The 72,089-nt window shown below is 37.2% G+C and overlaps 2 protein-coding genes across 2 annotated transcripts; one reads left to right on the forward strand and one right to left on the reverse strand.

Annotated features, from left to right (window-relative positions):
* The first annotated feature begins 15,195 nt into the window (after positions 1-15,195).
* SLC9A2 (solute carrier family 9 member A2) lies at positions 15,196-55,688 on the forward strand. Its single transcript, XM_032226246.1, has 12 exons — positions 15,196-15,307; positions 27,004-27,467; positions 34,472-34,722; positions 38,763-38,980; positions 41,028-41,230; positions 41,874-41,963; positions 43,951-44,021; positions 44,330-44,491; positions 46,231-46,330; positions 48,605-48,730; positions 51,048-51,138; positions 55,342-55,688. Exons 2-12 carry the CDS (start codon positions 27,120-27,122, stop codon positions 55,686-55,688), a joined length of 2,007 nt encoding a protein of 668 aa, XP_032082137.1. The 5' UTR covers positions 15,196-15,307; positions 27,004-27,119.
* A 4,658-nt stretch (positions 55,689-60,346) lies between these two features.
* On the reverse strand, positions 60,347-71,508 carry MFSD9 (major facilitator superfamily domain containing 9). The gene is made up of 6 exons (XM_032226637.1): positions 71,228-71,508; positions 68,446-68,533; positions 66,660-66,703; positions 64,800-64,929; positions 63,174-63,383; positions 60,347-62,744 (listed from the first exon to the last, which is right to left on the reverse strand). The coding sequence occupies exons 1-6, from the start codon at positions 71,387-71,389 to the stop codon at positions 61,954-61,956; spliced, it is 1,425 nt and encodes a 474-aa protein (XP_032082528.1). The 5' UTR covers positions 71,390-71,508; the 3' UTR covers positions 60,347-61,953.
* Positions 71,509-72,089: the final 581 nt, after the last annotated feature.

Genomic DNA, 72,089 nt, shown 5'->3' on the forward strand with positions numbered 1-72,089 from the left:
GAAATGCAGCAGCTACCGGTAAATTTCAAAAATAAAAATAGATACCAATAATGTTTTTGAATATTTATTTCAAAGAAAAACAGTAAACTAGCAGTGTATTCAATGAAATACTTCACTCACCTCATGATGCTGATGTCCCGCTGTGATGATGATGTCCCGTGCAGCCGCGGGAGCGATGTCCCGCCTCCTATGACACACGGCACAGTGATTCCTATCATTGGATCACTGTACCAGAGGAGGTGGGACATCGCTATGTGGCTGCTTGCCATAACAAGGAGGAGGTGGGACATCGTTGCAGAGCGGCAGGAGGGGGAGGAAGGGGAATCGTAAGACAGCCCTGCATTACATTAGAATGTGAGGAGGGGGGATGGTGCGGTGCGCGCTGCGCGGCAAACTGACACAAAGGGAGGGGAAACTCACAGGGGCACTGGGCCATTCACGAGTGTCACCCAGCGGCATGGCCCCGCCCCTTTTTCTCCTCCATTTCGGGCAAATTTTTCACTGACTCGAGTATAAGCCGAGGCGGCTTTTTTCAGCCCAAAAAGTGGGCTGAAAAACTAGGCTTATACTCGAGTATATACAGTATGTAATTATTAATCTGTATTAGCAACAGATTAACAGAACAATAACACCTGCTAGCTACAAAACACTACATTGCTAATCACTACAAACTAACCTCTAGAAGTCCAACAACTCAACAGAAAAGAAACATCTATACCAGTTTCTAAATTAAACAGAACAAGAAGTTGTCCAAACTCCAGGAGAAGAAATTCTACTGTCCTGTGCAACCATAGAAAACATTTTCCCCTGGTATTCCCATTCCCCCAAGTAATCAGAACCAGAACTTTCTGGACAGAATATCCATGACTGAAAGATTCCATTGAGAAAAGAGAGTCCTGATGAAAATTATGAGTCAGGACAGGGAGAGCTTTATAAATAATAACCATCACCGTAAATTGTGCTGAAAACCTATTGATGGTCAACGTAGTTTCCTGAATCTCAAGCAGGCACTGCGAGGTGGCGCAGTGGTTAGGGTGCAGTACTGCAGGCCACTTTAGCTGACTGTGATCTGCAGTTCAGCGATTCAAATCTCACCGGCTCAAGGTCGACTCAGCCTTCCATCCTTCCGAGGTGGGTGAAATGAGGACCCGGACTGTGGGGGCAAGTTGCTGACTCAATTTGCTAAAAAAATTGTAAACCGCTTAGAGAGGGCTGAAAGCCCTATGAAGCGGTATATAAGTCTAATACATACATACATACATACATACATACATACATACATACATACGTAAATACCGTGTTTTCCCCAAAATAAGACAGGGCCTTGTTTTCTTTTGACCCCCAAAATAAGCCCTTTGGCTTATTTTCGGGGAGGTCTTATTTTTGAGGTGCAAGAGGCAGTGAGAATGGTCATGGCATGGTGGCTGCTGTGCTGCAATATTTTGGGGGAGGATTTATTTTCAGGGGAGGGCTTATTTTAGTGCATGCGCTCAAAAGGATATTTGGGCTTATTACCTGGGGAGGTCTTATTTTGGGGAAAACAGGGTAGTAGTTTGAGGCAGCCTTCAGAGATAGCCCCAATGCAGCTGATTACAAGAATCTATCTTGTAATCAGGTGATGAAGGCATAATTTCTTTCAGGGAGATACCACTGAGTAATGGAGGAAGGTACAGAGCCATCTCCAACAGCCACCTCCATTGGTTCCTGACACTGTACCTCAAGTGTGAGGTTTCACATCCAATCCTCTACAACAGAATTTCTCATTTTGCCTGCAGAATGTCCTTCATGGCAATAGTTATTTTTTTTCTTTTGCCTTTTGCCAAAACACAATTCATAGGGAGGAATACCCACTCTTCAGCAATCAAGTCTGTGTAATTGAAAACAGGTCCCATCCATTATCAGAGAACTGAATGAATAAGTGTTTAGAAGGAAACATCTGTTTTCCTTTAGAAAATGAACCAGTAGCTGATAAAGCATAGTGGCTGCACCTTCACATGTTAAAACTTCAGGTCTTTTCTTCAGATTTCGGTAAGTCAGACATCTGTATCATTTACTATTTTAACTCTGAGCAAAGAAGCCACAGGACACCGATCTTATAATTAAATGCACCACTCCAGAAGTAGTCCAGGTGTACAACTCCTGCTTTAAACAACAGAGGTGTCTCTAAATTATTGTGGATTACACCCTTCATAATATAAGTAGCACTTTAAAGATGCCAAGCATTCTGTAGTGATTATCTCCTTAGCAGTGTTAATAATAATGAAGTGGATTATGCACAACCTGTACCATGATATCCATTTGATATCATGTTTTAAAATTGTCCTAGCTAAACAAGTTACCTACTGTATATACTCAAGTATAAGCCTAGTTTTTCAGCCCACTTTTTGGGCTGAAAAAAGCCGACTCGGCTTATACTCGAGTCAGTGAAAAATTTGCCCGAAATGGAGGAGAAAAAGGGGCGGGGCCATGCCGCTGGGTGAGGCTCGTGAATGGCCCGGCGCCCCTGTGAGTTTCCCCTCCCTCTGTGTCAGTTTGCCGCGCAGCGCGCACCGCACCATCCCCCCTCCTCACGTTCTAATGTAATGCAGGGCTGTCTTATGATTCCCCTTCCTCCCCCTCCTGCCGCTCTGCAACGATGTCCCACCTCCTCCTTGTTATGGCAAGCAGCCACATAGCTATGTCCCACCTCCTCTGGTACAGTGATCCAATGATAGGAATCACTGTGCCGTGTGTCATAGGAGGCGGGACATCGCTCCCGCGGCTGCACGGGACATCATCATCACAGCGGGACATCAGCATCATGAGGTGAGTGAAGTATTTCATTGAATACACCGCTAGTTTACTGTTTTTCTTTGAAATAAATATTCAAAAACATTATTGGTATCTATTTTTATTTTTGAAATTTACGGGTAGCTGCTGCATTTCCCACCCTAGGCTTATACTCGAGTCAATAACTTTTCCAGCTTTTTGTGGTAAAATTAGGTGCCTCGGCTTATATTCGGGTCGGCCTATACTCGAGTATATACGGTACCTGAAACTTCTTCAGGTGAGTGTGGGTAGAGATTAAAATCTAAACTCTCAATTCTAAATGCCGAAGGTGCAAGAACATAAATGGAAAATTGCTTCACTATCATGCAAAGCGCCTCTTGAGCTGCTTTATAAGACTTCATCTCCTTTGAAATAGAGAGATTGTTAAATAGATTAACAATTATTGAAAAGTGTGAAATACAATGGAGGAATAGACTGAGTTTGATTGTTAGAAAAGATAGAATTTTGAAAGAAGGGAGCCATGTTATAACTTTAGAGAAAAAAAGAGAATAAAATATAAATGCATATATAACTGCTGTAAATAAAATCAGAACTTACTCCTTTATATATTTTTCCTTTCTCTTTCTTTTCTGTCTGCTTTATTTCTTCCTTATTTACTCATCTCTTTTCTTTTACTTTATTAAAAAAAGAAATATATTTAGAACCTGAAATAGTTGTTTTAAATAAGAACAGAATTGCTATCCAATGGTTTCCAGTCTGCAGATAGTCTTTAATGTATAGACATATATACAGATAATACAGCCTTAAATATCAGGATATGATATTCTTATCTTAAATCTCATGGTGGTGATATTATCAAGTTTCATCTCCTAGCTAATTTAATTTCAGAGTCCTATAGATACCATCAAAGTGGATAATGGATTATGGTACTAATAACTCTTGTGGCTGATTCTTAATTTATATAGTGACTCTCTAAAAACTTAACTGGAGAGTACAACAACTACATGAAAGGAATGCTGGAATGAATCTTATCTTACATTTTTTATAGCAACTGTTAAAAAACTGCCTTTGATGTCAACCTAGTCATTTGCCAAGAATAAACTGTGGTATTCATAATGTTTCTGAGCTATATTCCAATAACATCCAGCATTATAGCTATATTTCCCAAGGATATTAAATTTGTCAAATGTCACAGGTTGCTTACTTTTGATGTAGTCAGTGTCTTGTGGTGTGACTTCTATGCTTCACTGTAACACCATATCCTCCTTCTTAGGTTTAGTTTTCAATGGTTTTCATACACAGTTAAAAGAAAGATTTAAAGTATATGACAGGATATTTGCAACAAAAGATAGAATTTGAAGATGAATTATGTGCAAATCATGAACATGTAATTGGCAAAATATATAAGTTCTTGTTGAAATTTGATATGAAGAGTGAAGAAGTGAAAGAGTGCATGACAAAATGTGCTAAGAATTTTATACAAAACATATTGTATCTTATAATATATAACAATAGTAGAAAGGATTTAAGTTCACAATAAGTTATAGACAAAATTTTAATAAAATTATGTAACCTTGATGTTTGACTCCTGAAAAATTATCTAGAATATTTAAAGGTACTTCAAATTTATGTTCGAAATGTGTATAACATGAAGAGTTTTTTTAGCATGCTTGGTAGATTTCAAAAAAACAATCAGAAAATTTTAACCTCAAATACATATATTGATACAAAGAATTTTAAAGACTCAAGTGAAAGCTGAATACTTTTTTGAGTGGAGGGGGGTTTGGGATTAATGGACAGACAAGTAGAAAAATGCTGTGGCAAATTGTTTTTATATATGATCATTGCCGTGAGATGACTATGGAAAGATTCTGAATACACAGTGGAAGAAGATGAAGATAATGGATCTAATAGAGACCACAAAATTAACTTGAGAAAGATCAACTACTAATTGAAATGCCTTATGAATATTTTGTTGAAAAATGAACTGAAGCTTTATGGATTTGTTGATTAGAAATAGTAGATTATAGAAAGAAAGAAACTTTGATGACTCTTAGAGAGAGAACATAAAATATAGATTAATTTATAACTGCTATTAAGAAGACCGGAAACCACTTTTTAATTTTTCTTTCTTTTTTCTTTTCTACTTTTTGTCCTGTATCTATTTTTCCCTTTTCTATTTTTTTCCTCCATATCTTTTAACTAAACATTTCTTTCATATCATATTTTACTTTGTGGAAAAACTTGTTTAATAAAATTTATATAAAAACCACAGCCTCCTCCTCTTTTTCTCCTTCTTAGAAGTAATAAATTAATTTCTATAGTTGGGAAGTCATGGAAAAAAAATCTGTAAATTTTTAAATTTTTCCCTCTTCTCTCTTTGTCTCATGTACCTTTAAATTGTTCAAGTATTGACACACCCAAAATCCAATCTGGAAAAGCAGTCCCTTTTTATTTCTGACTTGGTTGGGCTGTGCTGGTGTATGCAATGAATACAATAGGCCAGTAGGCTGTACAACTTGAGGCTGTTTTCCTTCCTTGATTCGTTTTTTTTTTTTTAATGATTCTGCGGGACAAATCCAGACAGCAGAGTTTGCTTTCTGCGTATCTTCATTGCATTCTAGTGGTCATTAGGATTTTTGCTATCCAGATATTGTACACCTATTATGATCAGGATTTCTAAGAATAGCAAGGTTGAGAAATCCTAGTGCAAGTCATTATTCCATTATCCTTTCCCCAGTATTTTGCACATACTTCTTTGATTAGCAGAGCTCAGGCTTTGCTGATTTCAGAGTTTCCACTTCCTGGACCAGAAGCAGAAAACAGTATCACTTTAGTTTGTGTTGAAGTGCAGTGCTATCAAATTGCTATTTAGAAGAAGGGTCCTCAGTCTGCAATTCTAACTTTGGTAGTTGATATGGCCTAACTCTTAGTCTCTTAGCACTTGTTATAAACTATTTATCAGTAATAAGCATCTTGAATTTTTGAAGAACATTTTTTTAGTATTTTGCTAAATTCAGAAGGCTATTCCTGAACGATATGACATCCTAATTAGCTTTCCTTCATTTCATACAACCAATAAAGTTGAGTAAAAGCTTCATTCTCTTTGTGAGCACAAAAAGCAATTGATTGAAACAACATTGTTTAAACTAACATCCTTTGTTCCACGGCCTATTTGAAGATCTAATGAGTCTATGGACCAATCTTGAAGTTAATTTGGCTCACCTGAATTGGAAAATAGGCACGGCCTTTTATTTCTGATGGAGATAAGATACAGCATTGCTTACTATACAAATATCCACTGGCCAACAGAAACGTTTTAACATGCAGTGAGAAAGGAAGGAAGGAACAAAAGGAACAAAATCAATTACTGTAAATGCAAGCATGGCAGACAGCAGAATTGCCAAATACCAATAGTAAAAAGAATCAAGGAACAAGAAATAAAGTTTCAATTGACCATGGCATGAAAACTGCAGAAAACAATTATATATTCAACAGCAATCAAAATAAGAAAGAATATTTCAAAACTAATTTGAAAACAGGAGAAAGGGGACCATTGGTACATTTTACCCTAGGAAGATGTATGGTTTCTCATATATGGAACATTACACATTCTAAAGAAGAAGAAAAATATCTTCTAACCCCCAAAGGTGATATGTGTTTTCCTTAATCTTGGGTCCTCTGCCAGAGGCCTGGAAAATTGAGGGTTCTGTGCAGTGTCTTAGCTATTCTTAACACTACACCAGTGGTGGAATACAACCGGTACACCTACTGGGAGCACCAGGTCCCGTTCTGGTACAGTGCTCCAGAGGGCCTGCCCGCCCACACTCCTTACCTGTATTTGAGCTGTTCGGGGCTTCTGCGCATGTGCACAGAGCATACGGTCTCTGCGCGATCGTCCGCCGAGCAGCTGGAGCGTTCCGGAGGTGTCACGGAGCGTCACAGGCGGTAAGTACGCATGCACACGCTGCATGCATTCATGTGGTGGATGCCCAGCCCCATTGCATCATACCGGTTGCACCAGGATCCAGAACATTCCACTGCACTACACCCTTCTGAACAGAGAGGTCTGATGTTGCTCCTTGGTCAGAGGTGGTATTCAGCAGGTTCTGACCAGTTCTGGAGATTGAAGAAGCTGCCTGGATAAGCAGTGAAATGTTGCAAGTCAAATTGCCATGATTTAACTTCCAAACAACTGTATCTGGATGATTGAGATAGAATAACTGATCTGTGTGGCTAGGCAAGGATTTGTTTCTACAGTCAGGAAGCGTATCAGGGTTTAGTTGTACCTAGAAATAAAAAGCCAATTTTCTTGTTACAGATTTATACTGTATATTAACAAAACGGTTATGAGCCTTGGTGGTGCAGTGGTTAGAGTGCAGTATGCAGACTATTTCTGCTAACTGCTGGCTGTCTACAATTTGGCAGTTCAAATCCCACCAGGCTCAAGGTTGTCTCAGCCTTCCATCCTTCTGAGGTGGGTAAAACGGGGAGCCAAATTGTTGGAGGCAATATGCTGACTCTATAAATCACTTACAGAGGGCTGTAAAGGACTGTGAAGCGGTATATAAGTTTAAGTGCTATTGCTGTTGCCATACCAATTTTCCAGAAAAAGATATTAGATATTCTTTCTTGGGCCAGCAATGAATTGTGACACACTACAATAAATATGCAGAAGCTAAGCTATCTTGAAAAAAAAAAGATAAATATTCAATCTTTGGATATTGTTTGGCTGGGATTATAGTAAAGGACTGTGAAGCGGTATATAAGTTTAAGTGCTATTGCTGTTGCCATACCAATTTTCTTGAAATGACAAGTTACATACCCTGGCACGTGTGCCAGAGATGGCAGGCAGAGCCCTCTTTGTGGGCACCCTCACCATTGCCAGCTGTTCTTCTGGTTTCCAAAGTGCTGGAAAATGGCCTGAAAATGGCCCCAAAACAGCCTGGAAAACAGCCTGAAAATGGCCCAGAAAACTGCCCCCAAACCAGGCAAAAAAACAGCCAAAAAACAGGCATGTGCAGTCTTTGGGTTTCCGGTGTTCTGGCACACACTCATGTATGCACATGCACACGGGTTCCGGTTTGGGCACTCGGTGCCGAAAAGGTTCTCCATCACTGCATTATACTGTGGAAGAAATGATGCATAGATTTTTCTCTAAATCAAAATAGTTCCAGAAAAAGATATTAGATATTCTTTCTTGGGCCAGCAATGAATTGTGACACACTACAATAAATATGCAGAAGCTAAGCTATCTTGAAAAAAAAAAGATAAATATTCAATCTTTGGATATTGTTTGGCTGGGATTATAGAAACAAGACTGGTAAACTGCTAGGTCTGGCCAGAGGCTATATTCAGCTTGTCGGATCACAAATCATGTCAACCATGTCAACTATGTCATTTTTTTGGTGTGTCACAATAGATTCAGCCTTGCTCAAGGAGTTATCACACTCTCTTAATTTATACATTTTTTTTCACAAAGCCTATTTTAATTTGAAAATGCTATCTAAAAATTAGTACTCCAAACATGTATGCATGTGCATATGTGTGTGTTTGTGGGTACACAAGCATATACATACACATGCATAAAGCAATGTATCACTGTGTAACTAGCTTTTGGAATGAACGAAAGACTGTATACCAAATGGTTAATGCATTTCATTCAGTTGAAAGGAATCAACTTAAACTTTTATCTAACATGTCTCTTGCTGGATCACCTAACACAGCTTTTCAGTTTGTTGAGAAAGCAGCTTGAAAAACTACTTTGCTGTGTGTACCAAATTTTGATGGTCAAAGATCCAGTTGTATGCCAAGGTTCGGGCAGTCCTGCTCAAATGTTATGCTTCAATGAACCCCTTCATGAACAGAAGCTAAAACAACCTCTGGTGCCAGGTTAAGTTAGACCCCTTTCTTCAAATTTTAATAGATACTGTATTAAAAAGGAAACAGCAAATAAGACAGGTGTAAAAATTGGGACATCTTTGGCATCCAAAGAAGTTCCCATGTTTTTTGTAGCTAGCTATAAGGCTTTCTATTCTCATTTTTGGAATCCACCCCCTTGCCCATATTTCTTTGAAGATACACACAAGAACAGGCTTTGCATTAACTCATATGGGTCAGAGATTGTCCATGCTTCTCTAACGTGCTATCTTAGTTTTCATTCCTTTTTTAGTTTTACAATCTTCAAAGCTTTTCAACATAATTTTTATGAATAGTTTAAAATGAAATAGGTGCAAATATGAAAATCTACTGCAATTGTATCATTTGAATCAGAACAATCTCACCTCCTTCAATAAATTAACTGTTCAAACAAAAATGCTGGACTTAACTCTATTGGATTATGCAATCTTACCTTATGTACAATGTCAAAGTTGAGGAATTCATTTTAAATAGATTTCATGATGTGGTAAGCCAAAATTTGATGGGTATCAGAGGTAGACATAAATGTTCTTGAAATTGTGCCAATTTAGTGTCCTTTGTGATTAGGATCAAATGTACTGTACACCTGATTACTCTGTGTAGTTGCTTCCTGTCAAAGGTAAGGCATCAGGAACAGCATAGCCTCTAAATTATTTATTAGTGTACATTCTTGAGGAATATTCTGAAAGTGACTGTAAGTTCTGTTTACTTTCTAAAAATAAGAGCAGTGATCTTTAAACTTTTAATTGAGTATCAGACGTAGGAAAATAGCAGATGCTATCCTTAAAACGTATTGGACAACAATTGGCACATAGATCAAAAGCTTTAAGATAACACATTGCAAAGGCAACATTTTTTTTAAAAAAATGAAATCCTCAATTATTTCTTATATTCTTTTAATTAAATGTGATTCAGAACCTTTCAGTAAAGATGAGAAATAAATAATAATAGTAAAAAAGAAATCTATCTGCACAGAGCTAAAATTGGGGACAGCACAAGAAGCAGAGTAGAGGGAGGGAAGGAGGGAGACTGTAGTAAGAGATGGGGACCTTCTTGTTGGTAATGTGGATCTGACAAATGAGGGAGCTGGATATTGATGGGGAATGGGTGAAAAAAGACAAAATGTCAACCATGATTGAAATGCAGCTCCATTGCCTGTAATAAGGGATATTGCATCTCTTCAATTATGTGGTTGTATTTCCTGATTTTTCTAAAAAAAACGTAGATGGCTATAGGTGGAAGAATCTTTACTAAGACAATGGGAAAGCCTCCTGGAAGAAATTGGGAGGAAAAAAACCCATTCTGTGGGTTCAATAGCCAATTGTTGCTTAAAGATATTTAGCTTATTGTATAACACTCTATGTTTTATTGTTTTTCTAATTGTTTTCACTTGTTCATAATTAAAAGTTTCATCCCCCCTCCCCATATTGGATACTCCTAAAGAGGCAGAGGGAATGTTTCCTTAGAAGTCTCCCTGCTAATTAGAAGCTTAGCAGCAAACCTGCTTAGAATGCTTTGGAAAGGAGCTATGTTAAAACAGGAGTCACATGCATGAAAATATGTTTGCACTGGTGGAATATTAACTCTATTTGTAGATGCAGAGATGTGAAAAAAAATCACTATAATATATGCACCACATTACATAAGAACATAAAAATAATTTTATGCATATAAGGAATTAGCCCTCCAGTTACATTTATTCCACATCTTATTTGCACTTATTGATTGTATTTTTTTCCACTCAGTCTTTTACAGGATAATGTAAATGCAACAAAGATTTTCAGAGCTATTGTGCTATTTTCAGACATATTGGGCTAGAAAATAACATTATGCCAGATTTTACAACGATATTTAGAACACTACTATATATTCACTACAAATAGATTGAAAATGTCCATGACAAATGAAACCTACGTGTATGTTAAATAAATTTCTATAGAATTATTGCCAACTTAATATACTTATGTTCCTCAAAAATAAGAAAGAGATGCATAACAATGTATTGTCCAGAGATGGTAGCAGTTGAAGGTTATCACTTGTCACTACTTGCATTTTACCATTTTCTTAGGGATACTCTAGTTAATATCATTCATACAAAGTTCCACATTTTTATTTTTTGTAGCAAATTTATAGCAGATAAGCAAGATATATGATGGAATTGCAATTGCATGGGGAATATGTATGCATCACTGGAAGACCAGCATTCTGAAGAGCAGAATGCTTCACTAAAGAATTTTAGTCTATAATGTTAGCATTTCGACCCCTTCTCGACCCCTTCCAGTCAGGCTTCAGACCCGGTTACAGCACAGAAACCGCTTTGGTCGCATTGACTGATGATCTCTGGAGAGCCAGAGATGGAGGATTTCCCTCCATCCTGGTTCTCCTTGACCTCTCAGCGGCTTTCGATACCATCGACCATGGTATCCTTCTGCGACGACTGCGAGAGGTGGGAGTGGGAGGCACCGTGCTGCGGTGGTTCTCTTCCTACCTCTCAGACAGGTCGCAGTCGGTGTTAGTGGGGGGGCAGAGATCGTCCCCTAGGCCCCTAACATATGGGGTGCCTCAGGGTTCGGTCTTATCCCCCCTACTATTCAACATCTACATGAAACCGCTGGGAGAGATCATCCGCAGGCACGGGATCAGATACCATCAATATGCGGACGATACTCAACTGTATCTGTCCGCCCCGTGCCAACTCAATGAAGCGGCAGACGTGATGAACCGGGGCCTGGAGGCGGTTATGGACTGGATGAGGGCTAACAAGCTTGTGCTCAACCCAGAAAAGACCGAGTGGCTGTTGTGTTTCCCTCCCAAGGATTCCACCAATATTCCATCTCTCAGGCTGGGGGGTCAAATTCTATACCCCTCAGAGAGGGTTCGCAACTTGGGAGTCCTCCTAGATCCACAGCTATCGTTCGACCACCATTTGACGGCTGTGGCTAGGGGGGCATTCGCCCAGGTTCGCCTGGTGCGCCAGTTGCGACCCTACCTGAATCGGGAGGCACTCACAACAGTCACTCGGGCCCTCGTGACCTCTAGGCTGGAATACTGCAATGTGCTCTACATGGGGCTGCCCTTGAAGAGCATCCGGCGTCTTCAGCTGGTACAGAACGCAGCCGCGCGAGCGATTGTGGGTGCACCGCGGTTCACCCACATTACACCTATCCTCCGCGAGCTGCGCTGGCTACCTGTCGATTTCCGGATGCGCTTCAAGGTGCTGTTAATCACCCATAAAGCCCTACATGGTAGTGGATCTGGATACTTGAGAGACCGCCTTCTGCCAATCACCTCCCTGCGACCAATAAGATCACACAGATTGGGCCTCCTCCGTATTCCATCGGCCAGCCAGTGTCGGCTGGCAACTACAAGGAGGAGGGCCTTCTCAGTAGTCGCCCCGACCCTTTGGAACGAACTCCCCGTGGAGATTCGTACCCTCACCACCGTCCAGGCCTTCCGCATAGCCTTGAAGAACTGGCTAGCCCGTCAGGCCTGGGGATGAAGATAGTTGCCCCTCCCGAATGATGAATGCATGTTGGTTACTGTTTTTATTATATGTGTCTTTGTTATTGTCTGCATTTCCCCTTCCCTGATTTTATGTGAGCCGCCCTGAGTCCCCTCAGGGAAAAGGGCGGCCTACAAATGTCAATAAAATCTAAATCTAAAATCTAAATCATTTGGAATTTTGTAACTTTCCTAACCACAGATGTAAGAGAATAACGGTTCATCCAACCTTTGCACGTTTTAGCCTCCAGGTCTCTAATCATCTTTGTTGCTCTTCTCTGCACTCTTCCGAAGTCTCAGCATCTTTTTTTAATGGGGTGACTAAAACTGGATGCAGTGTTCCAGGTATGGTCTTACTAAGGCTTTGTAAAGCAGTACCGTGTTTTCCCGAAAATACAACCTACCTTGAAAACAAGCCCTAGCCCTAGCTTCAGCCAATGTCTGTGATAGACTGAACAGCTGGCATGTAGACCAGCTCTTTGTAATTAATCTCTGGATAAGTAGAAGACTTGAGATTGTCCACAAGTGGTCAGACAGTTCCTCCTGTCCACAAGAGACCACAAGACAATGGTCAATAGTGTGTTTGGAACAGTGGTGGGATTCAGCCAGTTCACACCTATTCGGGAGAACCGGTTGTTAATTTTCTAAGCAGTTCGGAGAACCGGTTGTTGGAAGAAATCTCATTTTGTTTTTTTCCACTTCACAGAGCTAATCCTGTAAGGAAGGCAGGAAGGAAGCAATATGGTGTTGTTTCTAGCCTAATATTTATTGCCCTGCTTACAGAAACTGACTCTCTGGTTAACCCTTAGTATATTGTAACAGCTAAGGTGAAGTGCCCATCGACGTGAGTGATGTTGAGTTGGCCACACCCACCAAGTCACATGACCACCGACCCCCACCTACCCAGCTGGTCATTACGGCAGAGAACCGGTTGTTAAATTATTTGAATCCCATCACTGGTTTGGAATCTGGGAGATGAGAGAAGCCATTTTAAACCTCTTGCTCAAATCACAGTGCCTTCAAAATGACACTGGACTGCCTTTTCTTAAAAAGATCAGTTTTACTACCGGTATCTGTTTCATTTTGCAAATGAAGGAGCTTGATTGCTTTAAGCTGAAAATATTTTACTTTTTATTACTATATTTTTAAGATTCATATAGATCTGAAATCTGTATACACTTCCACATGGGTATTTTAAATACATGGTACAGTGTGTCAATTTGTTGAAGTTGGAAGTTCAATAACTTAGTTATTGTTACCTATTGCAGTATAATATATAATTTGGTTTTAGAAGTATAAAACTTGCCATAATGATATCTAGCATAGACTAAATATCCATACACAGTAGATCAAAAGATGGATGGGATATATAAGAAATTATTATTATTTAACTGTTTTCATTAAGAATTTAACTTTGTTGCTTTTTTTATAAGATGCTTGAGATAATCAAGTTAAAGTTGAATAAATATTTAAACTCTGTTTAAACTAAAGATAGTGATGATAAGTCCAATTAATATTAAAAAGTCTCACTTTCTACAATTTCCTTTTCAACCTGTTAATAAAATATTTATGAAACGAATCTTCCAGGGCCACTTAAGTATATAGATAAAGGCAGTATGGCGTAATGGTTAAGGTACTAAGTTCTAGTCCTGCCTTAGACAAAAAGCCAACTGGAATATTGTCTTAATTTTACCTAGTAAATAACTAACTTTAAAGTTACACCTGGTTTTTGGTATCCTATGGTATAAAATGTGGATCCAAGGCCTTTCATGAATCCTCTCATCCTATTGCCCTGGAACAAAAGAAGACTTTTCCAAGTTCATCCTTACAAATCTGCTGTGAGAAAGTTGGCTTTCTAATTCTGCACTGACACATTGAGTCATGGCTATTATTGGAAGCAGAATCCTATTTCTTCCCAGCACGTCTCTAAAGGCAAGGTCAGAGATAGCAATATTATATATGAGAATGGATAAACCTTCAGGAGGTTGAATGACACTTTTTCTCACAAGGGATTGCGACCACTTTTGAAGTTTTCATTCCTATAGGATTTCATTTCCAGTTTGCCCGGTCCCTTCCTGTTAGATTTCCTTCTGTATTCACTATATTCTCCTCGCCTAAACGCTATCAGTATCAGTTTCCAGAGCCGTGGAACCCGGCTGCCCTTGACTGAGGGGGCTGTTGACAGCTGACAGGAAAGTTTCCCTAAAGTTCAGAAAATCTCCCGCCAGCGCTGGTCTCCGCGCTGCCGAGGGGACGAGTCGAGCGCTCCGTTCCTCCGCGCAGGCCCTCGGGAGACGCACATTGGGGAGAACCGTCCTCTGAGGGGCTGCAAAGCGTCTCTTCATGTGGGTGACCTTCCAAGCTCCCCTAAGCCTTCCAGTTGAAGGAAGACGCGGGGTGGTTGCCCGCGTGGGAAACTCTCTTTGGAGCTGCCAAAAGTTGTCCATTGCGGCCGCTCATTGCCACAGCCCAGCCCAGCCCAGCCCGGCATTGCCTTCCTTCCCCTTGCCTGCAGGTGCGTAAATGAGGAAAGAGGGTGAGGTAGCGTTGTACGAAAAGAAGGGCGGGGGAGCGAAAGGCGAGCCTCTCAGGGGAGCCCGCAGGTGAGCCCCACCGGCCGGGCAGGAGGAGATGTAACCCGGCGTGGAAGGTGGAGTAGAGGGCGTTCTTGGCCGGCCCGCCTCCCCCCTCCCCCTGCGTGACTTCTGCCTTCCCTGCAGGCGATGAGGGCAGGACCACCGTCATGCTGGTAGTGAATCGATTTAGCGCCGGCGTTGCTTCTTCCCCTTCCAGTTGAACGGAGAGTGCCGGTCACGCAGCCGCTCAATGGGGGCTGCTCGGGACTGCCCGGGGAGTCCTGGGATCGGCCCCTCGCTGCTCCTGATGGCCGCCTTTGTGTCGTCTGTGGTAGCAGCCGCTGCCGCTTCGGAAAAAGAGCTGAGAGACCCGGCTGCCTTGCCAGCCATCCATCCCAGTCCCAGAGCAAGCACCTTACAGGGGCCGGCTGACACCCCTTTCGAGGAGACCAGGCTTCACGTCTTTACCTTGGATTACCCACACGTGCAAATCCCCTTCGAGATCACCCTTTGGATTCTCCTGGCTTCCTTAGCCAAGATCGGTAAGTGAAAGAAAACACAGAGGGTTTATAACGCCCCCCCCTTCGGATCAAGGTCGGCGTCGGCGCGGTGAATGCAGAACAGGTGTTTTTTTTTGGGGGGGGGGGGAGAAGGGGTGCGGTGCAGGCAGTTGATGCCTTTCAGGGATCCCTTCTAGGAATAGGTCGTCCATCATCCTGAGTTTTAAAATCTGTTTCTGAAGCCTAAATGGTAAATTGGCATCCTGTCCTAACAGATTTGGAGAGAGCTTTGAGAGGCCATATATCACTGAAAAAGTAGAAGAGGGCAAATCCAGGTGCTCTTTTTGCATGGCAAACATTTCTCCAGGCAGGTAGTTTTGCATAAGTGATTCTCTTATCTCAGAGAAAGCAACAAAGCAGAATGCTAATGATTAGATAAGGATCCCCTTGGAGGATTCCTTCCTAATTTCTTTGGTGGAAAATCAGCTGGCATTTCCAGAAAGATTTTACCCCACCCTTCATTCTTTGGGGTATTTAGCTTATATCCAGTACTCTAGAAATAAATAGAATAACTATAAAAACTGAGGAAGGAAATTCTTCTTGTCTAAACATGTAAATGCTGTAATGTCTCAAATACTTCGTAGAGTACACAGGTAGTCTTTAACTTATGACCATAACTGAGCCCAACATTTCTGTTGTTAAGTGAGATGCTTGTTAAATGAGTTTTTCCTCATTTTATGACCATTCTTGCCTCAGTTGTTAAGTGAATCACTGCTGTTTGATGAGTTAGTAACCTGGTTGTTAAATGAATCTGGCTTCTCCATTGACGTTGCTTGTCAGAAGGTTGCAAAAGGTTATTACATAACCTTGGGACATAGCAAGAGTCATAAATATGAGTCAGTTGCCAAGCATCTGAATTTTGATCACACGGGATGCTGCAGTGGTCATAAGTGTAAAAAAAAAGTCATAAGTCATAAATATGAACCAGTTGTCAAGGTCTGAATTCTAATCACATGATGATGAGAATACTGCAAAGGTTATAACTGTGAAAAATGGTCATAAGTCATTTTTAAAGTGCTATTGTAACTTTGAACGGTCACTAAATGAACTGTTGTAAGTCAAGGGCTACCTGTGTGCAGTAAAAGCCCTCTAGGTACCCTAGTTCTGTGTCTGTGTGTGTGTGTGGTCCCATTGTTTCATATTTGTCCAAAAATTCTAATGTTGATGCATTAAGACCAACTCCACTTCATATTTGTATAAATGCTGCTTAATCATACTGGGCTCCCTAGAAAATTTCACAACAGATACTATTAATCAGCTAACCTTTGCTTAGGTCAGGAAAGCTCAGCAAGTTAGACTTGTTCAGGACCTAGATAAGAAATGCTGGTGGCTGAAGACTATCTTAAGAAATTGAGAAGACAATGTATCTTGGAAGTATACAATGGCAAACAACTCCAATATTGTTGCCAAGAAAGAGACATAGACTGAATTCACCTCAAGAATGTGTCTATTCCATTATTCCATTGGAATGTCCAGGGCATTCAAACAGGAACATCCAGTTATATCCATTTTAAAATACTCTTGGTTAGCCTAGAATTATGGATTTGGAGATCTTTCATCTTCTGTTTTGGTATATATGTGTGATCCTGTGAGTCCATTCAAGATGCATCTCATCCCACAAGGTGGTTTTAATTTATTCAGATCTGTCTGGGATTCATGTCTTAAGCTCATCAAAGAAGAAGTGACTAGTGATTAAAGCTCATCCATGAAAGCTGCCTTTCATCTCATCCTGCTTATTCTTTAGAATGTCTCACTAATAATCAAGATGTACAAACTTAGTAAGCTGCATGTTAAAAAGTGTTATTTTAAGAGTTCATGATAAAAAGATTCAACTTCTTTGCTCTTGTTCTCTCCTCTCTCCTTTTCTCTCCCTACTTATACAATGTATGTATTATTATATTTTTATATATTTATTTCTATATTCAATTTATTTTAAATTTTGTATTCTGCTGTGAAAATATATGACAGAAAATATTTTAAATAACTAATTAGTATATAATGTCACCTCAGTCTCGGAACTCTTTTTGTAGAGAAAAGCATATATACCACTGTATTTTTCAGAATATAAAAACACACCTTTTTCCCTCAAAAAAGAGATTGAAAATCTGCTTGCATCTTATACATGGAATCTAACATTTCTTGCCTCCCAAAACCCCACCCGCTTCACCAAAATGGCTGTGCATAGCCTTTAGGAGGCTTTCAGAGTGCTCCTGGGAGCTGGGGATGGCAGAAATGAGCAAACAATGGATCATTTTTTTGCTCAATTTTGCCCCCCGCCCCAGCCCGCAGGAGCACTCTAGAAGCCTCAAAGGCTATGCATGCCTCTTTTTTGACAAAAAACAGGCCAGTTTTTCTGAAAAATGGGCTGTTTTTTGCTCATTTTGGGGCCCTATCCCCCAGGAGCACTCTACAATTCTCCTAAAGGCTATTCATGCCCCCGCTTTTTTTGAAAAAAAAAGTGGGCCTGTTTTTGGGAGGTCTGCAGAGTGCAAAAACCTTTTTTTAAAAATTTGCCTCTTCAAAACTTTGGTGCGTCTTATACTCCGGTGCATCTTATACTCCAAAAAATATGGTATATAGGATGTTTTTTTATAAGTTTCGTACCGAAAAAGTACATATTAAAATCTGAAATGAATAAAATTTTAAAAAGTGAAATTCAATTATCTACTTGTAGAGAATTAAAGGTATTGTTATAGGATATTGTTGTAGTATTTGGTTTATCACTTACAGCAAAGTCCATGCATGCATTAAACAAGTGATATGAATTCTCTTCTTTAATGCATATATGGGAATATTGAATTAAAATAAAATTTAGGTTAAAAATCTACTTATTTGAACAATCCTACAATGTAAAGTTTTGTATGTCTGATATCATTAAAGCTCACATTCAGAAAATTGCTTGTATCAGCCATCGCCCACATTTCTCCTCAGTTCATTTGGAACTAATTTAAGAAGCCATAGCACCTAACCAACTTGCCTGGGCCTGGAATTTTAAGCCTGGTTAGTATTTGTAGAATCCAAGATTATAGGCGAGTCTGGAAAGTTTTTTTTAAAACAAAAACTTCTTTATAGTAGTTTTATAATAATTGTTAAAGATATTGATGTAGGAGAAGTACAGGCATTGACAAGGAGCAGAATCAAGAAAGTAATCAGCATAGAGTTTCTTATGGTGTGTGCTCACAAAATGGTCAAACCCCTTTTGAATTCTGTTAACCCTTATTGCCATTTTTAACTAGATTTTTATTAATAGACATGAGCAATAAACCATCTTACTTGTTGTAAGTGTAGTCCTGATTCTTTATGCATAACAGTAATTGGATGTCATAATATCAACAAAATATTATGTACACTTCTAAATATAGTAAGTTTTCAAAGTATTTTATGTAAAACATGCTACCAGATATTCATTATACAAATAAAATAGTTTTTCTTCAAATGAAATCCCAAAATTAGTATGCATTGAGCACAGTGCTTAAAATGCAGTACTGCAGGCTACTTTAGTTGACTGCCGGCTGCCTGCAATTTGGCAAATTGAATCTCATTGTCTCAAGGTTGATTCAGCCTTCCATCCTTCCAAAGTGGGTAAAATGAGGACCCAGATTGTTAGTGGCAATAGGATGACTCTGTAAACCGCTTAGAGAGGGCAGTAAAAGCACTGTGAAGCAGTATATAAGTCTAAATGCTATTGACATTGCTATGTACAAAAATGGTTAAGTATTACTCTTCGTTCATTCACAGCCTGATGAAAGGAAATACTTAACTCTGGTCATTACATTATCTATGCAATTCATTTCTGTATAGTCAACTTTAAAAGCAGATTATGCCAATTCATGGAAAATAAAGCTAACAGTGATTAACAATATTAACAAAAATGTATTATGACTATTGGTCAATCAATCAAAATATGCAAGAATGTTTTTTTAACTCTATGATCAGAGGCAGTGGGTCTTTAAACACCACAAAAAAATTGATTAAAAAACAACAGTGGGAATTTTGACTGACATCTAGTAAGGCATCAATAGGAACAGTACCCTGGATGGGAAAAACTTTTCTCTAATCTTACAGGATCCTTTCTTAAAGAAATATTGTTAAGTATGGTGCTGGCTAATGACTGCAATAAAGTCTTCAAATTTCATAAATCTTGGTGCTTTTAGGTTTGATTTTTTAAAATCTGAATCATCTAACAAGTCTTAAATTCAGAAGCCCTGCAAGGTAGTCCAGGGAAGAAGCACAACTAGGTGTACTAGCTCTATATTTATTGTAAGGTTACTATAACAAAATCACGCAAGACTGAAAGGATATTTCCCCTTCTTTCCTTTTATTTGCTGGAAAGGATCCCTTTTGAAACATTTTCCACACATTCTCTCCTTCTGCAGGCTTGGACCAGAGGTGGTATTCAGCAGATTCTGACCAGTTCTGGAGAACTGGTAACGGAAATTTTGAGCAGTTCAGAGAACTGGTAAATACTACTTCTGGCTGGCCCTGCCCCCATCTATTCCCTGCCTCCTGAGTCCCAGCTGATCAGGAGGAAATGGGGATTTTGCAGTAACCTTTCCCTGGAGTGGGGAGGGAATGGAGAATTTACAGTATCCTTCCCCTGCCACATCCACCAAGCCATGTCACACCCACCAAGCCATGCCCACATAACCGGTAGTTAAAAATTGGAATCCCACCACTTTTACACACTGAGAGCCTGGGACTCCTAGTCCATCACCCAAGGTTGTTCATATATACTGTTACAGGCATTAACCTTCACTTGTTTTAATGTCCTTACCTTTATGACATCATTCACAGGAAGTTCAAGAAAATTCTAAAAGTGACCAGATTATGCACATGTGATGCCTTGTCTCCATTTAATTTTATGCAGAGACTTGTGACTTACAGTACATTCTGATTTCCAAGAATATAAGTCTTTCAGAACTATATTCTAGCTATCCTAATGGCTCAGCTTTATTCTGTTTAAAATAGTTAGGCTCAGATAAGAAGCCATATATCTTTGCCCTAAATGTAGCAAAGTTTTGCTTTATGGTTTGTAAATTATGAAAAGACTTGACAAATTACTTGTGCCCTTCAGCATATATGATGACCCTTGTTACTTTGATTAAAGTAAACTGCAGGTACTTTACTATTTTTCTGTTGCACTACATTTTTACAATGATCTATGAGTGCACTAAAGTTGACATGACGTATCTATAGTTCATCAAAATAAAAATAGATAGATATATAGGTAGGTTTCTAATCTCATCAAAAATACCACTAGAGTGTACCAAAGTTCTGGTTTGAAAAAGTTTGGCAATTTATTATATATATTTTTCTTTTGTTAGTTTTGATTGCTCTTGATTATTCTGACTGTTAATTATTAGGAAGTAAATGCAGTAAACACATTTAAAAAGTTAATTATAGATGTACAAACGATAGCATAAAAATTAGTCTACTTTTACTACAAGCATAATATGATTTCTATTCCTAACACTTAGGAAAGATGTAAAATTTGACATTTTAAATTTTTTTCTCATAAATGAAAAAAAGATGAGTGAATCATTTTAGTATATATTTCAGTAGACTGAAAAGTAGACGGTATGAATTACAACTTAACTGTGAACTATAATAAAGAACTGCAGTTCCTGGTTCTCTCACATTTAATTTCACGTTGTGTAATTAAATGGCTTAAGTGTAGAAAATGGAGTAATGGGAGAAACATGAATGTTCTCTGTGTGAAAGGTGGCAAACTATATCAAAATAGCAAAGTATACAACTCCGCAAATAATAGAAAACAATCAGTCGCAATGGACTTTTAAACATACTGTATTTTTGCACTATAAGACTCACTCCCCCCCTCCCCCCCAAAAAAGTGGTGAAGATGTTTGTGTCTGTGCGAATATTGTGGGGGGAGGGACCACTGCCAGGGAATGCTGGAGTCTTTGCTGCTGAGCAGCTGATTGGCGGTTGGATCGACCTCCTGGAATACCACCAATCAGCTGTTCTAAGTGGCAGGATCGCCACCACCACTGATTGCTGACATTTGCTGCTGCCACCACCAATTGCTACCGAACGCCCCCTATCAGTAAAGGCCATCAGCCGTGGCAATTCCCACTGCCTAGAACAGCTGATTGCCAGTATTCTGGGAGGAATACCTACTTGGTATTCCTGCTGGGCAGCAAAGGTTCCAGACTTCCCTGGTGGTGGCAGCAGTTCAGCTCAGTTGACTGGTGGTGGGTGCAATGGAGGGGAGCCCTGATGAGCCACGTGGTGGGGCTGACCAGACTGTTTGATGTTTGCTGCAAGGTCACCAGCCAGTTGAATACTGGATGGCTGTTGGGAGGCAGAGGCAATTTTTTTTCTTGTTGTCCTTCTCTAAAGTTAATGTGGTTCTTATGGTCTGGTGCATCTTATAGTGTGAAAAATACGGTATTTATTGGGACATAATTCAATTTCCTCTTCCAAATCAGTAGTCTTAGAAATGCAAAATGCATTTTCTACAAATAATATTTTTGTTATAAATGAGTCCCCAAAAATGTTTATCAGAGTTTAAACTTCATTTTTATATCAAAGCTTAGCTCTGAAATGTATGAAAGAAATATTTAGCAGCCTTCTCTAATTTTAATGTCCTCTAAATGTGTTCTTCCCGAATTCTCAGGAAGAGCAATGTTGATTGAGAATTTCACAATCCGGGCATCACCGACATAATGCAAGATTCCAGAGAATTTGCACCTCATACATTTTGTCTTGAGATGTTTCTGAAGAACAGCAACACTTATGTAATTTAAAATTTAATCAAATCTGCTGCAGATTAATTTTCAAATTAATATACATTCAATATTGTAAAATTTAGTACTGTAATCAAACACGTGCTTTATATACATTTTCCAAGCAAGATACAGTTCTTGCAATTCTTAAAGGACTTTTGGTGGTAACTGCTTACCTCCCATATTTTTATAATAGATCTATTTTCATCTTGATTAAAGCTTGGTTAATGGTTATGCCATGTTTTGAGTATCAACTTTTATCATTTTCCTTTATATTGTTTGTTTTGGTTGCGAACAATACTAAAGAACATGGTAATGGTTTACTCATTACTTTGTGATTTCTGAATTGAGATGTGGATTTTAGACTTAATATCTTAGATTGGTTTTGTATGGCCATTTTAACAACATTCATTAAACAACATTCATTATAATTAGGTAATAGTTAACCACAGATGGTCTGAGACAGCTTTAAGAAAAGGACAGCAGTGGCCATCTCTGATATATCCATATCGGGTACCCATAAAGAGATGGTAATAGAAAGCTCTTAGTGAGCACCTTTAATAACATTGGGGGATGGAAATGGGGGGGGGGAGATCAATGGAAGTCTTTATGAGTACATAGGATAAAGACCATACTTCCCATACACCATCAAGAAGCTTCAAGAGTCATTCAGTAATGCATGAATAATTAAATCTTGATCATTAAAAGTCCCACTTTTAATCTTGCCTGCACAGTTATATAGGCAGGGAAGATAGTGAGAACTTGACTTGCTCAGGCAAATATAGGAAACCTTTTCAGGAGTTCTTCTTTCAATAACTTTACACTTTGCATTCTGAATCACATCCAGTTCTTTAGCTGGGGTGAAGCAGCCTCAGATTTGACTAATTGTGAGTTGACCTTGGAGAAGGCAACCAGAAGCTATTAGGATAGCAACAGGTGCTGAACCATGAATAAAGCCCATGGCAACAAGATAGTATTGGAAAAATAACTCAGACTTAGAGCATCCTTTAATGATTTGATCAATAGAGAGACAGGAAGCCATGAGATTTACAAATATAGTCAGTGTACTATGCAGGCATACATAGGTAAAGGTAAAGGATCCCCTTGCACATATGTGCTAATTGTTCCCGACTCTAGGGGATGAAGCTCATCTCCATTTCAAAGCCAAAGAGCCAACACTGTCCAAAGATATTTCCATGGTTATGTGGCCAGCATGACTAAATGTGAAGGCGTATGGAACACTATTACCTTCCCACTGTCTCTATTTTTCTACTTGCATTTTTATGTGCTTTTAAACTACTAGATTGGCAGAAGCTGGGACAAGTAATGGGAGCTCACTCTGTTACATAGCGCTGGGGATTCAAACCACTGAACTGCCGACCTTGCTGATTGACAAGCTGAGCATCTTAGCCACTGAGCCACTGCATCCCTGCAAGCATACATATCAGGTTTTAAATTATTTGCTATGGATGTGGGGTTGAATTATCTGATTGATTAATGTAGAGAAGAATTTGCTGATGAGAGATGAATTAGTGATGAAAGGTGCCTCACTTAATTTGGAAGAGTTAGTACAATATTGCTGGGTAATAGATTTCTGCCTGGAAAAGTTGAGGTGTGGGAAACATGGCATGTGGACTGGATTTTAAGCCTTTTGAAGCTTCCTGAAGGCCTTTCAAAATCCAGCACTGGCAAACCTCTGAAACTGGAGGAGTTAAGAGATTTCTGTCCTCAGAAATCAACAAAGAAGGAGAAATTTGGGGTTATGTTTTACCACAGAGCTCTCAAATAGCTATATCTTACACAGCTAGAATTCATGCTGCTGACTCAGCTACAAAATGCCACATCTGGATCCACATAGCAATCAAATGCCTGAATCATTCCAAGCACATCTCAAGCCTCAGGAAATTTCAGATGCTTCCTTCCCAACTGTAGACAAGTTGTCATTCTTCGTTTAGACTCATCTATAAGATACAATTCTCTGCAACACCTAATTTCATAGATAAGGCTACAATACAATACAATACACCCAGCCTTCCATCCTTCCGAGGTGGGTAAAATGAGGACCCAGATTGTTGGGGGCGATATGCTGACTCTGTAAACCGCTTAGAGAGGGCTGAAAGCCCTATGAAGCGGTATATAAGTCTAACTGCTATTGCTATTGCTAATACAAGAGTTTGATTTTTGATTCAGAAGTTTTAAAAGTAAATATACAGTTGAAATCAGTGTGGGGTACCCCAGGGCTCTGTTTTAGTCCCAGTACTCTTCAACATATTCGTCAATGATTTGGATGACTGGATAGATGGGGAACTCATCAAATTTGCAGACAACACCAAGATAGCAGCAATAGCCAACACTCCAGAAGACAGGCTTAAGATACAGAAGGACCTTGAGAGAGTTGAACATTGGGCATTATCTAACAAAATGAAATTCAATGGTTAAAAAAAGTAAGGTTCTACATTTAGGCAAGAACAACAAAATGCACAGGTACAGTATATATGGAACCCTGCTCAGTAGTGGTGACTGTAAGAGGGATCTTGGAGTCCTAGTGGACAATCACTTAAATATGAGCCAGCAGTGTGCTGCAGCTGCCAAAAAAGCCAACACAGTTCTAGGCTGCATAAACAGAGGGAAAGAATCAAGACCACATGAAGTGTTAATACCATTTTATAATGCCTTGGAAGGCCACACTTGGAATGCTGCATTCAGTTTTGGTCGCCACGATGTAGAAAAGATGTGGAGACTCTAGAAAGAGTGTAGAGAAGAGCAAACAAAGATGTTTAGGGGACTGGAGACTAAAACATATGAAGAACGGTTGCAGGAACTGGGTATATCTAGTTTAATGAAAAGAAGGACTAAGGGTTACATGATAGCAGTGTTCCAATATCTCAGGGGTTGCCACAAAGAAGAGGGAGTCAAGCTATTCTCCAAAGCACCTGAAGGTAGGACAAGAAGCAACGGGTGGAAACCAATCAAGGAGAGAAGCAACTTAGAACTGAGGAGAAATTTCCTGACAGAATAATTAATCAGTGGAACAACTTTCCTCCAGAAGTGGCACATGCTCCAACACTGGAAGTTTTAAAGAAAATGTTGGATAACCATTTGTTGTAGGGTTTCCTGTGTAAGCAGGGGGTTGGACTAGCAGACCTCCAAGGTCTCTTCCAACTCTGTTATTCTATTCTATACTTTCCTTTGTGGTTAATGTACAAACAGATTAAAATATCTTTATTTTTATACATGATAACAGTGACAAGATTGTTATGTATGTACACAAATGTAAAGACTTACAAATACCTACAATGAAAAAATAGATGTGTGAGCTGATAGAATAGGTGGAAATGGTGAAATTGACAGCTTTGACTAAAGTTGAAATTTGACTAATTTATAACTTTACCTGGAGAGCACTTTCGGACTTTTTGTGTGAGAATGTGAAAAAAAAATGAAATTGTGATTTTGGAATATATGGGGTTTTAGAAATAATATGGAATATTGGTAATTTTAGAGTAATAATTTGATGTATTTTTAATCTATATCTGTATCAAAAAAGTGGGAAATTAGTCTTTTTCTATTGTTTTACTTTTTCATTCCTTTATCATTTTTCCTTGACTTTTCCCTATCTTTTAATACTTTTTTTGCTTGTCTATTTTTATACACACACAAAAATTATTCACTCAGACACTAGAAACATAAGTTTTCATAGGGAAGACACTAATTCATTCTTCTGATTTGAATACATTCATAGTCCAAATAGCCCATATTATTTCCAGTAACCTAAAGTGGTGCCTGAAATACCTGTAGATCTTGTTCCATCTACTGATAGGACTGATATCTCGAATTGTGTGAGATGTAGGCTGTGATTTCTCTTTTCCTCCAGATCCCCTTATTCTACATATTTTTCTCAATCTGTCAGAGCAAAAGCAGGGAGTCCCAAAGTCTGTAATGAAAAGTGAGACTCTTGTGTGCAAATGGGCGCATCCAATGAATGAATAGAATGTTACCTAGTTCATACCTGCTTAAGGAAACTGACTCATTCAGAATGTTGCAAATGTGCTTTTGTTTTTTTCTTGAAGACATTTCATTTCTCATTCAAGAAGCTTCTTCAGTTCTGTCAGAACTGTCAGAGAAGTAAAACACCTTCAAGGAAAAACAAAATCCAATTGCCTTTTGAAAAAGCACCTTTGGGACAGCATGACATAGAGTACTAAGAATTTCCATAGATACTCATTCATGGGCCAATCATTGTAAGGGACTCCAAATGAATTCATGGGAATATCCATTAGTTCTTTTGCAATAATATGCACACAAAAATGCCTTTGCCTTTCTCTGGGATGCTTTTTTGAACTTCCCAGGCTCGTCTGCAACCCTAGTATACAGAATTCTCTTTCCAAAGAATGAACCATTCCACTGAACTTTTGATTTAACGTTGACATTTGCAAAATACTATATTTCTTGGCTAAAAATCTTAAAGCACCATCCTTTTAAGGAACCTTTTGCAAAACTACAAGATCAATTAAAATCTGATTTCATCATTTTATCTAAGAAGTTTTAAAGCATTGGTATTGAATCATGGAAAATAAAGTTATCTCACGAGTTCCAAGCTGGTTATTTCTAAAAATAATAATGATAGAGTACAAATAAAATAATAAAATAAGATAAAATTTACCTAACAGGCTAATTCTTTCTTGCAGATTTTGCTCATAGAAAGTTTATAGTTGGATTGGTTTTGTGCCACTTGTAATAAATGAAGAGTATGTGGGTTAGCTGATTTCTTTTTTCTTTTGAGAGTTTAATTGTATGTTTATAAAAATGCAAGAAAGGGAATGGTTTAAATACAAGAATAAACAACCTTAATATGTTAAGTATAATATCATAAGGTGTTTTTTGTCACAATATAATATTTCTTCTCTTTCTCTTTCTTCCTCCATTAATTTGAAGGTTTTCATCTCTACTACAAATTGCCGCAGATAGTTCCAGAAAGTTGTCTCCTTATTGTGATTGGACTGATTTTAGGTGGAATTATATTTGGGGCACAGGAAAAATCTCCACCAGTGATGAAGAACGATGTTTTTTTCTTATATCTTCTTCCTCCAATTGTCCTCGACGCTGGTTATTTTATGCCCACACGCCTCTTCTTTGAGAACTTCGGCACCATTTTTTGGTATGCTGTTGTGGGCACACTCTGGAATTCTCTTGGCATTGGCATTTCCCTCTTTGCCATTTGCCAGATTGAGGCCTTTGGTCTGAGTGACATCACTCTACTGCAGAGCCTACTTTTTGGGAGTTTGATTTCAGCTGTGGATCCTGTGGCTGTGTTGGCTGTCTTTGAAAATATTCATGTCAACGAGCAGCTGTATATCTTAGTTTTTGGGGAATCTCTCTTGAATGATGCTGTAACTGTGGTAAGTGACATAGCTACGAATGCACACAGACAAAACGTTTACACTTCTATATGCAGTAAAATCAGGTAAAACTGGGTACCTTTTGTAAAATTGTGTTCTAGGAGGTTAAGGAACAAAGAGAAGAGAAGGGATTTTAAAGCATAACGTCCAGTAATCTAAATATTCCAAATATGCAGTGTTCTTATTTGTAATAGCAAATGATTACATTCTTTTCAATTACCACAACATGCAAATATTTAATTGTTTTATTTCACACAACTCTCTTGCATAAGCAGACATTTGTGGGGCAAGGTTAAAAAAAACCTCATATTAAACATGGTTGGGTTCTGTTTGAATAGCAATAGCACTTAGACTTCTATACTACTTCACAGTGCTTTACAGTCCTTTCTAAGTGGTTTACAGAATCAGTATGTTGACCCCTACAATTGCCTCATGGCTTTCTTATCTTCCTTTTTTTCTCCCCTTCCCATCATGCATCAGTAAAAGTTCCCGCATTTTCTAATTATCCAGTATTCTTTAACTGATGAGTAACATTAGAATGACAATATATAAAGATTGACTGGGGTCCAAAGAAGTCTAGTTATTCCCCGATTTTAAGAATGGTATTGCACATCCAGCAATACACATAGATTTCAAAATTCATATTATCTGTGTTGGTCATCAGATATATTGATGTGGTAACAAGAAAGAAATGCATTTTAATTTCATACAATATATGGCAGTATTAATCTCACAGGAAGTAAGATAGAAAAATGCAAAAATTGTATTAGTTACTGGATAAAATCTCTGAGGTGCTGAGAATGTGTAAATTGTTTTACAATAAAAGCTATAACCACCTTTGAAATAGTTCCTGGTATACATAGGAATGGTAATTGTATTTTGTAAACAACACTATTATCTTGTAAAGATCTGAACCAATTTGTAGCTCTGAGTTTCACCCTTTTGCTTAAATCTACATGAAAAGACTACAATACCCCATTAATGAGTTCTGCTGATTCTGACCTCTGTTCCTGCATTTGGAATTTGAGTTCTATTTTGGTTAATTATTCTGTCCTTCTGGCAAAATATGTTGATCAGTTATTTGACAGATGAAAGATGTAACACATAACTCATTGAATGAACTGCTATTCATATTTTAAACATTTTGCTAAAATTTTAACTGATATACACATACTTTTTGTCATCATATATTATAATTCATATAATTTGTAATTCTTTATGCTCCTAAATCATAGGAACACATATTTCACTTCACTAATTGTCATATATATATATATATATATATATATATATATATATATATTGCAGCTCATTAAAAGTGGTATTAATCTTTTTTTTTAAAGAAAAAAAAATTCTTAAGTCTAGCAAGTGTTCGTGTTAAAATAGACAAATGATAACTGTACATTTAATACTTAATAAGAATAAACCTATATTCCTATAATGTAGTAAGAAATGTAAACTATATTTTAGCTATAGTGAAATCTTATTTATTTATTTGAATTTGTTAGCTGTCCAATTTCAATGGGCTCTATTCAATTCTAAACTAAAAAGAAAACTTAGAAAACAAACATTCAGAGGAGGAATCATGCTGAATCTAAACTTTCATTCAGAAAGAAGCTTGAATAATTTTATTATGGCTACATCACAAATAATTCTGCTAGAATCACAAGCCTACACAAACTTATTTTCCTATTTTAAGCTCATCATAGAAGCACTTCTATTAGTAATCAGATGGAGTATTGGTAATTTTTTCCATAGGAACGTTGTATCTAAAATTCAGAAATAGAAACAGTATATAGCTATGTGTTTGGCAACTACTAGGCAATTATTTGAATTAAGTTTTGAATTTTCTATTGTACTTTGAAAAAAAAGAAAAAAGAAAATATCAATACAGGAGTGGCTAAAAGTTAATGACCATTCATATGACAATGAATGACCTCTATGAAAATAGTCATTTGTTGGCAACAGCCCGGTTCATCACAGGCTTTTGCCAGGACATCATCAGTTAGTTTTCAAGGTGCCATGGGATTCCTGTCTTGCTAATGACACCATCAGACAATTTTTTTCTTAAATTATGTATCCATATACTTAAATTCCTATCAATTTTTAAAATCTCCAACAACCTCCAACATGCATCTCACATTCAGCAAGGTGAAGAAATAAAAATTTTGGGGGCTGAACCACTTTAGGAAACTGGCAGATTTTTATGAAATTCTGTCTCACTTTACAAAAATAAAGAATTTTATTCACGTAGAGTTCTTCTAACAAAGTAGGTTTGTATTTGCCTTTCCCCTCTATTTGCATTTTAATGGAGCATGCAATGTGCAATTGCCATGCGAAATGGCACCGTCCAGGAAAAGCATTGCAGTTTCATTCAGCAGAGTATAAACCAAGTTAATGTCTATATTTGATGGCTGATATTCGATAGGCACCAGGAATGCCTGGGGAGTAGAACAAGGAAGTGAGCAGGCTGTTTCAAATTGAGAGCACACTGCTCAGATTTCCATTTCTGTCTCTGAATTAGAGAAGTAAAATGCATTGGCACCTCCTTTCACTATTTCCAGCTTTTTTGTGTGGTCCAATTCCTTGTTGCTTATAATATGGTTACTGCTTTCTCACAGGATAATGAAATACGATTTCACCAAGCAGGGCTAATAGGATTTGCATACAGTGCCTCTTGCCAATAGATCCAGCTTACAGCAAGTAAGCAAACATGTTTTGCTTCTATTTTCTGCAAACCACACATAACTCAGGACAAGATATGGTTAGTTTGATAGTCCACAAGTTGTTGTTCAACTACATGTTGTTTGATTAATAATAGAAAACACTGTCTGAAGTTCTAAAAATTATAAGTAGGAATGAAGGTCCTTTTGCAGAGCACTAAATCATGAAAAATAACTTCATTTGTGATTCCTGGCATATTAACTCTGAAATTGCAAATAAGGAGAATATGCTTATAATAAAGTAAGGTAACTGTGAATAGAGCAGTAATGCATTGTGGGACATGAAAGGGAATGTCTAGAAGTTGAGTCACTTGGCAACTGGACCTCATTGTTTGTTTTGTTTGTTGGAAATAGTTTGTTTTGAAGCAGTTTCTTCAGTCTGAGAAAGTTGGTAAGGGGGACCCAGGGGTGGGTTCCTGCCAGTTCTAACCTCTTCTATAGAAGAAGTTCCACAAATCTACAGTGCCATTTAGAACCAGTTCCAACTCCCTCCCCCCACCTGTCTGCACATTATCAAGATGAAGAGTGAGAGGAGGAATTCTGAGAGTTGGAGTCCACAAGTCTTAAAGCTGTCAAGTTTGTGTTGAGGACTCGGAAAGTCCTCGATATACGACCAGGCATAGCTGCCTGGTCGTATGTCAAGGACTTTCCGAGTCCTCAACAGTTTGAACACCCCTGATTTTTTAAAAAGGGTTAGGGGTGCAAGGGTCTTGTAACTTGATAGCTTTAAGACTTGCATATTTCAAATGCAGAGTTTCTGAGCCAACATTTTGGTTGCTAAGCAAGAGCGTTGTTAAGTGAGTTTCACCATGCCCAACCAGTCACATGGCTGTCAAGCCACCCCCACACGGTCACATGGCTGGCAAGCCACTCCCACCTGGTCACATGGCCAGCAAGCCACACCTTCAGAAGACGTTCTAAAAAATTTTGAAACCCACCACTGGGGGACCCCATATATGTCCTCCAGGATGGCTTCATTTCAAGGGTGTGTTCTGGCAGGCACTACTGCTGGTTCATTTGTGTGTGTGCTTTCTATGTGTGTGCTTGATGCATGCTGCATGCGCATGCACAATGCAATTAAAATTGTTCTGCGCATGTGCAGAACTGAAAAACAAGATGGTGGCACCACTGGCGCTGCCCAGGAAACCGGTTTGGGGGCGTGGCAGGCTTGGGTCACTGCCGATTCCAGCTACCCTGGCCACCAAACCACTACCGGTTCGGCAGAACCAGTCTGAACAGATAGGAACCCACCATTGCTTCATTTCACCTAATCTGAATAGGTTCCTTAATTGAGTACACAGAGTCCTTAAGGGTCATTTTCCTAAATTCTTAGATGGGACATTAAATTTGATATCCCTGATGAACCTGTGGTCTTGATCTTCCTGGGGACTGATGCAAGAGCAGCATAAAAACTGGAGAACTGGTTGTGTCTGAGATTTCCACCTCTATTGAGGGAGGCTTTTCCATTTTGGTATAAATAGATTCCTTCACGCCTTTCTCAAATTTCTCTTTCAGAGGAGTGAAGAAATCCATGCTAAATCCAAACTCCTCTTTGAGACAATAGCATGTCTGGTTCTCTTTGAGCTTAGTTATTTTCTTGTAGATGTTTCATTACCCAAACTGGGTAACATCACCTAGGAGAAGGTTTGCTCTCAATTGATATTCCAGTGATTTACCCTGTCAGTATTGGTGGGAGTAGTATTGGAGACCTCCAGACATAAATTTAGAGGAACCTCACTCTTTAGTACCACTGAAGTTATCTAGTTTGGATAATGAAGCTAGAAATCAATAATCTGCTAGATAATGCACTAGATAATGTACTAGATAACCTACTAGATAATCTACAAGAAATCAAAGAGCAGCAAGAACTCCTCATTTCAATCCTGATCTATAAATATTCTCCTTTATCATTACAACCTGTTCTGCATTTTTTAATGCTGCTTTTGTATCAGTCTCCAGAAGATGAAGACCACTTCACAGATTCACCAGGAAGATCACACTTAATGACCTATATACGAGAATGATTTAGGAGCAATGACCCATAATGATTCTCTTCTTATGCACCCAATGAGGCTATTCAAATTCGTACATTGCCAATTTAGATTGGATAGAAGTTGCTGTTAAAAGCTTTGATGGACTAGATGGGTCAAAATAAACACAGTTTCAATAGTTAGAAGATACTATATGCTAAAGATGGATGACATTTGTGGGCCTTTGGTGGCGCGGTGGTTAGTGCAGTACTGCAGTACTGCAGGATAATTCTTCCTACAGTCAGGAGTTCAATCCTGACTAGCTCTAGGTTGATTCAGCCTTCTATATCTGAGGTCAGTAAAATGAGGATCCAGATTGTTGGGGCAATATGTTGACGTTGTAAACTGCTTAGAGATTGCTGTAAAGCACTATGGAGCAGTATATAAATCTGCTGTTGCTATTTTGGATTATGAGATCCACACACTCAGTAATTCTCATGCTCATTGTGTGGATAAATTGCCCAATGCTCTTTGTTTTGCTGTAGTCTTATAAACTGTCATGCATTATATAGTTTTAGAAAATTAATAACAGTTGATCTAGTTCTGAAAGCTGATGAATTTAACTAGTGTTGTGAAAGCATTTTGTTGTCACTTTGACAAGCTATTCTTTCAAAGTCGTTGTTAACCTTGGAAATGGAGAAATGACCCCTAGTAAATCACTAGGACTGTTCCTCTATAGTGGGGGTGTCACATTGGGATCATCACGGCATCATCACATGACTTTTTTCCCCTTTGCATGGGAAAAAACTGGGCATGGATGTGACCAGCGTGTGAGGCATACGGCCTGCGAGCCATGAGTTTGACAGCCCTACTCTACAGTGTAGAAAGGGGTGTAGAAAGGGGTGCTTGCTTGACTAAAGGAGCAATGAGAAAATGAAATAAGACAAATGAAGCAATTTTGGTAGAAGAACCTGAATGGATTTGATCAGATATGAACTAGATAGAACATGCTTTAAAGCCTACTACACGGGAGAAATGGCAGCAAACACTTAATTTTTACCACGAAGGTGACCAACCTTTTTAAGAACTGTTGGATTCTGGTCCACGAGAAGATAAAGGGTTTTTTTTTGCTAGTCCAGTATGATTACCTAACATATTGCAAATAAAAGCAGTCATATCCCTGTCATCTGGCGGCTATGAATGTAACTTTTGCTCCTGTTTGAATAGTTTTAATGAATGTATTCAATCTATAGATATAGACAGATGTTTGTCTTTGCTCTTTGTGCATTATGAATACTAAACTATGTAGAGCTTCGGGTTTTGTTAAAAAAAGTTTTGGACCATATGGAGGCATCAGTGTTACACTTCTGCTAATACAGCTGAATCTTTTTCCCCGGATTATGTGGCAGATGCTGAATCACCTTTTGGGTACTGATCCAAAGTACTTCAGTCTTATAAATACCCTAAAGGATGAAATCACCTGCTGTCTTTATTTCTGACACATCATTTCCCCCCTGACATACTTTTTTCTTTTTCTTATCTCTTCCCCATCCCATCCCCCAATATTCACATGCAAGGCTGCCAGGTATGAGACTGCTATTTTTTCTTCAGAGGATTGACTAGATTATAATGTGTCAGGGTTCCTACGGATGCCCTAATTAAATCATGAGCCTCAACGCAAGCTTCAAATGAAATCCAGTTATTTATTAGGAGCAACATGTGGGCACTTACCAAAGTGAAGGCAACTCTGACCCCATGTAATTTAAGGTCCAATTATGACCCTATTTCTCCCAGGGTATGTCATAAATCACTTTCACCAATGGAGCATTTTCACAGACTTTAGAGATCACTCCCTTCCGGCTGCTGTGGGTAACCTGGGAGACAGCCTTAAGAAAGATATCCCTGGACTGTGCTTCTGTTTGTAGCTGCCATGTTGTTTTGTCAGTTTCCCATCTCTCTTGTCTATGGCAACTCAACAGCAGGCCAGGAATGCTTTGCGAGTTGACATAAAGATTTTTTGAAATTCACTGTACAACATTAGATTAGGGGCTGAGGCTCCCCACTGTTACATACAGGATTGAATAACTGAACATTTTTCCCTAAGAGGAAATTTAAAAAAAAAGAATGCTTTAAAAAAATGCAGCACAGTTGAAAGGTAATAAATATTGACTCTTTCATCATGTATTCCTATTTTTTTTCATTTGTTCTACTTTCTGAGATTATTGAGTGGCAATAGAATGTAATTTCCAGTTAAAATAACTGTAACCTTATTTAGAAAGGAATCTAAAAAGCTAAACTTTTCCCTTCATAGGTGCTGTACAACTTGTTCAAATCTTTCTGCCAGATGCGTACAATTGAGGTCGTTGACATATTTGCTGGAATTGCTAATTTTTTTGTAGTTGGCATTGGAGGAGTTTTGATTGGAATCATTCTTGGATTTGTAGCAGCTTTTACTACTCGTTTCACCCATAAAATTCGAGTGATTGAGCCACTGTTTGTCTTCTTATACAGTTACCTATCATACATAACAGCTGAAATGTTTCACCTTTCAGGGATTATGGCGTAAGTATAAAAAAACCCAAGCAAACAAGAATCCTTGACTAAGAATATATTGCATGCATTATTAATAGTTACTTATGTTCTTCCTTTTTTAAACAACAACAGCAATAACCAGGATTTAGTTTCCAAATTCAGAAGTAATAACATTTAACAAGTCCAGTGTCCATTATATTAAAAATCCAAATGTTTAGTGCTCAATTATCTTCACATTAGTTATGATTTCTTGGGTGATAAGATGTTGTTTTAACTAGCAGTCTAAGTTAATATACTCACTCAGCCAGTTTAGGTTCTGAAATTATATTACTGTAATTGTTTTCCTGAGGCCACTGGTTCTGATTATTAAATTTTATTAGTGCAATCTTGGAATCTTTTCATATCCCTTTCAATCTTCCACACATGAAAACATGTGGTGTCAGCATCGATATGTTTATTTTTCTCCCTCAATTTTTGAGGATATAGGACAGGATCTCCTATGTTGATAAACAACAATGTGGCAGAGGATATTAAGTAAACGGAGCATGTTTTTCAAGATATAGGGTTGTTAAAAGTAAATAATATCTCTGCTTTTTACCTTTGAGAATTTGCAGTCTAATTTTAGAAGAGTAAATGATTTAATAAAATGTTTCAATTCCATCATTATAATTAGAGTTATCTACAGTACATTCGGGAACAATGCTATAAATAGTTATGATAGCTGGTATGAGAAAATGGGTAAAAGTTTAAGATATGCAAAAGTGATTTCTATTTTAAAGCGTGTTTCTACTGCACACTTTATAAGATAACCTTAGTCAAATTAGTAAGCTTCAGCCTTCAATTCCTTTCTCATCTTTAAATTATTTTAAAATATTTGTTGAAAATTTATATATCTCAAACATTATAAAGTATTGAATAAATAACAGATAAAAACAACACATTATGATTATTTTATTTCATCAAAGGGATTGATATATTCATACATTTGGCAAAATGAATGTTTTCCTCTCATATAATGTGAAATATCTTATATTTCTTGCCTTTAAGTGCCATGTTTCAATTTTTAAAAATCTATTTTAATATAGGTAGTCTTCAACTTACAACAGTTCACTTAATGACCCTTCAAAGTTACAATGGCACTGAAAAATTGAATTATGAACATTTTTCACACTTATGACCACTGCAGTAACTCCAAGGCCATGTGATTTACTTTTGGATACTTGACAATTGACTCACATTTATGACGGTTGCAGTGTCTGGGATGATGTGATCATCGTTTGCAAACGTCTCCCAGGCAAAGTCAATGGGGAAGCCAGATTCGCTTAACAGCCCTGTTATCAATTTAACAATTGCATTGATTCCCTTAAGAAATGTGACAAGAAAAGATGTAAAATGGAGAAAAAAATCACTTCAAAAATGTCTCACTTGGCAACATTAATTTTGGACTCAATTGTGGTTGTAAGCTGAGGACTATGCATTACTAAATACAGTGTTCTCACGTAGCTAATTAATTATTTCAAATATTTTAATGTGGAAAATGTGATTGAACTAATAAGGCTTACATTTGAAAAATAGATTTCATTGCTTAAACTGTAAAAGTGGAAATTTATTTCATTGAGCATTTTGTTAATTATAAAATACTATATTAATTTACCTGACTCTTAGAATCCCACCTATACTTCATTACCATTAATAACATTTGTGTGGTTTTCAATTTCCTTCTAATTCTGGTATTAATGTCAGCATTCATAAATAGGATTCATCAACTAATCTTTAAAATGCTTCAAATTTATCTACTGTGTTGTAAAGACTATCATAGGTACTATTATGGAACATTCATATATGTGCAATGTGAATGCCTCTTATAAAAAGCCTATTGCTTTTTCAGTGCTCTTTTTGCTGAGGATAGTATGTCTTTTAATATAATATGTAGAAAATAGGTATCCACCAATTGTTGTCAAATCAGATTATTTTAACTATGATTTCTAAAATATACTGCAATGGTTCATTCATGCATAATGCTAAGCTACTATAGCTGGGTTTCCATTTCTAGCTAAGCCAGAATCAATTTACATTATGGCTACGCATTTAATGGATTGAGCTACTAAATTGTTTTCTAGTCCAGTATTTAATAACATTTATATATACTGTATATACATTCGTACTAAAAAGGAATGTAATAGAATATTAGATGTTAAGTTTCTTTTGTCATAAATGGAGTGATTTTGACCAAGTTACAATAAAGTATTTTCCATAGATTTGTATAACTTCTATATATCACTCTAATATAGAAGGGGAGCCAGGAAACTTAACAATGTGAAAAAGCTAAAATATACCGTAATATCTTATGAACTAGATTTTTCCACTAGTCAGAAACTGCCATGCTTGTACAGGTTGATTTGCATTACTGATAGATCTGCCTAGTCTAGTTTAAATGGCTTTAGATTAATGGAAGTGATTACCTGGGAATATTTAAATAAACTGAAATAATATACTGAAGGATTTCCGCATCAGTCTTTCTCTGACAAGACATAAAAACAAAATACAAATCAAACCACTAGTAATTTCTTGGATATATTTTCCAGCCTGTACCTATGTATGTGAGAATAGTTATCATTCAGATCATCAGGACTTAAATTTATACGTACTTTCAAAATAACTACAGTCATTAAAAAGAGAACAATTTATACCTTATCCCTGCTTTTATAGATGAAATCCACATTTCTGCTGTTATTACTAGCCAAAACTCAGACAATCCCAGTCATAAAAATATCTATATAATCTTACAACTGAAGTAAAAGAAACACTATAACAGACTTTTAGTATACTATTAAGAGTTTTGAAATTGGATGAAAGTTCCTAGAATTGTCTAGTGTGGGTCTTCACATTTTTTGGTGATACACTCATTATGTGAGGAGCTGATAAATGGCCACTTTGCAGAGATGAAGTGGGAAGTATAAAATGAAGCCTGGAATTACAGCCTCACAGCACAGGAGAACTTTCATACTTCCTCTTTTGTGTCACAACATGTTCTGGCTATCAAAAACCACAGAATGGCATGGGAACTATTGTAGAAAACTTCCTGTGGCCTTTCTACTTGGTCAGATATGCCCTGTATCATCCTGGGGATTTAGTAAAGATTCCTATCTAAAATGCTTTAAATAAGTACCTAAAAGTGAAACTCATTTTTGCATCTAAGAATAATAGAATACTTCTATAGCATTCACTATCAGTAGATGGCAAGGTGACTTCAGCTTAGTTCAGCCTACTTTACCTTATATAAAAATATAACACATACTTTGACCAAAATATATAATAATAATTAAATTGGGAAGAAGTAGCAAATCCAGTTTGTATAATCATCTGTTCCAGGAAGATATTTGATAGGAACAACATCATGGAACACATCTTAAAGTTCAAAATTAAAACAGGAAGCACTGCAATACCACCCACGCATGATATCTATTTGCAGTCTTTCTGACATCATGAAATGGTATCTTTATAAAGTGAAATCATAACCACATTGAATATCACAATGCTGAATAACCAAAGGGAGGACAAATAATTATAGTAGCCACCTGGCCTATATGGCTAAGACAGCATCGTATGTCCCTTCAAAGCGACAAAAAGTTTCCAAGTTTAATAAAATTTGTATGCCGCCCACTCCCATTGGGACTCTGGGCGCCTAAAAACCAAAGAGAACAACAACTTTCCATTTTCTACAAGCAAGTAACAATTAAGTTTTTGTTAGAAGAGTTGACTGCAAAGGGATCCACACAATGCATTATGTTGATTGCATAAAAGTCTGTAAGTGTTCCCAAAGACCTTACTCTAGGGTATCAAGAAATGGGTTCAGCAATGTTAAAAGGAAGAAACTTAATTTTACTGAACTCAGTGACATTAACTTCTATAACAATTCTGAGTGATATTTGTTTATTGGATTTCTTGCTGCCTATCTCATTAACTTGGTGTTTCTGGGCATTTTATCAGAATAACATCAAATGATTGCAGTAAAAATACAGTATTTATAATAAAAATACAGAGAAACTGAACTAGTTTTTTTCTTGCAGGATTACAGCATGTGCTATGACCATGAATAAATATGTAGAGGAGAATGTTTCTCAGAAGTCCTATACTACTATAAAATATTTCATGAAAATGCTGAGCAGTGTCAGTGAAACTCTTATCTTTATTTTTATGGGAGTATCTACAGTAGGAAAAAACCATGAATGGAACTGGGCCTTTGTTTGCTTTACACTGCTATTTTGTTTGATTTGGCGTTCATTAGGTAAGAATCACTTAAAACTTTCTAGATTGCACTTCACCTTACTTTAGTCCTGAAATATGATTATCTTTTAGATAATGGAACTGCAGCTTTGACAAAGAAATGTCCTTATTTTTAAGATGAAAGTCTTTCATCTTGTTTTTTACAGTGATAAGAGGAAAATCTTTACAAATTACTCTGAGTAAACCAATTTTTGGCCAGTGAACCCAATGATTATATAAGGAAGGAAGAAGATCCATACATCCTATACAGTGTGAAAACACTTAACAGTACATCTCAGATTTTCAACTTCCAGCTAATAGGGAGTCTCTTCTTTTATAGAAATTCCTGAGGAATTATAGGCTTGGCTACCTTAAAACTGCAAAGGGTAGGGGATGCATTTAATTTGCATCCTTATTTTAAGTTAGAGTAAATATGGTACTTTCATTACAAAAACATTTACAATTATAGTAAAAAAAGTTTTCAGCCATGATGTATGTATGTATGTATCTTCTATAACACCAACAAACGATTTTGACTTGATTTTGAAGAATTCTGTTACCTTAAATGTACTGAAAATATTGAAGAACATTTATTTATTTATTTTGATTTATGAGTTTTATAAGGCTGCCCAATTGCAAGAGCAACTGTAGGACATTCACAATTTGAAGACACATGAAAATGAAGAAAAAAAGTATTGTATCTTTGGAATATTAAAAAGCCAATAGAGTAATGGGTCAAGAGAAGTAACTGGGACTAATCAATACATATTATATATGTCATTTAATGATCTTATATATATGCCCATCCTACAATCTGCCTGAATGCTTGGCATAAAGCCAGGTCATTGCAGGATGTCCAAACCTCAGATGAATGATGTTAGGCAAGCACTACAACAGAAAAACCATGCCTGAACAATTTCATTAGTTGACTTTGTTATGGGGAAAGAATCTCTAATGTGCCTTCTCTGCTAATTGTCATGGGACAAATAGAGACAATTAGGGGCAGATAGTTCTACAGGTAACCTGGATCTCTGCCATGAAGGATTTTATAGGAGATAATCAGAAAGTTTATATGGAGCCAGTTCAGTTTGTGAAGCAGTGTGCTACCTGGGCACAACGAAGTGCATTTGTAAATGTTCACACCACTGTATTCTGAGTTGTTATCAAAGGCAACTCTATAATGGAACATATTGTAGCAATCTAGACAGCATATGACTAGGGCATGAGTGGCTGTGAGTCACACCCAGGAATGGGTGTAGTTGCATCAGCCTGGATACAGTTATAATAATAAAATCTTGACAGAATGTGCTGTTCTTTTCCTCTTTCTTACATCTTAGTGAATTAGGGAAATGTCTGTCTGACCCACATAGGAACACTATCTGTATTGTTCACTTAAGATAAGCTTTTCTCCTTGTTGCTTTGGTAATGGACCTGCATAACTCTATCAAAGTCACCTTCCTTATTGAGCAAACTGACATACAAGATGGGTTTGTGCAAAGTTTTTGCTGCTTGTCCTTACTAAGGAAAACATTAATCAACCGCTATTTTTCAAATCTTATCCTCATAACTTGAATACAGATAGAGGTCTAGTGAAAGCAAAATCCAAGAGGACCCCAATATTGCATTCTAGTTCTGGTTGGCAGAGTTATTCCTCACGAAAGTGATCTCCAAAATGTGGAACTATTCAGTTTTCCTAGTGTTAAGATACACTCTGTATTTCCCCATCCAGGGTACACAATGTTCAGGCAACCTTCGTCAACCTAAGATGGAGATGTATATTATAATCAGCATATTGATAATATCTTATATCATTCTGATGTAACACAATTCTGATGTAAAACCCTACACCTTACTCAACAGTTTCATGTACTCTAGATGTTAAGTACAGAGAGAGGGTAGATCCTGCGGAGTTTGTAATTGAATTAAATCTATTTCCCCTACCAATACCAATTGAAAACAGCCATGGAAATAGGAAGACAACTGATATAACGCTGTAACTTTTGTTCCTAAATTTGGAAGCTGATTAGGATACCATGATCAATTTTTGTATGTGTTTGGCTTTTTTTTAGGAGTTTTTGCATTGACTCAAGTAATAAATGTATTTCGGACAATTCCTATAACATTTAAAGACCAGTTCATTATTGCCTATGGAGGCCTCCGAGGAGCTATATGTTTTTCTCTAGTCTTCCTGCTCCCTTCTACTGTTTTTCCTAGAAAGAAGCTTTTCATTACCGCTGCTATCGTAGTGATCTTCTTTACCGTGTTCATTCAGGTAAGAATATTCCCAATAGTTACATATACAATATGTCCAGTAATTCTTTTCATGGAAAATCTGCAATTTGTCCAATTCACAATACTAAAAGTGTCACACAAAAAAGAAAATAACAGATTATTTTGTCAGAAATTACAAATGTCCATGGCTGAACATCTCAGATTTGTGCCTTCTTCGAAATCTCATCATGCTGATGGACAATAACCTCATCTATCCTATGAACTAGCCCTACATCTTCAGCTTTATTTCTGATGCCTGCCTTGCTTATCATTCTTCATTTAGTATCTTCTCGTACTGATTTGTTCAACATTACAAAATTCTATCCCTCTTGAATGTTAGATAATTTTTCTAATTTGTGAAGTAATCAGCTTCTGTCTTTGCATATTGAAATATTTTCTGGTATCTTTCCTTACACTTAAGTGTTCAACAAAAATAATCAATCAGTACAATGTGAAATCTTTCCTCAAACTGCATCTCCTTTCACAACACAAATGTATTTTCCCTTCATATATTTGTAGTATAATGCTATACACTGACCTCTCATGTATTAAAATGCACATTGAACAGAATATGAAAATGACATAATGGCAAATCATGCTGAGCTGAAGTGACTGTCATGCATTTTTTCTGCTGTTCTATACAGGGAATGACAATTCGCCCACTAGTGGACTTTCTTGATGTCAAAAGATCAAATAAGAAGCAACCAGCAGTCAGTGAGGAAATCTACTGCCGGGTATGTTTGCAATTTGAGGTGAATTACATGCCATTTGGGAAATGCACAGAACCATGATTGTCAAAATGTGCATGTTGTGATATTTTATGTTTTTAAATTTGGACAACTATTTAATAAATGGAACTTCTGTTACTTATTTTGGCCTAGAGGCTCTGTGAAAAACTCAGACATGAAGGGTGCCATGCACTGAGAAAAAGTTGTACATCTAGATAACAAGCATCATGTTCAATTGGAGGAACTTTCCTTTTGAAGTGGTGATAATGTAACATTTATAATGTGTTTTAATTAATTATGTTCCATCAAGTCGGTCTTGACTATTATTTTCGGAGTATAAGACACACCAAGATTTTGAAGAGGCAAATTAAAAAAAAGTTTTTGCACTCTGCAGACCTCACAAAAACAGGACCATTTTTTTTTTTAAAAAGGGCATGAATAACGTTTAGGAGGCTTGTAGAGTGCTCCTGGCAGTTGAGGGGGCAAACATGAGCAAAAAAGGGCCTGTTTTTCACAAAAATGGGCCCGTTTTTTGTCAAAAAAGGACATGCATAGTCTTTAGGAGGCTTATAGAGTGCTCCTGGGGCAGGGGTGAGTTTTAAAAATTATTCAAACCTACTCGGTGGGCGTGGCCTCCTTTGTGGGAGTGGCTTGCTAATGCCGCTGCCACTACCGCCGCCGCTACCGCCGCCGCTACCGCCGCCGCCGCCACTACCGCCGCCGCCACTACCGCCGCCGCCACTACCGCCGCCGCCACTACCGCCACCGCCACTACTGCCACCCCCCACCTTCCTTCGGCCGCGTAGTGCACGCGAGCCCGTGCAGTGCACGCAAAAGCTAGGCCGCCGCCGCTAACGCTTCAGCCACCACTGCTGCTAACGCCGCCGCTAACGCCGTCCCCCCACCCAGCTTCGGCCGCGTAGTGCACGCAAGCCTAGCTCGCGAAAGCTAGGCCGCCGCCCCTTCAGCCGCTACCGGCGCCGCCGCTACCGGCGCCGCTGCTACCACCGCTACCGCCACCGCAGCTAACTCCGCCGCTGCTAACACCGCCACCGCTAACGCTTCAGCCGCTAACGCCGCCGCCGCTAATGCGGCCACTACCACTGCCCCCCCCAGCTTAGTGCATGTGAGCCTGCAGCTTTCGTGAGCGAAGGCCTGGAGGCCTTCCCTCACAAAAGCTGGGCCGCCGCCACCCACCCGAAGCCTCCCGAGTCCCGCTTCTGGGGCTTTGTTGCTTACCTGAGGGGGAAGCAGCAAGCGAAGGCCGAAGGAAATTTTCAAACGGAGGTCAAGCGTGAAAAAAGCTTCGCTTCGCCTCCAGCCCGCTCACTGATGGGCTGGACTCCAGCCAATCAGTGAGCGGCAGGCTGGGCTTAGTGCAGACGGGCGGGGGAGTGAGGGAGCGAGCTGCGGATGGGCGGGGGAATGAGCAAGTGAGCTGCGACACTCCGGCAAAAGGGCGCTTTGCAGTGACAGGGGCCAGGACCAGTACCGGCGTTCCCGGAAGTTAATTACTTCCGGGTTCACCGACGAACTGGTTTGTGCGAACCGGTGCGAACCGGGAGGAACCCACCCCTGTCCCGGGGTTTGTAGTGGGGGGGGGGGAATTGAGCAAAAAACAGCCCATTTTTCGCTCGTTTCTACCCTCCCCAGCCCCCAGGAGCACTCTGAAAGCCTCCTAAAGCTATGCACGGCCATTTTGGTGAAGGGGGTGGGGTTTTGGGAGTCAAAAAAATGCTGTATTCAGTGTATAAGACGCACCCAGATTTTCAGACTCTTTTTTGAGGGAAAAAGGTGTGTCTTACACTGTGAAAAATATGGTATTTTTCAGATACATTTATTGCTGATTTTAAAAACAATTGTATTGGATAACAATTTATCTCATAAAATTCATTTGTTATTTTGGTATCAAGAAATTTTTTCTTCCAGAAAGAAGTAATATATAACTTTATTAATAATAATGTAATGATTTCCCCCCCCCCCCCCATCCTAGTTCTTTGACCATATCAAGGCTGGTGTTGAAGATGTTTGTGGACACTGGGGTCACAACTTTTGGAGAGATAAGTAAGTAGCATATTTACTAATGATCTAAAAGAACAAGTAGAAGAAGCCAATGTATTATTTAATATTTACATTTTCAATATTACTAACTTTACAAACATATACTTCAATTAAGTTTAAGAATTATTTGGTTTCAGAAAACATGAATATTTATTTTTGCTTTATTTCTGTCACAAATTCAAAATGTCATTTTAGTTAGAAACTAATTCTCTAAATGTCTATAGTCAGAATAATTTATAAGAACAAAGAGAAATTTACTGCAGTTTCAATTGATTTTAAACTAATTAATAGAATGTTCTTGCTTCTTACAGGTTTATAAAATTTGATAAGAAATACCTAAGAAGACTTTTAATTAAGGAGAAACAACCAAAATCAAGTATTGTTACTCTGTACAAGAAATTGGAAATAAAACATGCCATTGAAATGGCAGAGAATGGGATGTTAAGCACAGTTCCATCTCTAGCTTCTATCAAGTAAGTAAAGAAAAATATGGAGCAGTATCAGAATATAACTCTTAAAAGCACTGAAGTTGAATTCTTTACTTCCTAGTAGCCCAAGAAAAGATAAAAAGGAGCTCAAAAATTTATTTTCAAGCCCTTCCATTAGTTAATAATAAAATACAAACAGAAAGTAAATCAGAAGTAAAAACATATATGGAAGTGAACATTAAGAATAACATTGAAAATATTTTGTTTTTTATAAATCAATCTGGGGAAAGTTTGACCTTGTTGGACCTGATGAAGGGCCTCAACGCTGTCAGCACCACCACCTGTTAGATCCTTGTCCCAGGAGTAAAGCCTCCATACAGTGATTAGCTGGTGGGTTCAGGCAGTGATGAATTCATCACTCCAGGAAGGGATATTTCTGGGGCATTTTAAGGAGGCTATGGTTTGTCCCCTCCTAAAAAAAAAAAACTTTGCTCCTCCCCCTATCCTGTTTTCTCCCTTCCCATCTTTTAGCTATTGCATTTTGTATTTTATATTTATATTTTTGCAGTATTTTATTTATATTGTTTTATTTTTTAATATTGTAAGCTAATCAGAGTTACTTTGTAGTTAGATGGACTGCCAATAAATTTAATAAAATAAATAAGTAAAATAATAAACGAAGTACCTGTTGTGCTCTTTAAGGGGTGTATAAAATCAGGACATTGCTCCTGTTTATACTTGCAACACTGGACAGCTCTAGTCATGAGCTTCGCAAATATACAGACCTAATGCAAGTTTAACTGGGAGACTAAACACCTCGAACAGCTAAAAAAAAGCCTTCTCCCCCACCCCATCTGTTACCTTCCAATTATTTAGGGAATACAACTTCCCTAAATCCCCAGCCAGAAAATCCTTCCTGTGGGAGAAACGGAGTTATCACTGATTTATAGACTGAATTGGTTTGTTTGTGTGTGTCTAGGTGTTTTTGCATGTATGTAAGATTAGAGTTTCAGGTAATTGTATTTTCTATAATGAAGTAGCAGAATTAGGGATAGAAACAGAAATTGATATATAAACTACCTTAATCCAAGAAGAAAGTACAAAGGAACAACCAACTACAAAGAAACCTGATGAATGTAACCAGAAAGAAAAAACTTAATAATGGCACTCACATCTGGGCCCCAAACTTCACGGAAGCTTTGAGTTGTTTATGAAAGTGAGATGGGGTATTACATATATAGAGGAGATGACCATAGGGGTTTCTGAAGCTCATAGTAATTTAAAGTGGCTTAAAAGGATTAATATAGAAAACTTTTACTGCTATGTGTTGAGAACTTGTTACTGTGATACTACACAATTTACTAGGAAATACCTTCAGCTTTTCAGAACAAAATTTACGGTATATTGAAAAATAATATAAAATACATTTAAATTTAATTGCGTGAAATGTGTTAAAAGGCATAAGGTATTATTAATTCTATAATCAGTTGACATTGATATGAATTATGAATTTGAATTAAATTCTGAAATATTCATGAATTACAGACTATGGAGCAAGCTACTTGGGAAAATTGTAGATTTATTTAACATTTTATCAATTTGCAGTTTAAATAAATTTCAGATCCATATTATTGATATGGCTAACTCAATATTAACCAAAAATGTTTTTTTTTGTGTAACACATGATAAATATATTTTCTTTCTTTTAAATGAAAAAATGTATAATTCATATTATTCCAATGGATTATCTGTTTGCCTCTATATTTTATCTCCTGTTATAACAGTGAGCCTCAAGAAGGAGAAAAAATAAATGCACCTTATTCTGGCCAAATGGATAACATAAGAGAGATTTTAACAAAGAATCTGTATCAGATACGACAAAGAGTAAGTAGACAACAAGATATTAGAATAATACCTTGGTGTGGCTACATCTACTTTTTCAGACAGCATTTTTTTTCATTTTCCAGTAAAAACAGTAGCATGCCAACTTAAGATGTGTATGGAGAAATAATTTCTATTACTATTAATGGAATTTATTTCCAAAGGAATGTACTTAGGTTTATTGAATAAGAAAATGTTGTTTCACCACATTTTACAAGTTGGCCACTCCCACCTGGTCACATGGCTGGCAAGCCACTTCTGGTCACATGGCCGGCAACCCACTCCCACAAAGCAGGCCATACCTACAGAAGAGGTTCTAAAAAATTTTGAAACCCACCACTGGGTTAGTTTCATACTCCAATTAATCTGAATGATAACCCCATGAAAGTCTAGTCATGCAAACACTTTCATCTTTAAAATACAGTTCTACCCAAAGGATCCCTGATAATGTGACTTTTTCCAGCAGAAGCTTTAATTGCCTGGCACAGTTTGCCTGTAGGTTTGTGATGATTATTAGCATATATGTTTCCATCCCTGGCCAGGCCACAGACACCATGAAAGCCGTGACCCTGTGCCTGGAGGCTATAGAGGCTTGGATGAGATGAGGACAGAACTGCCATTTCCCAGTTACAACTCTGGATGGGACATTATTTCTTTTGAAGGAGTAGGCTTCTGAGAGTTGACCTCAAACCATAGCTTCTGTTGGAGCCTATAATCAGGGAAGCATTTGCCCAACTTTGGCTGGTGCATAATATTATAGATATTGTTCACATTATTTATTTATCATATTTATGAACTGCCCTAATTAATCAAAAGCAACACAACAAAAATAATAACCATAATAATGTAGTAATATTCATACCTAAATATAATATGTATATATTTATCCGCCATCATCCACTATCAATCAGGGCCAACGGTACTTTGGCAGGAAAAGTACAGTATTGCAAAATGCAGGTAGGGATGGGCCACAATGCTTTTAGGGAAATATATGAGTGGGAGCCCTGTAATAATAAATTCATACCTGTATCACATCAGAAGTAATTGTGCAATGAACTTTATATGGCCATTCCTTTGAAGGCCATTTGGAAACTGCAATTGGTGCAGAATGAAGCAACTTGCATGCTGGCACTTAAGAGCTATTACAGTCTTATGATATTGGAATTACCCTGTGCTGTGATCCCGCCTTTGCTCCCAATAAGCTTCTAGGTAGAACAATTTAATTCAGTATTTCAAGTTTTGAAGCCTGCAGACTTGGCTCCTGGATATCTTCAACTCCATCTCTTGATCCCTTTGGTATACTTTTTGAACATGGAGAGAATCAGAGTCCTTGTCCAAGGATTGGGGACACAAAGAGCCATGGTGGAACAAACCAGAGGTGGGTTGCTCCTGGTTCAGCCCGGTTTGGCTGAACTGGTAGTGGCAGTGGTGGGAGGCTCTGCCCACCTGGCTGGACACACATGAGAGCATGTGCAAGCATGAGCGAACCGGTAGTAAACTGGCTAGCAACCCACCACTGGAATAAACCTATGGACCACTTTAACTCAGAGGTTCAAATAGCCACGACCTTTTAATAAAACAGAATCTTCTGCAGAACAATTAATAGAGGGTATGTTTGGTATAATGGTTAAGGTGCTGGCCTAGAAACAGGAAGACTGTGAGTTCTAGTCCAACCTCAGGCATGAAAGCTGGATGGATGACTTTGGGCCAATCGTTCTCCCTCTCAGCCCAATCTACGGTACTTCACGGGATTCTTGTTGTGGGAAAATAAGAGGAAGAAAGAGTATATGTTCATTGCTTTGAGTTATATATAAAGTAATGAATGCGGAATAAAAAGCTAAATAAAAATTGAGGTTTAGAAAGTGTGGGAATTCTATTCTCCCAATATCAGTTAGACAGCATCTCAGCTTTGTGTGGAAAACAGTTTAGTGATGTTTGCCTTTTTTTTTTAATCTAGCAATAGCGACAGTGTATCTCTATGCCTCATCTTACATATAAAATAGGCTGGGATATATAAATATTTGTATGATTATTGATATTTCTGATATTTAACTTCTAAGTTATTAAAGCAAATTGTGGTACTAAAGAAAGCTATCAAAATAATAAATTCCTTTTGAAATATTGCATCATTTTCAGGTGTTTCATTATGCTAACTATGCTTTTAAGTTATGTTTTTGAGATACCTTAAAAACAAAATATGACGCAGGAAGCTTCTGCATTAGAACTGCCATTATTAATATATTTTAAAGCATATATTTTCTTATTTGTTTGTTGCAGACTCCATCATATAATAGATACAGTCTTGCTGAAGATGCAAATGAAAAGCAAGCCAAAGAAATTTTGATTCGTCGCCGACATAGCCTAAGGGAGAGCATTAGGAAGAGCAACAGTTTGTCAAGACCAGTACTTATATTATACATATATATTTAATATATTTTACATGGGATTTTATTAAATAATGTATTTTACTAGATCTGTAAAACACTTAGGCCTCTAGATGATTTTCAATAAGTTGTATCACTAATTACTGATTCGTTTTCAAGATAACACAGCATGTGAAATCAATGAAAGATATCAATGAATAAAAGCTGTTTTGGGGGGACAAGTACCCATCTTCCATGGGAGATTGAGAGTGACCACTATTTTGGTTTCATACTCAAATATTTATTTCTTTATAACAAGAGCTTTTAAATGTTTTTGTAAGGACAGCTATTTCCACTTAGTGAACAATTAAAAATATATACAAGATATATCACTATATACTTGGATTAGTAAACCAAACATCTGCAACACTAGATTTTATTAGTCATTTTATTAACATTTGGGAGGAATAAAGATTACTTAGTCAAATTAAGACTAATCTTTATCTTTATTTCAATGTAGAGAATACAAATAATCCATCTTTAATGGTAATAACACACCCCTCTCCTCTTTTCTTCTGATTTGCTTTTGCAAATTTACTATCTATGATAAAAGTGATATTACAACTGCGTACATGATGAATTAAATGAATTTAAGGAGATCATGTTTAAACAACTCTTGAGCATATCTAAAAAATATGAGTATCAACAGCCACAGTTTTGTTGCTCCAAAGTAGTAAGATTTAGCTGCCTTGCTTATAATGCATGGGCTTCAAAATCTATCCTGTTTATTGCACTTAATAATTTCAGATGTAGAATCTTTGAATCTTGCTGGTCCAGCTAGGCAGAGAAGTGAAAGTTCTGATGAATAGTGCTGAATGAATTTTCTTTATGAAAAAGTGGGTTACAGTGGGACTAAATAAAGTATAGAAGGCAAAGGAGAATCTAAATTCTTAAATAACAAAAGAAAAACAAAATGCACAGGTACAGTATATGTGGTACCTTGCTCAATAGTAGTAACTGTGAGAGGGATCTTGGAGTGCTAGTGGACAACCATATGAGCCAGCAGGGTGCAGCAGCTGCCAAAAAAGTCAAAACAGTTCTAGGCTGCATATACAGGGATAGAATCAAGATCAAGTGAAGTGTTAATACCACTTTATGCCTTGGTAAGACCATACTTGGAATACGGCATTCAATTTTGGTCACCACGATGTAAAAAGATGTTGAGACTCTAGAAAAAGTGCAGAGAAGAGCAACAAAGATAATTAGGGGACTGAAGGCTAAAACATATAAAGATCGGTTGCAGAAACTGGGTATGTCTAGATTTATGAAAAGAAGGACTAGGGGAGACATGATAGCAGTATTCCAATATCTCAGGGGCTGCCACAAAGAAGAGGGAGTCAAACTATTCTCCAAGGCACCTGAGGGTAGAAAGAAGCAGTGAGTGGAAACTAATCAAGGAGAGAAGCAACTTAGAACTGAGGAGAAATTTCCTGACAGTTAGAACAATTAATCAACTTGCCTCCATTTGTCTGTAGTGATGTAAGGTTTCCTGCCTAAGCAGGGGGTTGGACTAGAAGACCTCCAAAGTCCCTTCCAACTGTTATTCTATTCTATTCTATTCTAAATCCAATTAAATCAATTCTATGTAGGTTCTTAAGCGTATGGATTTAAAAGCTATAGCACTTAGTTGTCAGGCGCTTTGTCCTCTGTCGCCAGGCTAAGACCAACCTTTTTCAAACAATACGTCTTTCTTTGGTAAATTAACAGTGAGTGACATTTCACCCATTTAATATAGAGAAGTTACCACATATAGATGTTGATGATCATTGCGCTCACAAAAATCTTACTTGGTGAGCTACTACTTGATGTTACTACAACCCTCATTTAATAATTACCTTTAAAATGTCACTTGAAATACAATTTCTTTTAAAAAGGAATTGGAGAGTCCTCAGCCTTTAGAAACTACCCCTATGGGTGACTATTTACCTCAGAATTTCCAGCAATCCTATGTTGGGAAAGTTTCACGTGGAGGTACTTAACACATATTACTTCAAGGACAAGCAGAGATTGATGGTTTTAGGATCATTTAAAGGATATTAGGATGTTAGTGATTTGGATTTTTGCTCTGATCTTAGTACAACAACAGTGGGTAGTTGATTAAATAGGATTTCTCTTTTCTTCCAACCTAAAACTGAATACATGGCAATTGTTAGAACTACATGCATATATATCCTTTTTTCCATTTTAAAACAGTAGAATGCTCCTTACACAGATTTCTATTCAATGAGAAACTATACTAATATTTGACTTGTATGTATTTCTTTCTGCCTGAATACATTTTATGCTTCTTTTTGCAGGTGCACATGAAATCACCACGTTACTTATCACTACCTAAAAATACTAAACTTGCAGAGAAAACACGGAAAAGAAATCAATCCTCCTTTAAAGGTAATGCAGTTTTGGAATAAAAAGAAGAATGAATTATTCAGCATTTTCACTGCCATATAATATAGTTAATTAAATTATAAATTGTTCTTATCCAGTTCTATACTAGTTTTATGTTTTGTATATTTATATCAGATATAGTTTTACTACCATTTCAAATGTGTTCTTCCATGTCTTGTTTCTAGAAAACTTTTTCCTAATTGTAAGTTTTAATTTTATCTATGACACTATACAAAGCAAATATTTATTTAGGTATGATAGAAGAGGTGGAAAATGGCGCATACAGTCTTTAATTGTACAATCAACAATTATAGATACCATAGTTATCTATAGAAATATGGGATCTTTGCATACATGCACACACATATATCCCTGAATCAATCTTTCTCATTTATAGAACATAGACCTCAACTAGGTGCTACTTTTTATTCAGCCAATGAAAACCCTTGTCAAGAATAAAGTAATAAGTAAAAGAAAAGTGTGGTCTTGATATATTTATTTATTAATTAAATTTATTGGCTGCCCATTTTACCACAGGGTAATTCTGGGTGGCTTGCAATATTAAAAGGATAGAACTATACAAAACATATATGCAATACAAATAAATACCATAAAAATATAAATATTCAAGCCTAACAAGATGATGAGGGAGGGAGTAGGATAAGCAGGGAGAATGTGGGATTTGTTATTAATCTATCAAACATCTCCAATGTGAAGTGCCCTCCACCCTCCACTGCAGTCTTGTGTCAGCTGGCAAATCCAGGTCTTTAAGCTGGAGATCAGAAGGGTGGGAACTGACCTTACACAGGGGGAAGAGGGCAAGATGCTCCAATAGGCAAGTGCGATGGTACTGTTCTGGATTCCATCAGCCAAAATATCCTGGCAAATAGGGCCTGAAGCATGCCTCCTCTGCTGGCACAATTGGGGCGGACCAACCCCCATTGGCATAACCTGGATCCATACCATGGAAAATTTTAAAGATCATTGCCAACACCTAGAAATGTGTAAAACAATAAAAAAACTGACTATATAGTTCCCACTCCAACCTTGGCAAAAATGATGGAATTGAACTGTCCCCGATACAGTTTTACAGTTGTAAAATAGTAGACAACTACCTCTGATAAGTGGAATGATCTGTTCCAGTGTTGTAAAACCTCTGGCAAGGGTGTTCTGAGGATGGGATTGGACATTTGCAATCACAATATTTCAGTATCAAATGATGTACAACCTACATTGCAGATATTCCCTGGGATGTATAGAAGAGATGGTAGACTATTCAGAACTATGCAAGCGACTCACAACTGATTGGGATTAAGCCTGTTAGTTCAGTTGATTCCAGGTGCTTTCCTACTGCAAAGGATTTCTGACTTCTCTGTGTCACATGTCTATGTTCTCTGTCATGTATTTGTCTGTCATGTATAATTTGTTCCTGATTATGTCAGAGTCTATTATTTGTCTATACCTTCCTATCACAGCCTTTGACTGTTGTCAGTTGGAAGAAACTCCAGGGTTTCTCTTAACAGTTTGGGATACAGCACATGTAACAGGTTGCAGATAATGGTAGTAAATATGCTAAACGAAGCCAGCAACCAAGCAATTTTTCATATGGTGAATCCTACCAAATGATGTCGCAAGTATTAAAACATTTAAAATGTTTTTTTTTAAAAAACATTAATGTTTTAAAAAGATGGGGGAGTTTATTTTGCATTTCAGCCACATTAGGTTACCAGGCTAAACACTACAAGTCAGCAGTATTTTATGTAAAAACTGATTTTCTAATTTATATCATCATTATTACAGACTTGTTTTGGAAGAAATCATACATAGATTTTGGGTTTTTATGTCTCTTTTAAATTCTTGTTTGTCTCTTCCTTTATAAAAATAAACTATGTACCCTAGCATAGACAGTATTTACATTTCTGATTCTCTGTTCGTGCAACTAATTTGCCCAATTATTTGTTTCTCTTCTTTCAATGTTTTTGTGTAATATATATGTGGATTGTATTTTCTTCTTCCTCTTCTGTCTTATATAATATACACTTTCTTTGTCAAGTTATGTAGTTTGAATCCATAATGTTGTGCATGTGGGCTCATGTATTGTTTATAATAAAATGTGCAGTCAGTTATTCTAATAATTGACCACTGTGTTCTTACTCATTTCATACTAGATAGAACCCTAATATTACTTCATCAATTTCTTACAGTATCTGGGCCTAACACAGGGGTACGTACAGACTATGTGAAGTTGTACACCATACCTCTATGTTTAAGGACATGTGCTATAAAGTTCCTGTATAGCACAATTTCAGCATGATTGCAATGTCTTCTATTTTCTGTCTCTAAGATGGAGGAAATTTTGCTAGAATATAGTAGGTTAAGATGGGCTCACATGAGAGCATTCGGCTTAATTGAGCAAATCTTGGATGTGACTATGATGGCATTATCACTGCTTATTATTATACACACCCATCTATTTAGTCCTGTTGTTGATTAAAAAAAAAGAATCCTGCAAAACCTGTTTGGCCAGAAATAAGAGTAAGAGATTTATTGGAGATTTTTTTGTAACACTTTCAATTCTGTAAAAGAAACTATTGTAGTTTTCTTGAATTGCTTTCCAAAGACTATAACCTGAGCTAATTGTGAGATGTCCAAAGATTTGAACAAGCCCTTCTTATGATTGGATTATGTCATGAACTGTTTTTTTAAAAGGGTATTGCTTCAAATACTATTATTCAAACAGCTATATAAAGGATTACAAGTTCAAACTGTTCCTGTCCATATATTGCAATTCTTTGGATCTCAAACATAGACTCATCATACTGTGTGCTTTCACTATTTATCCTAAAATTGCTAATATTTTTCAAATCCTTTAACTAGAATATTCAATAACACATAGTGCTGGAAAGTGTCATGTGGACATAGTTTTCAAGCAAAGAAACGTCTGTAGCCTTTTCTCTTTGAAATGGCTGCTTTGGTAACCTGGAGAACTTACCGTAACCAAATGTTGATAAAAATCTTGCATTATATTGGGTATATACTTGGGATATTCATATTTTAAAAACATACAAATTTAAAAGTTTCCTTTGGTGAAAAAAGCTGAATTATGACAATGTTGTATTCTTTTATCTGTTTCTTTTCATTCAATATAAGGACAGCTCTGTATAAATTATAACACAAGTATGATGTTGCTTATTGTCCTTTTTTGCACCAGTGTTTACTTAAAGATTAGCAATTGAAGCAATAAAGTTCCAGAGAACTACAATTGCTTTGTTGTAAAATTACATAATAGGAAAAACAATAGTTTAGTCTTATAAAAAGGTAGTCCAGAAAACTCTCAATGAAAAGGATGAATCTGGTAATGTTCGTTTGTGTTTAAGTACAACTGTCTCTTATTTTAATGAAACTGTGATGTGAGAAGATGCACTTCAGTTGTTTTGACAAACAACTTTTATCTAGTAATCGAGATAAATCTAGTAACTTTGTTCATTACAATTTTTGTAGTAAAAGTACCAGTTCTCAGAGATTATAATCAGCTTTGCTTTAAATGAGTAAAGATAACAATAATGATGTTAATTATGCAAATGAGGTGAATCATGGCTCATATTCCATAGCTAATTTGTGCTTTAAGGTCATTCACAGAATTTTCCCTATTATTTTTCTGTATTGGGTCTATTTATGGCCTAATGTGGTTAAAGGTGGCACTAACCTTTCTTCTCACTGAAGCTCTCTTTGTAAAATCTCATTTGAAATAAATATTATGCAAAATTGGCACTGAACAAGAGCGTGCCTAGAATTTTAAGTAGATCACAGGTTAAGTATGTCTATGTTTACAGGAATATATTAGGTTCGTTATACACATTGTATAAGCAAGAAAATGTGGATATCTGGCAACTTGCCATCCTACAGAAAGATTTACATATTTATTTTTATTAATCAGTTATATAACCACCCGTCTCATGAGGAGTGACTCTAGGCAATTAAATATGCTCCCACTCAGTGTACCAACCAATGCACATTGCTCTTCTCCTTATGTGATTACATTTGTTAGCAAAGAATATCCAGTGAAGACTATGATTCCAACTGACTTAATATATTTAACATTCTTGAGAATGTTTTTGTGCCATAACTTATTACAACAGTATATTATTATAGTTTGTGTCTACATATATCTATCTATCTACCTATCTATATATTTTAAATTTGCAGTAAGTGACAACAGTGAATCTGAATCTGACCATACCATGGTGCTGAATTTTAAATCCCAAGCGGGAAACATTTTGAGAGATCAAAGACTTCGTCAGCAACAATGCAGAATTGAGTGGAAGAATGAAACGGGCAGAGACAATGCTGGTACAACGAGCTACCCTCAAGGAACAACAAGAGGCTTCCGGCAACCACTATTGCCAAGGCCACCATTTGGCACAGTGAATGAAGAATCAGCTGAAGATGACAGATCAGTCAAGCCCCTACCACCACCTAGATTAGCCCGGCAGGCATCAAAAGCTGAAAGGCCAAGAGATAAACCTGAGAATAACCATAGCAATAATTACTAAACAGATATGAATACTCAAGCAGTACATGTACTAGACTAGCTTGAAGTAAATGGCAGTAGAGCAGTTGGATTCAAAATCTGGCCCTAGACTTGTGTGTGGGTGGGTGGTGGTGGTGGTTAGGAAAGAAAGAAAATCTAGACAGAAATCGAATAGGAAGAAATTCTTAGCTGCTCTGGGACCAAATAATGTAAATTATACAATGAGGACAACTTTGATCAATTATTATATATCATATGCCTGACATGTGACTTATCTTCAAAGGAAAGGCTACCAGATCTGGACTGTAAAAATCCAGACTATCACTAGAGGTATCACTAAACAAAGTCAGATTTTAATTAGGAATTGCACTAAAAAAATTCCCCGTTCTGTTAAAATATATCCAATGTGCCAGCACACTAAAGTTAGGGGCTACTTTAAAGAAGATTCTGTAAAAAGGTTATCTTGATTTGGAGATATAATTCCTGTATATGTACTCTGTAGGTCCAAAGGAACTCACTTTTAGGTAAACAGGAATAAACTTTGCACATTATTAAAACTGCATACTTGAACCACAAAGCCAACTATAGCAATTGTCAACTATTTTCTTGACAATCTTTTACGCCTTACATTCACTCCTCTGCTTTGCTACTATGAATCACAAATCTGTTTACGGATATTGATAGGAGCTTGTATGAAGCTTCATTCCCTATTTGTATGTCCATATGCAACATGACCTGTACCAAATGGATCAGGGGACTTGGATCACAATAGCATAAAATGCTCATTATGCTCCTCTCCCCCTACCCCCACATGTATTTAGAAGGTACAATCCTCTGTAAACCATTGTTTATTGTTTCTGTCTACATTATTTGTTAATAATAATGCATAGATTATTCTGCTCATCAATTCACATAATATTCAGGCTGCCTTCAAAGTCCAAATTCTAATATCCTGTAGAAATGTAAATAGCACAACTACTTGTTTCAATCATCATGCTTTCAACTAAGTTAATGATCTTAAGTTTATTTATTTATTTAAACACATTGAAGTTATTTTAAAATTATGTGTCCCTAGATAGATTTTTTTTAAAAAAGCAGCAATATAATTAAAAGAATTTTTGCTTTAACACAAACAGGATGTCTTTAAAAGTCTTGCTGTAATACTCTCTTCATATGCACTATTACTAATGATCTCTTTTCTTTAAAATAGTCATTTGAAGAAAAAATAAATAAAATGCACTTATTGTACATATCCACATACATACATTTAATTACAAATTAGATTAGCTTTATTGATTAGCCTGTAGGCCATATCAAAACAAATCAGAAGTGTTTTCCAAACAGTTATTGGTCCTAATATGCTCTTCTTCATAGAACACTAGTAATATAGACTTAATCAGTATTTGCTTTACAAATGAAATTGTCCCATGAATAGTAAAAAAATGCAATGGGACTCCAGAATATGTAATGGTGAGAAATTATACTTTTGATGTAGGCTGCCTAAGCATAATAACAATATTGTGGTGCATTGTTGTTTGATGCTGTTGCTTTGAGCTGAAATTCAGTTCAACATTAAATGGCTGAAAAAAGGTATTTAGTGCCATCTATTGGTAAATACACAAATAACTACCTTTGGTCTTTTAGAATAGAAAACTCTGTTCTTGTCAACATAAAAGACAGTTTTAAATATACCAGCAATCAGCTGATGTTATTACTTTTAATGCAGGCCATGTATTACCTTTTCTGGAGAAGAATCTGATAACATTTTGACAACATAAAAGTTACTTGGATTTTTGGAGGGACATTGATAAGATGCAATGGGAATAAATGTTCTTTATCAATATATGTTAGGAAACAGGATAAAGTAACATTTGTAGAATTAGCCAAATTGACAATGTGAGAAAATGCAAACCTAATTTATTGGTACAATGTTAACACTTTCATCTAGTATATGGTGGCATGTTACACAGGAACGCAGCATACTCTTGAAATTATTAAAACGATTCTAGAAGTGGTTTGGAGTTTTGGTGTATTGTACATCAAGACATATACTTCTTTCCTGCTCCTGTAATTTTGATTCATATTTGCATTACAGTCTATCATCTACTATTGCCACATGAAGGAATATTTGCAAATTATAACCATTTTGACTCAGCCATATAGCTTAGTAAGAGTGGTTAAAAATTAAAAAAACTCACAAAAGAACTTAGGAATTGAAGGTCTGATATTATTTTGCCCACATTTATAATGTCCATGTTTTATGGTCATTTGGAGAGCTGAAATAATTCTGCCACATTACTACAATCCTGACTGATGGAATTTAAGGAAAATTTGACATGCTAGAAAATGACTGATTAACAGGACTGGAGGATGGGGTAGGAATTAACAGGAATTAAGGTTTGATATAATTTTCACGGTTAAACCAAACGAAATTGGATGACCAATTCTGTACAGGTCAGCTATCAATACTTATTTTTTAAAGGATATCTTGTTTCTTAAGAAATGTACCTGAAATGGTACCTCTCCCACTCCAGTTCAGATAGGAATGACTATCTACAAAGCATTGTGAAAGTTCACAAAAGTAAATTCCATCAATAGCACTGACATCAGATGTCCTCATACTTGAAATGAGTCTATTGAATATGAAACATTAGCAGAAAAACCCTTTTCCAAGTATATATATATATTTGCGAGTATGGACCCCGTTAATGGAAAACTTGCAGAATGAAATTCCTTTTCTACATTCAGATGAGGCTGAAGCTCTTGAACACCTTTTTCTGTATTCTTTGTAGAAAAGCTGCAATAATAATTATTATGGTGAAGCCTTAAAAGGTAAATTTGCTAGTGCTCATGTATGCCTTTCCTATTTCTCTCCATCAAGATAAAAATGTGTAGATGCTGTAAGATACAGAGTTTTGTGGTAGCATGTCTCACAGGTGACAATGAAATTAGTTTTTTGTAGAGGAAAAATATTTGTAAGAACTCACAGAACAGAAAATGTCATTATCACTGAACATAATAATGACTGACCACTGAAAGAAGTATTTTTTAATTGTATTTCATTTATTTTTTTGTATCATGCCTTTATTATTTTTATAAACAACTCAAGGCAGTGAACATATTGAACACATTTTCTTCCTCCTATTTTTCCCACAATAATAATCTGTGAGGTGGGTTGGGATGAGAGAATTGATTGAGCTAGCTGACTTTCAAGGCTAGGGGAGAACTAGAACTCATGGTCTCCTGCTATCTAGCCTGGTGCTTTAACCACTGGGCCAACTATTTCCAAACTTTCCAAAAACAAAAACTTTGTTTTTAACTACAGTGTCCACATGCATGCAGTACATACATATACACCTCAATATTCCAATGAATACACCAACACATTCACTATGCCTCTCATATCTCATATGAGCTGTGGTGGCGCAGTGGGTAGAATGCAGTAAGGCAGGCTACTTCTGCTGCCTGCCAGCAGCCTGCAGTTTGGCAGTTCAATTCTCATGCCAAAGGTGGGACTAATACTTAAGTCTCCTGGTGTCTTAACAACTACACCAAACTGACTGTATTTTAAAAGTTTTAAAAATAGAATTTTAAACTTCTATTTTAAAATAGAAATACTTTAAATTTTTAGAAATTAAATTGTTTAAAATGAAGTTTACTTTTACTAGTCTTTTATTGCCTAGGGCAGTAATGGCAAACGTTTTCGGTACCGAGTGCCCAAACTGGAATGTGCGCACTGGTGCAACGGAAACCTGAAGACCAGCTGGCTGGCACGCACATGCCTGTTTTTTGGCAGTTTTTCAGGCCTTTTTCCAGTGCTCTGGCACTTGCAAAGACCAGCTGGCTGGTGCACATGTGCACGTCGGAAACCAGAACCGCTGGCGATGGTGTGCATGTCCACAGATACAGCTGTGTGCCACCTCTGGCACGCGTGCCATAGGTTCACCATCTTTGGCCTAGTGCAACAACCACCATTCTTCCAGTTGTTATTTATATATGCATCTTCACCAAAACATTAAGCCAACTCTATAACCACTCCATGAGCAAAGTAAGTCTATAATCTAACATTCTCCTGTTACACTTACACCTCAGCCTTACCCTTCTTTAACCTCCTACAATATTCACAACACTATAAAGATGCGGGTTGTCATTTTTAAAATTCTACATGGCATGGGGCCACGTTACCTAATGGCTCTGCTGTCCATGAGATTTGGAAGCATGGGCATGCTCCCAGCCCCATTGATGAAGCAGTATTTCCTGATGGGCTCCAGGAAGTTGCTAATAATAAGGACAGTACTGGCTAGTTTTGGCCATTATGTCACAAACACAACTTTTTGTTTGAGCAGTCATGCTATTCTATGCAAACACGTACTTGTTAAATCTAGAGACAATATTGTAAACCAACATACTGTTGCCCACATCCCAAACCCCCAAAAGATTCAAATAATATATTGAGATATAGTAAGAACAGGACAGTAGGATTTCCTACTAGAATAAAGTATCTTCAGAATGTTTAGCTAAGACAGTAAAACTTTTGCTGCTTTATTTGAAGATCAATATAGTTTTCTGTTAATGAAAGTAATATATTCCTCTTGAAATAGGAATGCCACATATACTAAACAACATATACACATTTATATATTGCATGGGACAGCAACTGAATAAATGACATACAGATAATCAAGGTTTCCTTTTTCCTTTTATTTCCCATTACCAATGTTGTAGTGCAATTTTAAAACCAAACATCTGCAGAAAGCAATTCGAAACCATCTCAAATAGTACCACAGCACAAAATCCCTGAGTATAACTTCTTAGAGTCTTTCAAGTATTCCAAAAGTATGTTAAATATTTTCCAAATATTTTTGCTACATATTAAGTAACCAACTCAAGATTTCTGGGTTGAATTTCGCAAGAAAGTTGGTTGAGTATTATTTGGGTTGTGAGCAAATTTTAACTTTGTCAACGGATGTAGAGTTTGCTGGGAATTAATCTTACCTAACTTGTAAGATTTACTTCTAATCTGTATAAGAAAAGAATCTTGCTGTTAGTCCTATAATATAGAAAGACAAGCTCTAGCTTACATTAAGAGCAAATATCCAAGTCTTTCTCTTGCAGGGCTATATTTAGAAAGGGTAAGCACTATTTTGTATCCTCTTAGCACTTCTTTACTTAAAATTTAGGCACATGTCCCTCTTCTGTTGTTCTAAAATAGTTTCTCAACCTGCTGAGTAATTCTTGGAATAGAAACCTACACACTTTAAAATGTGAAAAACACAGGGATGAACTTTTGTTCAATGCAAAAGTTGAAAAACACTTCAAAGAGTAAGGCTGATGATAGAAAATCAGAATTTAATGGTAAGCATAATGTATATTTCCCTTTTTTCTTATTTTCTTTTAATCTGCTAAATAGATCTAAACATACTGTTAATAAATGTTTGAATGTGAAATAAATTCTTTAGTAAGTGTAACATTTCCTGATGAAAAATCATACTCTTCTCCTCCAAATACTAAAACAGGGTTGTATTATTTTGACCTACTACACTGAATGCAAGCTGTGCCTTTAGATTAGTTGTTATATTGAAGGCTATAACATGAAGTTGGTAAGTTGTGTTCAGTAGTGAACACTTTTGCAAGGCTTTGTTAATGTCAAATTTGTATTAAATAAATAGCAGCTTGTATTCAAACTGCGAGGGACTTGATTAAACAAACGTTTCATTTGAAGCAGCTGATCTTTGATATGAAGAAAAGGAGACTGTATGCAAACAGAACTGTGACGACTTAAATATGTACTCGATTCACTTGGTGAAATTTTGATTACTGAATGAGCAAAAATAGTTTTCAGTTTCAATACTCATTTTAGAAGAATTTGAGCAGAATCTGTTTCTGATTGAGAAATGAATGCTATTTTTTAATGCAAGGTCATCCTTTGGGGATTCAACTCAACAACCAACTTTCCATTAAGCAAATTACACCTCTTCAAAGCCTTTATTCAGTGAGAGTGAATATCTGCTGGAATGGCAATTCTTGTTCCATTTTCTTCACTGATGTTTAAAGCGACATTTAATAAAAGGTTTGAAATATGGTGTTGCATGCCATCAAAACCTGGTCCAAATTCTACGTAAACACAAGGAAGCTGAAAACATGGGTTCCTCTTTTTGTTTAAACTATTTCAATTTGAGTTAAAATGTTATTGCTCTGTTTTATAATTTTCTATTTTTCCTACATTGAGGACTGTTCGAGAATCTTTTGACTTTTTTTTTTTTTAGAAAAGCACTGTAAATAAGTCATTACATACTTTTAAATTTCATGGTCCTTCTGACAGAATATCGTGAACTATTAAAGACCATGATGAGAACTGCTAAAATCCCCAACAGGCTTCCAAGAATTGGTGGGCCACGTGGACTGTATTCCTGCACAACACCCGAGATAATAGGGGAAATTATGCGACCCACAGCTGAAACAGACTGACCAACACCAATGAGCATACCACTGGCCTGATCCCCACCCAGCATTAGTTCAAGTTCTGTAATACATGTACGTCCCACAGTGGTTGAAAATGCTAAAAATGTACAAGACAAAATGAGTGTCCAAAGACTTTCTGATACAGAATACAGAAACATAAACAGGCAGGTAAGAAGAGTAGAGTGTAATAACATAGCAAAAGTATTGTGCCTATAATATTTAGTGATAGGTCCAAGGAGAAAGCCAGCAGCTACTCCAAGTGTGCTACTATAGCTAATTATGTAGCCAGTAAGTTTGGGCTTCATTCCAAACCTTTCTTCAAGGCCCAAGACAAAATTGCTATGATAGAGCATAACCGCAACAGACATCAGGAGCCGTACCAAAAAAACATCCCAGAGATTAGAATTTGCAACACTGCCAAGCCTCTTCAGCACAGAGGTAACCTGAATGCAAGAGGAGTTCCTGGGCTGAGCAGATGACATGGTTTTGTGAACTGAAGTTGCAGTCTGAAGGCCATGCTTTACTTCTTCTGGAATGAAACTTCTGGCTTTGTTCAGAATGGCCCATTCACGACTGTGCATCTTTTTTGCATACCGTAGCAACATCCAAAAAACAACTGCAAAGGAATTTGACCATGAAACTTTATTACATGTTCTCTTGACATAACCTTATGATCAATTGCAGTCATTTTATATGGTTGCACATTAGGTACGCCAATTGTGAAAAAATGATTAATGCAATGGCATAGCTTTGAACTAAGCAGCTCTTTTCTCAAGATAGCCAAATAGTTTTCATACATCTGCAGTATAACTTCATCATATTTATATATCTGATTAATATCCTGCCTCCCCCCTATTTTTTTGCAATTGGATAAGGAGGGGCATGTAATTGATAAGTTATTTGCAATTGCAATTGGAATAGTCAACATTTATGAAACAATATAAAAGATAAAATCAAATCAGGGAAGAAATATGCTCCCAGAAATATAATTCTTGCCCAACTGGTGATTCAAGTATAAAATATCGGCATAAACCAAATCACATACCAGCATTCAAGACAAAGATGGAAGCACAGATGAATGCAGTGAGGTAAAAGCCACCTTCCAGCTCTGTAAGATAGCCTCCAACAACCGGTCCCAAAATGAAACCAAAGTTCGAAATAGCATTGAAATATCCAATTACTAAGAGGCGCTCCTTCTTAGGAACCATGTCAGAAATGAGTACTTTGGAAACGGAATGTGTATGCTTGAAAATACCTAGAATTAACAAAAAAGGCAAGTGGAAAATCAAAAATTGAATAACTCAAGTGGTTAAGTGAATCACTGCAATTAAGTAAGTAACATAGTTGCCCAAATTTAGGTGCCCAAACTTTGCTCATGTGAGTATGGGGATACTGCAATGGTCGTAAGTGTAAAAAAAATAGGTTTTTTTATGATGCTGGTGGTAAGTATGTACAGTTCTCATAACAGAAAAAATCAGTAGTGAAAAGACTAGCTAATCTTATATCCTGTTAACTATTTAGAAGTAAGACATGAGCAAATAACATTATCCTACTTATCTAGACAAGCAACAAGGCATACATGATAATTATATATCTGATACTAGCAGGACCTGTATTACTAGTCATAGTCTTACATCTGAGTAATCCGAAACCAAGACATCTCCAGAAGAGCAAAGACATGGCAACATAGACCAAAATACTGTTGATAAGCCTGATTTAACAGATCCTTTCCACATAATTAGAGGGTGAGAGATCACCTACAAATGCTCCAGATGATTGCTTCTCAAAGGGAGATTGCAGGACAGTGGTTGATTTGCAAGTGCTGGGAGATAAGGAAAGGCATCAAGCTCTTAACTGCAGCAGAGTGTTTAAAGACATTGTTTTTGTCTGCCTCACTTTATATACACATTTGGAGTTACAATTATTTAAAAAGGGTTCTTTCAAGCAACAACTTATTGCTGTCAGTTTAATTTTAAGTAGAGAAACACATAGTTAAACAGACAGCAATAATTATTCGCTGATGCATTTTTTTGAAGAAGATCCTAAGGGAGAAGTAAAAATGAAATAGAGAATAATGTGGAAAAATTTACAGACAAACAGAAAGAAGACATTTAGTTCCAGCCGATTTAGAAACACTGGAAAATAAAACAATTGTGGATTAATACACAGAAAATACAATTAAAGTGGAAATACAAACTATAAACCCAGGAATGAAAAATAATCTGTATAAATACTTATTAATGGGTTTACAAAACAGGACTTGTAAATTTTTCAAGAAGTTTTTGACCTGGGAGGAAGAAAGTTTGAATGGATTTTCAAGCTTATGACAGCAACTTGTTGAACTAAAGACTATTAGAACCAATGCAAATACATAAATAAAAAGTTGACTTGATCAAGGGTAAATTAAAAAAATATTAACATAAAATTATAGAAACTTTATAGAAAATCATGCTAAATATCAAGAAGACAACACCACTAGCATGAGGAAGATTGGTATTTCCTGGTTCTCCAAGAATCTGCCAGAACCTGCTGAATTTCACCCCTGCCTGATAGCATATAATCAATATATTAATTCATAATTAGTTTCTCTGAATTAAAATGGCAATCTGATTCATCAGACCCTTTATCTAATGAACTAAAGTTGAGTATGAATAGAGAAATAGAAACTTACCCACAAAGGTTCGAGCAATGGCAAATAAAAACACATTGGTGGATATGCTAAGCACGAAATAACCTAATGAACTGAAGAGGATGCATACAAGTAGGCAATGGGGTCTTCCAACTAGATCGCTCCAAGATCCCTGGATAAGAAAACATAAATGTTTTGAGATCAGCATATCTGTTTATTAATCATGTAAGGATGGTATTCAAATTTAGATGTGGGTAGAAGATGCAATGAAATTAATAATAAACTCCTTATAATTAATTTAAATTCCTCTGACTTGTCTAATTCTGGATTTTACTAATTTATTTATTTATATTTTTACCCATATTTTCCCAATAACTTACATCTAAATATGTGATATCTATCATTTGTAAATTACTAATAGTATATTGTTCTTCACAAAGCTAAAGGCAAATTTCTTTTTCCCATCTCTTCTTTGGAACCTGTGGATTTTTCTTCATTTTACTCACCAAACATCAATCCTGTAGGGTAGACTGGGCTCTAAGAATGACTGATCCAAAATCAATAAATGAATTTTCTTGCCAGAGTTAGACCTGTACATGAGTTTGCCCATTCTACTCCAACACTTTAGCCATTTTGCCACACTGATTTTAGAGTGAGTGAGTGAGTAAATAAGTAAGTAAATAAATACCTTGTTGCTTAACAAAGTAAATTACAGGTAGGTCATAATTAGGGCAAAGTTTTATTTACTGCAATGTACAAATAGGTACAAGGACCCATTTAATGAAAAGTCAAAATTCTGTTACTGTGAAACTAGCACACACATGTGGTTGAGGCTATTTCTACTGCAGTTGCCATAGAGAATTGTATATGTAACTCCTTTTTTGCAGAATGGAGACAAATATGGAAAGATAAAAAAAGAAGCTCATTTAGAGGAACTGCAGGAGATAGTAGATATACTTTAGATATGGGGTTAGCCTCTTCAACTCTTATACATTACAGATATAGAAGCAGTAGATATGGCTATGACTATAGAAAATTAGATTGTGCTGTAGGGATGAACAATTTTTGTTATATAATCTTTGCATTGGAGTGAAGTATATGTGTACTTTTAAAAAGCTAATTATTGGCTTACAGAAAGGCTGAGGCAAAACAATGAGAAGCAGTAACTATTTGCAGTAATTACATATTATTATTTAATAGAAATAAAGTTTCCTTAAACTGACTCAATTTCTTATGATTCCATGGATAGATCTCTATAGTTTTCTTGACAATAGTATTTCACCAATACTATATAAATATCCATGATGCAGAGAATAATATTTTAGCTTTAAAATAGTGTTTGTATTTTATCTTTCTTATGTTGATTTGCAACCATAATAAAGATGATTGGATTGGATTTGAAGTTAAATATCTTTATAAAAGGTATTTTTGTGTCTTCTAGGTACCCGCTCTGGTATTCACAGTTGATCTCTTTCCAAGGACTAATAGCCATTGTTATTTGATGTTTTAGGACATACAAGCTTGGTCAAGTGCAGCTACTTGCAATATTGCCAGTGGAATAGCTTTAAAATCTTAGAAGTAAGATTACTTCAACCACATTTGGGATAATTTATCCAACAGCAGCACAATACACAAAGTTGGCTTGGATTTGCCTGTTTTTAAAGTGTCGTGTTTTTTAAATCAATGCTTTCAGTTTCAAAACTATAAAATATATTTAAAGTAAAATAAAGCTATACAAATATTTTTAACAGAAAGGTCTGAGAGGCAAATCCAGTTTATTGCAGGGATAATTCAAAACAGGAATTTGTTTTAAACACAACATTCTCTTTACACCATCATCCTATTCCAAACCTTTGGAAAAAAAAACCAGTAATTATTTATGAATTAAAAATATAAACCTACCACTAAAGTACTGGAAAAGAGTTGGAGTATTCCATATAAAGATCCTAGAAGAAAAAATAGTGAAATAAAAATATATAGATGATTATTCTGCAATAGATTTTCAGTAAGAAGAAAGCAAATTATTCTTGATATCACTGGCAATACTTTTGGTCAGATACATTTCTTAAAATCAATTTTTTTGAACAAACAAATGATTCAATAACTTTATGTGAAAGGAAGAATAAAGAAGTGGCATATATAACTCATGAGGAAAAAAAAGAAGAATATGCACCAATATCCATTGCCATGTTTTTTTAAATGGCAGAAAGCATGCCAAGTCATTGCTGCAGACTGATGCAGTCTACTATTGTGAAAGGTTTGATTTTATGAACTTTTATGGTTTTTAATGTAAAGATACTCGGTTTGTACTGTTTCTGCTGAAAAAGATATAATGTGACCACTAAAACTGGGAAAACCACTCTGTCTAGCAATTTGTGTTAAAGGATATCAAGCATTCAAATGTTTTAGTGTTTAAGAGCCTCCCAACAAAGTTGGTTGTCCAAGTGTCTTCCGAGTAAAAAGTAGAGTCTCCACATATTTTACTCCAGTAGCCATTGCCAACTCCTGGCAATAGGAGCCGTTGCTCACCTTGGTTTCAAGGCCATTGAGCCAGCACTGCCCCAAAACATGACCAGCATGATGTCATGGAACAGAGAGTTATCCCTACAAAGAGTTATCTATTACAACTGAAAAGTCAGTTATAATAACTGTATATTTCACACATCAGTAGTCCTTGATAATTTTCAATCAAAAGAGGAAACTCTGATTTTAATTTATGAAATAACAGAATGACAGTGTAGTCCAACCTCCTCATCAGGTGGGAAACCCTATACCATTTCAGACAAACGCTTGTCCAATCTCTTCTTAAAAACTTCCAGTGTTGGAGTATTCACAACTTCTGGGGGCAAGTTGTTCCACTGATTAATTGTTCTAACTGCCAGGAAATTTATCCTTAGTTCTAGTTGTTTCTCTCCTTGATAGGTTTCCATCCATTGTCCTATCCTCAGATGCTTTTGAGAATAGGTTGACTCCCTCTTCTTTGTGGCAACCCCTTAGATATTGGAAGACTGTTATCATGTCATCCCTAGTCCTTCTTTTCATTAAACTAGACAGACCCAATTCCAGCAACCATTCTTTATATGTTTTAGCCTTCATTCCCCTAATTATCTTTGTTGCTGTTCTCTGCACTCTTTTGAGATTCTCAACATCTTCTTTATATTGTGGCAACCAAAGCTGGATGCAATATTCCAAGGCATTAGAGATTGGTATTAACACTTCAGGTGATCTTGATTCTATCCCTCTGTTAGTGTAGTCCAGGATTGCATTGGTTATTTTGGCAGCTGCTGCACACTGCTGGCTCATATTTAAATGGTTGTCCACTAGGACTCCAAGATCCCTCTCACAGTTACTACTATTGAGCCAGGTACCACCTATACTGTACCTGTGCATTTTGTTTTTCTTGCATAAATGTAGAACCTTACTTTTTCACCACTGAATTTAATTTGGTGAAAAAAGTAAGGTTTTACATAGGTAACACTTGCTAAATTATATCCCATGTAACCTTTTGTTTTAAAGAAAAGTTTTCCTCAAGATTTTTGAGTTATTGTTGTAACCACAGGTAATTTACATATCTTGTTATAAAATACAAGACAACAGTAAAATTACAACAATAAACATACTATGCCACCAAGAGCCTTATCCTGAAAAATGACTTGCTTCTAATTGCTATGAGAAATGGCCTGCTTACCTACCACTCCTGCAATTGTTGAACTCACTCCTAAAGATTTCACATGAAGGTTTAACAAGGGGACAATCATACTGACACCAAAGAAATCCTGAAAATAGACAATGATTTTTTTTTAAAAAAATTAAATGTAGAATATTAATATTTGCTAATAACAATCCATTGATAGGCATTTTAACTGTATTTTATCACTACTGTGTAACAATAATTCCTGAATAGAAAGACAAGGATTCGTCTTTTCTATAGTATTCTAAAGAAAGGAGTAATATTTGCCTATGATGCTTTTTTTAAAAATGTTTTTTCAAAAAATCAATTTCAGAAATATTTCCAGACTTAAATTTTCAATCTTGGTTGCTAAAGATTATTGGATTGTTGTATTGACTATAAAATTATAATGTCTTCATGATGAGCCTTTCTGAAAACTGATACAATTAATCTTACCAAATCATAATCAGCACGTTATAATAGTTTGCATTACTACACATTATGCATTGTTACCTTCCTTAGCCATGCAGTGCATCTCCACTAGCATTATTCTACCCGAGTAGGTACAAGTAAAAAAGTTGTAACTAGTAACTGAAAACTAAACCATGTAAGAGGTTACAATGCAGATATTGAACTTTAAAAAATTAAAGGCACAATATAAAAATCAACCATAGATTTGAGGCATTTGCTACTGATCATTTGTAGAAGTCACCTAAGGCTAGAATTCTAGATTCATTATTCTCATTATCAAATAAAAGACACTGTAGAAGATAGTGACAGAGAACATATTTTTCTGATTAAAATGCTCCAGAATGATGCTAGTTGAGTACAAACTAGTTTCATGTGGAATAAGGAAAAATAAATGATTGCAGCTCTCAAAAGTGTGAACCACATAGCAAGAGCTATGATTCTCTGGTGATTATATGCACATTCCTTTCAATTTCCTATTGTTGATTTATTCCATATTCAATGCTGCCATAATTTTCAGACAGGCACATTTAGCCTTCAGTGTTTTAACCCACAATATATCATAAAATTAATCTGAGTGTAAGTTTTGTGTTGCCAACCCTTTTTTGACTCAGAGTAACATATATACTAGTAATCCTAAGCAGTTTTTTTTAGTTGATAATTGAAAGCATGGTAGTATGACAGAGAAAAACTGTGAGGGGGGGAGGGTTCAGTGTAGAAGAATGGAAAATGTATTAGAATACAATTTGGGGGTTTGGGGAAATTTTGGAAAGCAAAACGGGAATGTTAGATATTATTTTTGCCATGCATTCAGTTATCATGATTGAATCCTGGATCTGCAGCTGACTTTAGAACATCATCTGTCGGCTGTGACCAGGGGCACCTTTCCCAGGTTCGCCTGGTGCACCAATTGCGGCCCTATCTGGACCGGGAGGCCCTTCGGATAGTCACTCATGCCCTCGTCACCTCAAGACTGGACTACTGTAATGTGCTCTGCATGGGGCTGCCCTTGAAGAGTGTTCGAAGACTTCAGATTGTCCAGAATGCAGCCGCGCGAGCGATTGTGGGTGCACCTCGGTACACCCACGTTACACCTATCCTCCGCGAGCTGCACTGGCTGCCCATTGGTCTCCGGACACGCTTCAAGGTGCTAGTCGTTACTTTTAAAGCCCTACATGGTATTGGACCTGGGTACTTGAGAGACCGTCTCCTGCCAGTCACCTCCCAAAGACCTATTAGATCCCATAGACTAGGCCTCCTCCGAATTCCATCTGCCGGCCAATGTCAGCTGGCGACTCCTCAGGGGAGGGCCTTCTCTGTGGCTGTTCCGGCCCTCTGGAACGATCTCCCCGTGGACATCCGGACCCTTACTACCCTTCCGGCCTTCCGCAAAGCAGTTAAGACCTGGCTGTTCCAGCAGGCCTGGGGCTGTTGAACTATCCAGCCCCATTTGAGGTTACGGCTGTTGTAGAATTTTAAATTGTTGTTTTTTATTTTATTTTTTGTATCCCCTCCCTTTTGATTGTTAGCCGCCCTGAGTCTCTCGGGAATAGGGCGGCATACAAACTTAATAAAATGAAATGAATGAATGAAAACACTTAAAGTATGTCCAAGTAAACCAACACTCCTTTAAACAACAGTATACTTTCCAAGCAGGACAGCTAGTTAATTAGTAGTTAGAGACTGAACGTCTCTGGATACTATGGAGGCTTTATTCAACTAAGATACTCAAGAGTTGACTGGGTGAGTGGTATAAAAATGAAGATAAATGAATGAATAGTGACCAAAATGAAAATGCTTTCTGAGGGCCAGGTCATATGACATTCCTATTTGTCATATGCAGTATTCATTGGATGGAGAATCAGAAATCACTGAATTCAGCAATAGTTTCTCTTGCAGGAGAGATGATTGACATAAAAAAAAAATAAACATATGAATAAACTGTGCCTCATATCTGCATATTGATTACCACTTAAAAATAGATCCAGGTAAACATGAGAAAGGCTTTGCTGACATATTTTCTCTGCAGAGAAAAAAAACAAAAACAAGCATGGGACCTAACTTCCAATTGTCAAATGACTCTCCTCCCCCACCCCCAAATCCTCGATCAATCTGCTCCTTTCGGAAATTGCCTTTTCTTCCAAGGCCAAGGCTTGGATCCAGAGGACTGCAGGCTGCCTCTGAGCACATGCAGAGTGGAAAGCTCCGCCACCCTTCAGGGCTGAATGCGTGAAAAAGTCGCCCCAAGGCAAAGGCCGAGTGACAGGAAGAAGCTCCTGGCGGCCCCGTGGGCTACGCCCGAGCTTTACAAGCCGCAGCCTCGCCAGCTCACCAGAAAGCCCACCGCGTACAGACACAGCAAGAATCGGTTGGGCCAAACAGCCCTGCCTCGGAATAACGACGACAACGACGCCGCCACCGCCACCGCCTGGGGCCTTTCCACCTCCTCCAGGAAAGGGCTAAGCGGGTCGTTCCTGCCGCCCCCATTCTCCATGCGTCGCGGGGCGAAGGGTGGGGAGAAAACCCCGCCGCAGCCCGGCACGCTCTGAGCAGGTGGGCAACGGGGCGACCGAGGACGACAGAAGCGAAAGGCAGCCGCAGGCCCGCTTCTCCGCGTAGGCGGATGACGGGGACATGGGGCGGGGCGAGGCGAGGCGAGCAATGCAGTCGCAACAACAGCAACGAGAAAAGTGACAGTTTTCTTTCGCCCGGCGCCGTCTTGGGTTGTGCAGGTTGGGGCCCCCTTCTTGGCCAACTTGCGCTCTTCTGGGGTCTGGATATCATTAAAAAACATTGTTTCTCGAGGTCTTAAATTGCCTCTTCAAGGCATTTTGCAAGGAGAGAGAATGAGGACAATGCATGCCTATTCAGGTTTTCAAAAGGAAGGAAGTCCGTCAGGTGGAGTTAGTATTACAGGTTGTCCTCAATTTACAGCAGTTCGTTTAGTGACCGTTGAAAGTAACAAAAAAAGTGATTTATGACTGTTTTTTTCACACGAGCCTTGCAGCATCCCCATAATCACGTGATCAACATTCTATGCTTGACAACTGACTCATATTTATGATGAGTTGCAGTGTCCCGGGATCATGTGTTCATGTTTTATGACCATCTTACAAGCAAATGGGGAAGCCAGATTCATTTAACAACCTAGGTACTAACTTAATAACCTCAGTGATTTACTGTGGCATGAAAGA

Source organism: Thamnophis elegans, chromosome 11 (assembly GCF_009769535.1).
Source record: "Thamnophis elegans isolate rThaEle1 chromosome 11, rThaEle1.pri, whole genome shotgun sequence".
Classification (NCBI taxonomy): domain Eukaryota; kingdom Metazoa; phylum Chordata; class Lepidosauria; order Squamata; family Colubridae; genus Thamnophis; species Thamnophis elegans.

Excerpts from the sequence above, each read along its gene's own strand:
- MFSD9 (XM_032226637.1), bottom strand. The coding sequence starts at position 71,389 with ATGGAGAATGGGGGCGGCAGGAACGACCCGCTTAGCCCTTTCCTGGAG. Across the intron at positions 68,534-71,227 it reads TGTACGCGGTGGGCTTTCTG|GATTTCTTTGGTGTCAGTAT; the intron begins GTGAGCTGGCGA and ends GTCTATTTTCAG. Across the intron at positions 63,384-64,799 it reads CATTGCTCGAACCTTTGTGG|GTATTTTCAAGCATACACAT; the intron begins GTAAGTTTCTAT and ends TGTTAATTCTAG.
- SLC9A2 (XM_032226246.1), top strand. The coding sequence starts at position 27,120 with ATGAAGAACGATGTTTTTTTCTTATATCTTCTTCCTCCAATTGTCCTC. Across the intron at positions 38,981-41,027 it reads TTTGATTTGGCGTTCATTAG|GAGTTTTTGCATTGACTCAA; the intron begins GTAAGAATCACT and ends GCTTTTTTTTAG. Across the intron at positions 51,139-55,341 it reads AAATCAATCCTCCTTTAAAG|TAAGTGACAACAGTGAATCT; the intron begins GTAATGCAGTTT and ends TTAAATTTGCAG.